Source organism: Magnolia sinica, chromosome 14 (assembly GCF_029962835.1).
Source record: "Magnolia sinica isolate HGM2019 chromosome 14, MsV1, whole genome shotgun sequence".
Lineage (NCBI taxonomy): Eukaryota > Viridiplantae > Streptophyta > Magnoliopsida > Magnoliales > Magnoliaceae > Magnolia > Magnolia sinica.
This window is the reverse complement of record NC_080586.1, coordinates 74,394,776-74,462,264: the sequence shown is the minus strand read 5'-3', so window position 1 is coordinate 74,462,264 and position 67,489 is coordinate 74,394,776. Positions and strand designations below refer to the sequence as shown.

The 67,489-nt window shown below is 38.2% G+C and overlaps 1 protein-coding gene and 1 long non-coding RNA gene across 6 annotated transcripts; one reads left to right on the top strand and one right to left on the bottom strand.

Annotated features, from left to right (window-relative positions):
• The first annotated feature begins 29,513 nt into the window (after positions 1–29,513).
• On the top strand, positions 29,514–66,148 carry LOC131226209 (WAT1-related protein At1g21890-like). Of its 5 annotated transcripts, none has more exons than XM_058221977.1 (7): positions 29,515–29,762; positions 30,511–30,573; positions 31,164–31,280; positions 33,541–33,769; positions 33,963–34,121; positions 36,509–36,660; positions 65,776–66,148. In XM_058221977.1, the coding sequence occupies exons 1-7, from the start codon at positions 29,560–29,562 to the stop codon at positions 65,861–65,863; spliced, it is 1,011 nt and encodes a 336-aa protein (XP_058077960.1). In that variant the 5' UTR covers positions 29,515–29,559; the 3' UTR covers positions 65,864–66,148. The 5 variants fall into 5 exon arrangements, with proteins under 5 accessions (XP_058077962.1, XP_058077960.1, XP_058077961.1 ...); XM_058221978.1 differs by lacking the exon at positions 65,776–66,148 and adding an exon at positions 64,321–64,480; XM_058221975.1 differs by lacking the exon at positions 65,776–66,148 and adding an exon at positions 37,607–38,382.
• Positions 57,954–58,791, bottom strand: LOC131226212 (uncharacterized). Its single transcript, XR_009161685.1, has 3 exons — positions 58,449–58,791; positions 58,300–58,343; positions 57,954–58,192 (listed from the first exon to the last, which is right to left on the bottom strand). It is a non-coding gene; the product is annotated as an uncharacterized LOC131226212 (long non-coding RNA).
• Positions 66,149–67,489: the final 1,341 nt, after the last annotated feature.

Here is a 67,489-nt window from a genome sequence, read left to right as displayed (position 1 = left end):
TCATACTCGTGTCCAAGTAATCCAAATGGTTTAAATCTATTAAAGAAGGGTTAGAATTTTAGATTCATGGTCACATTCTCTTAAAATGATTGTCGTAACTTTCACTCTTCTCAAATCTCCACTACACGGGCGGCAATTTGACCATCCATTCTATTTTGCTTTATTTATTTTTTGCATCTCCCTTCTCATACACTCCCTGCTCTATTTTAAAGTAACTTGGATGTATGCACTATGACTTGTTAAGTTCTTGAATCTTAGTATATCATAAACTAAGTGTCCTTTGATCTTTTTATCATTAGTTCACTACGTTATTTATTTCTTTTTTTTTATTCACAACTATTGTCTCCTCAAGTCACCATTGAGGTTGATACATCGCAATCTCTCGAGTGGTGAGTTGAGTATAACAATGGTTTTTAAATTGACTTCAAACCTTGTCGACGAATGATTACATAAGAAGATTATTCAAAACCTTAAAAATTATAAAATCCTATAAAGTAAAAGACACATACGAGTACATGTGAAAAAGTTGCTGAATAGATGTCTTAAATATATAAATTCAATAGTCTGTCGATGATAGGTTCGATACCATTGAAGTCGGCTCAATGCCATCGAAATTGTCTGGATTTTCTTCAATTAGTTGTTGGACTAATTGGGTGTTATTTTGATGCCATCGAAAATGGCTCGATGCAATCGAAGAAATATTTGATTTCCAAGTTTTATCTATAGATCATTTTGGCGTTATTCCAATGACATCGAAGTGAGTTCAATGACATCGAAAGTTTAGTTCAATGACATCGACCATATCACAGAGTTATGCAGATTTGCAAATCTACTGGATTTTCTTCCGATTTAGATTGAGATTCTTCTAGAGACTATATATTTGGGTGTAATCGAGATTGAAAGGCATGTAGGGATTTCATATTTATTCGAAGGGTTTCAATAGTGTAGCTTGGGGATTGATTCGAGGTTGTTTGGATCGGGTAATATCTTCTCTTGTAATTTTCTTCTTTCATAATGCTTTCTATCACTTTGTATCATTGTTTTTTTCCCACAAGTATTTTTCCACGTTAAATTCATTATTTTTGCGTTGTACTTGCTTGATGTGATTGGGTTACTCTACTTGATTCATCTCTATATGCTTCCACAGTCCCCTGACAAGTGGTATCAGAGATAACGTTGGGGCACAAGCTTGAATCTAAAAGTGAATAACAATGACTGTCATTCCTAAGTTTGATGTTGAGAAATACTCCGAGAAAATTAATTTTGAATTATAAAAGGTCAAGATGACTAGTTTATTGAATCAGAAAGGATTAGACGAGGTCCTTGAAAAGCGAACAAAATTTATGGATAATGATGAATAAAAGAAACTGGATAAGAAAGCAAAATCCCCAATCCAATTATGCTTTACGGATGAGGTTCTCTATAATGTCTTGAGAGAGAAAATGACAAGTTTGTGAGCGAAGTTAGAAGACATCTATGCGAAGAAGTCCCTTGAAAATCACTTACACTTGAAATTGCAGTTATTCAACTTCAAGATGACAGAAGGAGGAGATGTCGAAGCCTACATTAGCAATTTTAACAAGATGATCTGCAAATTGCCGAATGCTAAGGTAGTAGTTGATGAAGAAGATCAGGCATGTATCTTGTTAAATTCACTTTCTTCTTCGTATGAGTCTTTTAAAGACACCTTATGCACAGGTAACACACCCGTTAGTGTTGATACTGTTATGTCAACCCTTTAAGGAAATGCAATGAGAAAGAAAAATAATAACATGTAGACCTCCACTGATGCATTGTTTATGAGGGGTCAGAATTTAGAGCCGAACATGAGATCTTCTCGATCGAGTTCTAAATCCAAGGGCAAGGACAATGGTAAGTTAAAGTGCTGGAATTGTTGAATGTCAAGGCACATGAAGAATGATTACACAAATCCTAAAGTGAAAAAAGAGAACTCAAAGGCTTCTTACATGGAGGCCAACACTACCACATCTGATGAAGAAACAAACGAAGGTGATGTATTGTAAGTGTCTATAATCAAGCACTTATATGATGATCGTAAGAACGAGTGGATCTTGAACATAGGGGCTTCATATCACATCACTCCTCATCAGAGTTAGTTCGCTAGCTACAGGGAGTACGTAAAATTACGGTAGAACCACTAATACTGAAGTATGAAGTATGACTAAATGTCCTAAAGGGAGGTGAATAAAACTTTTTCAAAACTTGTTATCTATTAATAACAAACTATGCCTAACTTAAAAACAAGAAACGTAAGGCAAAGTAACTCTATGACTTCCAAGCCAATAGAGGGTCCAATTCACATAGGCTTATATAAAATTTGTATGTAAAAACAAAACCTATAAGGATAGTGCATATTATGTATGGGATGTGACTTCTATCAACACTTACACTACGCCAAAACTGTGAAAAAATGACGGTCCAAAACCGTCTCAAATGACCAAAAAGGACGGTCATGGACCGTCGCAAGGGCCGTCAAATTTTGACGTGTCGTATTACTTAAAGGACGGTCGAAAACTGTCATTTTTATTGACGAAAAAAAGACGGTCATGGACCGTCCTAAAAAAGGACAGTCGTAAACCGTCCTTAAAAAGGACGGTCTTGGACCGTCTCTTATAAGCCTTTAAAGGACGGCCATCGACCGTCCTTAAAAAAGACTGTCATAGACCGTCTCTAATAAGCCTTCAAAGGACGGCCATAGACCGTCCTTTTAAAGGACAGTCATGAACCGTCTCTTATGGGCCTTTAAAGGACGGCCATAGACCGTCCTTTAAAAGGACGGCCATGGACCGACCTTTATAAGAGGGTTAATATACACCTGTTACAATATATTTCATCGTATTCTTCCTGATATACACCTGTTATATAATATATTTCATCATATTCACATTCACATCCATCTAAACAACCCAAACTATGTAAATCCAACATAAACTACATTCATCCAAACATAAACTACATCCATCCAAACACAAGCAATCTTATCCACATTACATTCATCCACACATAAATACATATAGGTTTAACATCATAAATAAAAAAAGAAAAAAAATCAGCAACAATTTTCTTTTTGTGTCTTTCACCTGAAAAAAAATATATATTAAACCAACAAAACATTATAATTTAGAATCATGAAGAATTGCATAAACTTCTTCCAAAAAAGTGGGCACTTTTTAAAAATAAAACTGATCATTAACATAGGTTTAGGTTTAGGTTTTAGGTTTAGGTTTAGGTTTAGGATTAGGCTTTAGGTTATAGGTTATAAGTTTAGGTTATAGGTTATAAGTTAAGATTTAGGTTATAGGTTTTGGTTTAGGTTTAGGTTAAGGTTTAGGCTTAGGTTATAGGTTTAAGTTAAGGTTTAGGTTTTAGTTATAGGTTATAGGTTTAGAGCATTGAGAATAGGTTAAGGTTAAGGTTTAGGTTTAGAAAATCGGGTCCGAGTTCGGGATCAAGTTTAGGTTTGGGTTATCAAGTTTAGGTTTAAGTTTAGGTTAGGGAGTTGAGATTAGGATTAGGTGTAGGTTTAGGTTCAAGGATTTGAGAATACATTTCGATTTTAGGTTTAGGTTTAGGTTTTAGGCTTATGTTTAGGTTATAAGTGCAGGTAATAGGTTTAGGTTTATGTTAGGTTATAGGTTAAGGTTTAGGTTTAGGAAATCGGGTTCGGGTTCGGGATCTGGTTTAGGTTTAGGTTTTCAAGTTTAGGTTTAGGTTTAGGTTAGGGAGTTGAGATTAGGATTAGGTGTAGGTTTAGGTTTAGGGATTTGAGAATACATTTCGATTTTAGGTTTAGGTTTAGGTTTTAGGCTTATGTTTAGGTTACAGGTTTAAGTTATAGGTTAAGGTTTAGGTTTAGGAAATTGGGTTCGGGTTCGGGATCGGGTTTAGGTTTGGGTTTTCAAGTTTAGGTTTAGATTTAGGTTAGGGAGTTGAGATTAGGATTAGGTGTAGGTTTAGGTTTAGGGATTTGAGAATACATTTAGGTTTTAGGTTTAGGTTTAGGTTATAGGTTATAGGTTTAGGTTTAGGTTTAGGTCATAAGCTATAGGTTTAGGGAATTGAGAATATGTTAATATTTAGGTTTAGAAAATTGGGTACGGGTTCAGGATCGGGTTTAGGTTTGGGTTTTCAAGTGTAGGTTTAGGTTTAGGTTAAGGAGTTGAGATTAGGATTAGGTGTAGGTTTAGGTTTAGGGATTTGAAAATACATTTAGGTTTTAGGTTTAGGTTTAAGTTTAGGTTATAGGTTATTGGTTTAGATTAAAGTTTAAGTTTAGGTTTAGGTTTAGGTTTAGGTTATAAGATATAGGTTTAGGGAATTGAGAATAGGTTAAGGTTTAGGTTTAGAAAATCGGGTTCGGGTTCGGGATCGGGTTTAGGTTTGGATTTTCAAGTTCAGGTTTAGGTTTAGGTTAGGGAGTTGAGATTAGGATTAGGTGTAGGTTTAGGTTTAGGGATTTGAGAATATATTAGGTTTTAGGTTTAGGTTTAGGTTTAGGTATAGGTATAGGTTATAAGCTATAGGTTTAGGGAATTGAGAATAGGTTAAGGTTTAGGTTTAGAAAATCAGGTTCCAGTTCGAGATCGGGTTTAGGTTTGGGTTTTCAAGTTTAGGTTTAGGTTAAGGAGTTGAGATTAGGATTAGGTGTAGGTTTAGGTTTAGGGATTTGAGAATACATTTAGGTTTTAGGTTTAGGTTTAGGTTATAGGTTACAGGTTTAGGTTTAGGTTTAGGTTTATGTTAAGGTTATAGGTTTAGGTTTAGGTTTAGGTTATAAGCTATAGGCTTAGGGAATTGAGAATAGGTTAAGGTTTAGGATTAGGAAATCGGGTTCGAGTTCAGGTTCGGGATCGGGTTTTGGTTTGGGATTTCAAGTTTAAGTTTAGGTTTAGGTTAGGGAGTTGAGATTAGGATTAGGTGTTGGTTTAGGTTTAGGGATTTGAGAATACATTTAGGTTTACATTTAAAAAATCGGGTTTGGGATCGAGTTTAGGTTTGGGTTTTCAAGTTTAGGTTTAGGTTTAGGTTAGGAAGTTGAGATTAGGATTATGTGTAGGTTTAGGTTTAGGGATTTGATAATACATTTAAGTTTTAGGTTTATGTTTAAGTTATATATTATAGGTTTAGGTTTAAGTTTAGGTTAAGGTATAGGTTTAGGTTTCGGTTTAAGTTATAAGCAATAGGTTTAGGGAATTGAGAATAGGTTAAGGTTTAGGTTTAGGAAATCGGGTTCAGGTTCGGGATCGGGTTTATGTTTAGGTTAGGGAATTGAGATTAGGATTAGGTGTAGGTTTAGGTTAGTGATTTGAGAATACATTTAGGTTTTAGGTTTAGGTTACAGGTTTAGGTTTAGGTTTAGGTTAAGGTTATAAGCTATAGGTTTAGGGAATTGAGAATAGGTTAAGGTTTAGGTTTAGGAAATCGGGTTGGGGTTCGGGATCGGGTTTAGGTTTTAGTTTTCAAGTTTAGGTTTAGGTTTAGGTTAGGGAGTTAAGATTAGGATTAGGTGTAGGTTTAGGTTTAGGGATTTCAGAATACATTTAGGTTATAGGTTTAGGTTATAGGTTACAGGTTTAGGTTTAGGTTAAGGTTTAGGTTTAGGCTTAGGTTTAGGTTATAAGATATAGGTTAGGGAATTGAGAAAAGGTTAAGGTTTAAGTTTGGGAAATCGGGTTCGGGTTCGGGATCGGGTTTAGGTTTGGGTTTTCAAGTTTAAGTTTAGGTTTACGTTAGGGAGTTGAGATTAGGATTAGGTGTAGGTTTAGGTTTAAAGATTTGAGAATACATTTAGGTTTTAGGTTTAGGTTTAGGTTATAGGTTACAGGTTTAGGTTTAGATTTAGGTTAAAGTTATAGGTTATAGGTTTAAGTTTATGTTTAGGTTTAGGTTATAAGATATAGGTTTAGGGAATTGAGAATAGGTTAATGTTTAGGTTTAGAAAATCGGGTTCAGGTTCGGGATCGATTTTAGGTTTGGGTTTTCAAGTTTAGGTTTAGGTTTAGGTTAGGGAGTTGAGATTAAGATTAGGTGTAGGTTTAGGTTTAAGGATTTGAGAATACACTTAGGTTTTAGGTTTAGGTTTAGGTTATAGATTTAGGTATAGGTTAGGTTATAGGTTAAGGTTTAGGTTTAGGAAATCGGGTTCGGGTTCAGATCGGGTTTAGGTTAGGAAGTTGATATTAGGATTAGGTGTAGGTTTAGGTTTAGGGATTTGAGAATACATTTAGGTTTTAGGTTTATGTTTAGGTTTAGGTTTAGGTTTAGGTTTAGGTTTAGGTTTCGGTTTAGGTTATAAGCTATAGGTTTAGGGAATTGAGAACAGGTTAAGGTTTAGGTTTAGGAAATCGGGTTCGGGTTCGGGATCGGGTTTAGGTTTTGGTTTTCAAGTTTAGGTTTGGGTTTAGGTTAGGGAGTTGAGATTAGGATTAGGTGTAGGTTTAGGTTTAGGGATTTGAGAATACATTTAGGTTTTAGGTTTAGGTTTAGGTTATAGGTTACAGGTTTAGGTTTAGGTTTAGGTCAAGGTTATAGGTTATAGGTTTAGGTTAAAGTTTAGGTTTAGGTATAGGTTATAAGATATAGGTTTAGGGAATTGAGAATAGGTTAATTTTTAGGTTTAGGAAATCAGGTTCGGGTTCGGGATCGAGTTTAGGTTTGGGTTTTCAAATTTATGTTTAAATTTAGGTTAAGGAGTTGAGATTAGGATTAGGTGTAGGTTTAGGTTTAAGGATTTGAGAATACATCTAAGTTTTAGGTTTAGGTTTAGGTTATAGGTTACAAGTTTAAGTTTAGGTTAAGGTTAAGGTTATAGGTTTAGGTTTAGATTTAGGTTATAAGATATAGGTTTAGGGAATTGAGAATAAGTTAATGTTTAGGTTTAGGAAATCGGGATCGGGTTCGGGATCGGGTTTAGGTTTAGGTTAAGGAGTTGAGATTAGGATTAGGTGTAGGTTTAGGTTTAAGGATTTGAGAATACACTTAGGTTATAGGTTTCTGTTTAGGTTATAGATTTAGGTTTAGGTTAGGTTATAGGTTAAGGTTTAGGGAATTGAGAATAGGTTGAGGTTTAGGTTTAGGAAATCAAGTTCGGGTTCAGGATCAGGTTTAGGTTTGGGTTTTCAAGTTTAGGTTTAGATTTAGGTTAGAGAGTTGAGATTAGGATTAGGTGTAGGTTTAGCTTTAGAGATTTGAGAATACATTTAGGTTTTAGGTTTATGTTTAGGTTATAGGTTATAGGTTTAGGTTAAGGTATAGGTTTAGGTTTCGGTTTAGGTTATAAGCTATAGGTTTAGCGAATTGAGAATAGGTTAAGGTTTAGGTTTAGGAAATCGGGTTCGGGATTTGAGAATAGGTTTAGGTTATACATTTTGGTTAAAGTTATATGTTAAGGTTAAGGTAATAGGTTTAGGTTTAGGTTAAGGTTATATGTGTAGGTTTAGGTTAGGTTATAGGTTTTTGGTTAAGGTTTAAGTTATAGTTATAGGTTTTGGGATTTGAGAATAGGTTTAGGTTATAAGTATAGGTTTAGGTTAGGTTATAGGTTAAGGTTTAGGTTTAGGAAATCAGGTTCGGGTTCAAGATCGGGTTTAGGTTTGGGTTTTCAAGTTTAGGTTTAAGTTTAGGTTAGGGAGTTGAGATTAGGATTAGGTGTAGGTTTAGGTTTAGGGATTTGAGAATACATTAGGTTTTAGGTTTAGGTTTAGGTTATAGGTTATAGGTTTAGGTTTAGGTTTAGGTTTGGTTTTGGTTTTGATTTAGGTTATAGGTTATAGGTTTAGGTTAAGGTTTAGAGAAAGTTAATAGGTTTTGGTTTAGGTTATAGGTTTAGGTTTTAGGTTTAGGTTTAGGTTTTGATTTATGTTATAGGTTATAGGTTTAGGTTAAGGTTTAGGTTTAGGTTATAGGTTTTGAGATTTGAGAATGGGTTTGGGTTTAGGTTATAGGTTTTGGTTATAGGTTATAGGTTTAGGTTAAGGTTTATATTTAGGTTATAGGTTTTGGGATTTGAGAATGGGTTCGAGTTTAGGTTATAGGTTTTGATTTTAGTTTTGGTTTAGGTTATAGGTTTTGAGATTTGAGAATGGGTTTGGGTTTAGGTTATAAGTTTTGGTTTTGGTTTAGGTTTAGGTTATAGGTTTTTGGATTTGAGAATGGGTTATGGTTTAGGTTTAGGAAATCGGGTTCAGGTTCGGGATTAGGTTTAAGTTTGAGTTTTCAAGTTTATGTTTAGGTTTAGATTAGGGAGTTGAGATTAGGATTAGGTGTAAGTTTAGCTTTAGGGATTTGAGAATACATTTAGGTTTTAGGTTTATGTTTAGGTTATAGGTTATAGGTTTAGGTTAAGGTATAGGTTTAGGTTTCGGTTTAGGTTATAAGTTATAGGTTTAGCGAATTGAGAATAGGTTAAGGTTTAGGTTTAGGAAATCAGGTTCGGGATTTGAGAATAGGTTTAGGTTATAGGTTTTGGTTAAAGTTATATGTTAAGGTTAAGGTTATAGGTTTAGGTTTAGGTTAAGCTTATATGTTTAGGTTTAGGTTAGGTTATAGGTTTTTGGTTAAGGTTTAAGTTATAGTTATAGGTTTTGGGATTTGAGAATAGGTTTAGGTTATAAGTATAGGTTTAGGTTAGGTTATAGCTTAAGGTTTAGGTTTAGGAAATCGGGTTCGGGTTCAGGATCGGGTTTAGGTTTGGGTTTTCAAGTTTAGGTTTAAGTTTAGGTTAGGGAGTTGAGATTAGGATTAGGTGTAGGTTTAGGTTTAGGGATTTGAGAATACATTAGGTTTTAAGTTTAGGTTTAGGTTATAGGTTATAGGTTTAGGTTTAGGTTTAGGTTTAGTTTTGGTTTTGATTTAGGTTATAGGTTATAGGTTTAGGTTAAGGTTTAGGGAAAGGTAATAGGTTTTGGTTTAGGTTATAGGTTATAGGTTTAGGTTTTAGGTTTAAGTTTAGGTTTTGATTTATGTTATAGGTTATAGGTTTAGGTTAAAGTTTAGGTTTAGGTTATAGGTTTTGGGATTTGAGAATGGGTTCGGGTTTAGGTTATAGGTTTTGGTTATAGGTTATAGGTTTAGGTTAAGGTTTATATTTAGGTTATAGGTTTTGGGATTTGAGAATGGGTTCGGGTTTAGGTTATACGTTTTGGAATTTGAGAATGGGCTCGGGTTTTGGTTATAAGTTTTAGTTTTGGTTTAGGTTTAGGTTGTAGGTTTTTGGATTTGAGAATGGGTTATGGTTTAGGTTTAGGAAATCGGGTTCAGGTTCGGGATTGGGTTTAAGTTTGAGTTTTCAAGTTTATGTTTAGGTTTAGGTTAGGGAGTTGAGATTAGGATTAGGTGTAGGTTTAGCTTTAGGGAATTGAGTTTAGCTTATAGGTTTAGGAAAAGCTTAGGTTTAGGTTATAGGTTTTGGGATTTGGGAATAGTTTTAAGTTATAAGTATAGGTTTAGGTTAGGTTATAGGTTAAGGTTTAGAGATTTGAGTTTAGGCTATAGGTTTAGGTTTAGATCTAGGTTTAGGTTTAGGGAATTGAGTTTAGGTTATAGGTTTAGGGAAAGGTTAGGTTTAGGTTATAGGTTTTGGGATTTGAGAATAGTTTTAGGTTATAAGTATAAGTTTAGGTTAGGTTATAAGTTAAGGTTTAGGGATTTGAGTTTAGGTTATAAGATTAGGTTTAAGTTTAGGTTTAGGGATTTGACTTTAGGTTATAGGTTTAGGTTTAGGTTTAAGTTTAGGTTTAGGTTTGGGTTTTGGGATTTGGTTTTGATTATATGCTTTGATTTAGGTTACAGATTATAGGTTTAGGTATTAGGTTTTAGTTTTAGGTTTAGGTTTGGTTTAGGTTATAGGTTTTGATTTAGGTTATAGGTTAACAGTTTAGGTTATAGGTTTTTGGATTTGAGAATGGGTTCGGGTTTAGGCTATAGGTTTAGGTTTTAGGTTAAGGTTATAGGTTTAGGTTAAGGTTAAGGTTTAGGTTTAGGTTTAGGTTAAGGTTATAGGTATAGGTTAAGGTTTAGGTTTAGGTTTAGGTTTAGGTTTAGGTTATAAGATATAAGTTTAGGGAATTGAGAATAGGTTAAGGTTAAGGTTTAGGTTCGGGTTCGGGATTGGGTTTATGTTTGGGTTTTCAAGTTTAGGTATAGGTTTAGGTTAGGGAGTTAAGATTAGGATTAAGTGTAGGTTTAGGTTTAGGGATTTGAGAATACATTTAGGTTTTAGGCTTAGGTTTAGGTTTTAGGTTAAGGTTTAGGTTTAGGTTTAGGTTGAGGTTTAGGTTATAAGTTAAGGTTTTAGGTCATAGGTTTTGGTTTAGGTTAAGGGTATGGTCCCTGCAAATACAGATATAAACATTGCCATCCGGCGCAAATGGCCAGGCCCTTCCAATGCTGTACATAAAAAATGGACAACTTCAGCATGGTCATAATAGTGGTTCCCTCTTTCCAAGGAACCCCGCTCTTCCAAATAGCTCCGACGCACATCCGGGTATGCTCCATTAATTTCGATCAAATACATAAACACGGCATGTCCAAATGGTCAGGCCCCTCCAATGTTATCCATAGGAAATGGACAGCTTCATCATGGTCATAACAGCGGTTCCCACCTTCCAGGGACCCCCGCTCAACATCCGGATAGCTCCGACGCACATCCGGGTCTGCTCCATCAATTTCGAGCTAATACATTTAAAAACAACATAATTATATCTAAAAGCATCTGGATACCTGGGGAAGGCCTCCCATATTCGTATTGTTGGTTACTCATCCCTTTGTATATAAGCCACAATTGACCAACACTTTCTATTGCTACCTGTACTCTGAAACCAACACAAATATAACTGGGAAACAATATAAGGAATAAGAAAAAATGAATTTACCTGTACACATCATTAAATGTTTCCCTATAAGGAGGTGATATTATATCTTTGATAGCCACAACCTATATAACAGAGAAAAATGCAACCGATAAAGATAGAATATAACTGGGAAATAATATAAGGAATAAGAAAAAATGAATTTACCTGTACACATCATTAAATGTTTCCCTATAAGGAGGGGATATTATATCTTTGATAGCCACAACCTGTATGACAGAGAAAAATGCAACCGATACAGTTTGTTACAATTCAAAGGAGAAAAAAGTTGTAACTGCATGGCTTACATACCATAAATTTGTTATAACTTTAACTTACAACATAAACACAATACACATCAATGCATACCATAAGTTTGTTACAACTTTAACTTACAACATAAACACAATACACATCAATGCATAACTGACACATTAATCGTGTCTACCAAGTTAGGCAATTTGTGCAACTGCATGGCCTACAAAGCTTGCCGGTAAATCTTGAGACACTAATAAGGAGAATGATTGTCCCATTAAGATTGATCATCCATTTCAATGCATCAACACATCTAATTTGATGCATATACCCATGTTGATACATGGAGAGGTGTGCTCACTAATGACACTCTTACCTAATGGACCATTCCTGCCTAACAATTCCAAGCCCCTTACTCACTATATGTACTTTCTATTTACTCATCTGTATTAACAAAGCTACCTATTTCTGTTCAAGTATTGCCCTGTCTTTCTTACCTTGTTTGTGTACTTTGGTGTCTTTTAGTGCCAATACTGCAAGTAGAAGACTATCTAGTACCTTAGGGATAAACGCATACATCAATGTGGGGCCCATATGTGTAGTGGATTTCAAAACAACACTTAACGCACTAAGTGCACCACCTCCTTTTGCATGGCCATCCATTTTAGTAACAATCATAGCACCAACCACGGCACTTTGTTTAAAACCTTGAGCTTGGTAAAATGCTGCTTGGCCAATACTGCTATCCATAACGAATATAACAAGATCTGGTTTCTACAACATCAAGGAACTTAAATGTGATATAGATAGCATGTTGGCAACCAACATAAATGAATAAGAGTGATAAACCTTTAGGATAAGAAAATGAATACCGTTGCTTCAGACACTTGGTGCATTTCTTCAAACAGAGCCGCTTCCTGTTTGTGGTGTCCACTTGTGTCTACAATTATCAGATCACAATTTTCCTTCTTAAACCGTTCTACACCTTCTGCTGCAATTTTTACAGGGTCTGACTCCATGTAGCTGTGGATACAGCACAAATGATTTTTTATGTGAAAATGTTAGGGAAAGCATAGAATGAAACAAGCAGTGTTATGTAGACATAAACATATTTTATCTAACCAAAAGACAAGCAACACTGGCAGCATTAACAAATTTGGAACTAATGTACAAATTTGGAACTCGTTGAGATATTCCAGGACCTAAATCGGGTTTCACTGTGATGACCCATTCTCCATGGTTGCTTTTGAACTCATACCTATGATTCAAAATTTTTGAGGCATCAGCACCGAAAAAAAAAATCACATTCAATTTTTATAAGGGAGTCATAATAATAAATAATAATACCACACTGCCACTGCTGTGTATATTTCATGAAACAAAATAGATACACCTAGATAGGGGATGGCCCTAACTAACCCCTCAATACAAAGCTATATAATGAAAAAAAAACAGACCTCTATGCACAACCGCAACACTTGGATCCCTAAAAAATCAAACATCAAAGGATCAAGAGAATTGCAGCTTCACATGTACAACATGCAAGCACAGTAGCTCTCAAAGATCCCCATAACTTTCCAACTATTTTTCTTGGGATCCAGGTCGGGTTAAACATTTCATTTAAAGCAAATAAGGGCCTTTTTTTTTCAGGTCCTAACAGTGTTCCAGACAGAATGTACAGCAAAGCTAAAGAACTTGAAAATAAAGACACTTGACCAGGATCTCCATGAACCAATCGGATTCAGATCAGTTTGATGAAGGAAGAAAAAGTCACACTGTGATGTCCAAAAAAATCCTGCAACTGCTGATTGCATCACATTTGTATGTATCCAGAAAATAGCATCTTGAATAGGACAACCATGCAATTTTTTTTCTTGTATTTACAGAGCACTTTGTAAGAATACAGATAGCTATGCAATTTTTCTTATATTTACAGAGCTTTGCGAAGGCAACGCACAGTCACATGTCTGGGTCATCTGAGAAAACCATCAGGGGTGCCTAATGTTTGGTGATCAAGTGGGTCAAATCATCAGGTAGAGTGATAAAGCAATTGATGGTGTCAAAAATTGCCTAGTCCACATTAAATGAACATGTACACTGATGAGTTTGGTGACTGTTTTATACCAAAATCTACCCAATGCCTCTGAAAAGCAAAGAGATCTCAGGTCCATTTAGACATTTGACTGAACATTCGATAATTCCAGGGGTCTGAGGAAATGAGATCCTCTTTCCCATTCTTTTCAGTATTGTGGTGGAAGGTTGTATTGTAAACAATGCTATGACTGGTCATGTTCGATTCATTTCTGTTGTCCTATCAGTTGCCTCAATGGATAGATATCTCCTTTTTCTTTTTCTTTTTGAGAAATGAAATTTTCATTGCCGATTAGAAAAAAGAGAAGAAGAAGAAGAAGAATAGCTAACTCAAGATTCTACAGTTTGATTCAGCAGTTCTTCATGGGGACAAAAAACAGCTCAAATCTCCTTGCTTGCAACAAAATCCAATCATATCAGGGAAAACATGAATAACCAACAAGAAAAACAGCGTATTAAGAGAAACACAGTTCATTTTTTAACCAAAATCAATCAAGATATTAACACAAGTGAAACCAATCAGCAAAATCTGTACTCATTTCCTTAACCAAGGCAATAGAATGAGCAAGGAACGAGTATACAACAACAGAAAATCAATATCATTTGCAAATCCTCATTTCCTACAACAAAATCCTTGGAAACAGTGGTAAAGAAAAAGCAATGTAGGAAGTACATGCTAATGTGGCATGCTACATCAGCTGATTGCATCACTGGTCCAATGGGCCTTGTTTTTCTCTTTGCACCCAATAAGATTTTATATGTATTTTTATTTCGTTCTTAAGGGATGAATAACAAAACAAACATTATACAGTTCTCAAAATGTCTGATTGGTTAAGACCTAGTACACTAAATCTGTGTATGCTTCTTGTTACAGTGTTTTGCAGATTGCATTGAAACAATATCGCTAAACTCACTGCCACTTCTGCTTCAATGAACTTCCAGCAAATAGTATACCCTGTTCGTCATGTATGATTTCAATGTATTACTCCCAGCATTGCCAAGAACAGGCAGGAGGAATACAATCTTGGAACAGTAAGCTCAAAGATACTATGCATGAGCACATATCAGACAAATTTCTGCAGAAGTGCTTGTACAAGTTCTGCATCTCTATTAATGTCAGATCCGAAATGTGAATTACATAAACTGAATTTTAGAGTATAATCCAAGTTCATGTAATTATAAGATATGAATTAGAGATCAACTAAAAAGATATGAATTCATTTTAAAGTGGAACCCAAACAGGTCCTTAGAATTTACATTCAAAAAATCCTCCAGTCTTTTTCCTATTGTGCAGGAGAACCATCTATGCACATAAAATTGCTGGCAACTATTTTTTTTTTTTTTTGGTGTATTAAAATCCTCTCACCCCAAACAGGTGACTTTCCTCCCCCAAACGCCAACTGTAACTAAGTCACCTGTAACTTACTTACATTTTAGAAAAGTTACAGGCATCCAAACAGGCCCTTAGTTGCATTCTGCTTCAACTGATCAAAAGCACCAGCTCTAATTTTTGGGATAAAGCCCTAAAATGATCTGTAAAAATGGATGAATGGCATGGATAAAATATATACATCATGGTGGGGCCATAGATCATGGTGGTGCTGCATACGAAATCGGATTGCATACTGAGTTACTCAGTACGCTCTTATTGTACTGAGTAAACTCAGTAGGGCCCACCTTAATCCCAAAATCCCTAAATCCCCAATCCCCAAATCCCTAAATCCCCAAATCCCTAAATCACCAAATCGTTTCAATCAGTATTGAGATTGAGAGAGAGAGAGAGAGATACCTCATGTGGATGTACGAGAGAGAGAGCACCGAGAGATACAGAAACAGAGAGAGGGCGCGGTGGAGAGCGGACTGAGAGAGAGAGAGGGCGCGGTGGAGAGCGGACCGAGAGAGAGAGAGGATGCGCGTGAGTGAGAGAGGGCGGCGAGGAAGGGAGGGCGGCGAGGGAGAGAGAGAGAGAGAGAGCCCTCGCCGAGGGAGGGCAGGGGTGAGAGAGAGAGAGAGAGAGAGACAGAGAGAGAGAGAGACGAGGGAATGTGGGCGCGCGTGGCTCTTTTGAGCGCGCGCCCAAATTTGGGCGAGATTGGACGGTGCTCTGTGGGCCCCACCATGATGTATGATTTTCATCCATGCCGTCCATCCATTTTTACAAATCATATTAGGCTCTATGCCGAAAATTAAAGGGAAATAAATCTCAGGTGGTCCACACCACATGAGAACAATAGTGATTGGATATCCACCATTAAAATCCTCCTAAGGCCCACTGTACTGTTTATTTGACATCAAATCTGTTGATTTGGTCATCCAGGACCAGATGAAGGGAAAAAACAAAAATAAGCTTGATCCAAAACTTTTATGCCTATTGATCATATTTTTAATGGTCGACACTCATTCAACACGTTTCCTGTAATGTGGTCCACTTGAGATTTGCATATATCTCATTTTTGGTCTCATAATGTAAAATTATCTGTAAAAATATATGGACGGTATGGATGAAACACATACATCGTGGTGGGAGCCATAGAGCACTGAACACTAGTCATTGGTTAGTGTCAGGGGAGTAGTCAATCCGTTCTCAAGCGTACAGAGTAAATCCTATGGGGGCCACCCTAATTTATTTATTTTATCCACTCCATCCATCCATTTTAACATATAATTTTATTACATAAGTTCAAAAATGAAGCCTATAAAAATCTGAAGTGGACCACATCATAGGAAATAGTATAAACTGAACGTCTACCATTAAAATAATTTGTAAGGCCACCGAAGTTTTGGATCAAGTTGATACTTTAGTTTTCCCTTCATCCATGTATTTGTGATCTATTGAACAGGTTGGATGACAAATAAAAATCATTGTAGGCCATAGGAAGATTTCAACGGTGGAAATCATTATTCCTAATGTGTTCCTGTGGTATGGTCCATTATGTCCACGTCATCCATCTGAGAGAGAGAGAGAGAGAGTGAGAGAGGATAGAGAGCGAGTCTCTCTTACGAGCGGTCATGGGTCACATGGTCTGTGCTCTGTGGGCCCCACCATGATGTATGTGCATGTTTCATCCTTGTCATCCATCTATTTTTCATTTTATTTTATGGTATGAGACAAAAAATGAGGTATATCCCAATCTCAACTGGACCACATTATAAGAAACAATGTTGAATGAGCGTCGACCATTAAAAACCTTTTAGGGGCCATATAAAGTTATGGATCAATCTGATATTTTTTTCCCTTCATCTGGGCCTGTATGACCTAATCAACAGATAGGATGTCAAATAAAAGGTACAGTGGGCCTTAGGAGGGTTTTAATGGTGGATATCCAATCACTATTGTTTTCATGTGGTGTGGTCCACCTGAGATTTATATCCCTTTCATTTTTAGTATTTTGCCCTAATATGATTTGTAAAAATGGATGGACAGCATGGATGAAACACATACATCATGGTGGGACCCATAGAGCACCGACCAACATCCAAAAACGGTTACTCGCCTCGAACATATTTCGTATGAGAAAGATATTGGGCAAACAAGATTGATTAACAATTTGAGTGAATTTTGATTTAAACATCTGAAGTTATTTACTTTTCAATCTTCCGGACTGATCAGATTGTCCAAAAACAGTTAAAGGTTGTTCATAATATCAAAAATATATAAATGAATAGAAAACACAAACATCAGCTTGATCCAAAACTTCTATAACCGCCAAGAAATTTTAAATGGTAGAGGTTCAATCACACTATTTCCTATGGTGTGGTCCACTTGAGCTTTGGATATGCTTCCTGTTTGTTCTTTAGACCTCAAATTATCTGTTAACATGGATGAATGGAGTGGATAAAATAAATAAATAACGGTGAACCCCACAGAGTTTACTTTGATAAAGGTAACGAGTAATTCACTTAAACATAGTGGAGAAAGGTTTCCTTAAAACATTCATAATCATATATTGGGCCTGCCTAAATGTGATTCACATATCCAACCCACTCATTATGTGTGTCCCACTTGGATGAGGGGTCAGACCAAGTTTCAACCGCATCCAAAACTCATGTGGGCCCCACCAAGTGCTTTTATATTTTTTAGGATGTCTTCACATAGTTTTAAATGGTATGGCCCACTCGAGTTTCGTTGACCGATGATTTTTGAGATATCTCATAACTATAAATGGGACACATCAAATCCACGATGTTGATGTTCGACACACATCATGATGAGGCCCACAAAACTTACTAACATCAATTCTTAGGTTCTTACAAGGTCAGTTATAAGTTGGGTCACAATTTTAACCAGAATATTTGGCCCATTTCACATGTCTAGTTCATTCACTCTATTTTACTAATTAATTCTCAATTTGACTAGTTACTCGCCTCAATCAGGCTACATATATATGAGAAAGATATTGGGCATACAAGATTGACCAACAATTTCAGTGAAATTTGATTTAAACATCTGAAGTTATTTACTCTTCAATTTGAACTGATTAGATTGTCCAAAAATGATTAAAGGTTCAATTAGTGGATGTGCCTAATAATTTAGTAATTTTATTTTTCACAAATAAATTTAACATTTTTTTTTTCAAAATGTATATATTTTTTTACTCTTTTAACTAAATATCATTTTTATTATAAATAAATTTAACATTTTTTTTTTTACAAAATTTAGTTTTCTTTTTTTAAAAAATATATTTTTTTTTACAATTTGTCAATTTTTTCACAAATTTGTTTAATTTTTTAAAATTTATTTTTCAAAATATCATTTTTTAAATCTTACTTTTGTTATAACTTTTAAATTTTTCTTGTCAAAATACAAAATCTGATTGGTGGACTTGGTATGATTTGATGGATGTCGGTCATCTTTTTTTTTTCTTTTTCTTTTTAGATTCCATTTGGCTTAAACTATATTCCAATTCCTTTTTAATTAACAAGCAGCTTAAACTATATCTAAGCTGTGCAAGTTTACATCTCATTGCTTTGGAGACTAGTTAATAGCCGAAAAATGATAACATGAGAATGGCTTATACTAATGTATGCATTTGGTACCAATTCTTAATGTTGGCAACACCTGGCATACCTGTACCTCTCCAAAGGTCACATTGATTGAATGATCTTAACTGTCTGAAATTACCGTTGGATTAATTTGGACCATTTTCTTTTTGGCTATCCTGAGGAACATTGACTTGTATTATTCTTTTTAAACATCTATATGCTTCAATCTCCTTTGGTCTGCACTTGTGTTGAAGGGCACATCTATTATGTTGGGTAGAACACTTATTTTAATATCACAATGATTGGATAATCTCAACCATTTGATATTACCGTTGAATTTAGACCATTTTCTTTTTTACCAAGGTATTGAGGAACTTCGATTTGCACTCCTCTTTCTTAAACGTGTATATTTTTTTTTTAACCTCGAGTTAACACTCTTCTTCTTCTTCTTTTTCTTTTTTCTTTTCACGTTTACATGTTTTTAATCCCACCTTGTGTGTTGTAGGCCACATCCATTTAATTTGGTATAGGTCCTTTTTTTTATTCAATTTTTCTTGTCAAAATACAAAATCTAGTTTTCTTTTTTAAAATATATATTTTTTTTTACATTTTTTCAATTTTTTCACAATTTTGTTTAATTTCTTTTTTTTTTCAAAATATCATTTTTTAATCTTACTTTTGATATATAACTTTTTAATTTTTGTTGTCAAAATACAAAATCTAGTTTTCTTTTTTTAAAAAAAATATATTTTTTTTTACAATTTGTCAATTTTTTCACAATTTCGTTTAATTTTTTAAATTTTCTTTTTCAAAATATCATTTTTTTATCGAAATCTTGTTATATAACTTTTTAATTTTTCTTTTCAAAATACAAAATCTAGTTTTCTTTTTTAATATATATATATATATATATATATATATATATATATATATATATATATAATTTACAATTTGTCAATTTTTTCACAATTTTGTTTAATTTTTTAAATTTTCTTTTTCTAAATATCATTTTTTCAATATCACTTTTGTTATATAACTTTTTAATTTTTCTTGTCAAAATGCAAAATCTAGTTTTCTTTTTTAAAATATATATTTTTTTACAATTTGTCAATTTTTTCACAATTTTGTTTAATTTTTTAAATTTTCTTTTTCAAAATATCATTTTTTAAACATCATTTTTGTTATATAACTTTTTAATTTTTCTTTTCAAAATACAAAATCTAGTTTTCTTTTTAAAAATATATTTTTTTTTTACAATTTGTCAATTTGTTCACAATTTTGTTTAATTTTTAAAATTTTCTTTTTCAGAATATCATTTTTTAAATATCACTTTTGTTATACAACTTTTTAATTTTTCTTTTCAAAATACAAAATCTAGTTTTCTTTTTTAAAATATATATTTTTTTACAATTTGACAATTTTTTTACAATTTTGTTTAATTTTTAAAATTTTCCTTTTCAAAATATCATTTTCTTATCGAAATTTTTTTTTTCAAAATTATCAACTTTATTAAAAGTTCTTAATTTTTATTTCAAAATCTAAATTTTTTTCTTAAACATTGTTAGTTGTTTTTCTAAGCTTTTTAACTTTTTTTTTTTCGAAATTCATAATTTTTTTTGTTCATAATTTTTGGCTTGAGCATTAGAGACGGTTTAGGACCGTCTCTAATGCAGACGGTCGTTGACAATCTCAAATAACCACAATAAGACGGCTAAGGACCGTCTCTAATAGAGACAGTCATTGACAGTCTCAGATAGGGACTGCTAAGGACCGTCCCTAATGCAGGTTATTTTTGACTGCCTTGCAAAACTAGTAAAAAACGGCCGTTGACCGTCTATAATTGAGATGGTCCATGACAGTCTCAGATTACTAATACAAGACGGTCAATGACCGTCTCTAATAGAGACAGTCCTTGACAGTCTCAAACAGAGACAGCTAAGAACCGTCCCTAATACAGACTATTTTTAACAGTCCTAAATTACAGGAAAAGATGGCCAACGACCGTCTCTAATTGAGACGGTCCTTGACAGTCTCAAATTACCAGTAAGAGACGGCCAATGACCGTCTCTAATAGGGACGGTCTTTGACCATCTCAAATTCCGGCATATAAGACAGTCAGGGACTCTCTTATTCCAGACGGTCAATGGCCGTCTTTTATCTGCAGTTAACGACGGTTTTCGACCATCTCAAATGATTTGTGGACGTTCAAATTTTCAAGACAATAATAAGGACGGTCAAGGGCTGTCTAAAAGTTTAGAGACGGTTTACGTCCGTCTCTAAAGAGTCTTTAAACCAAGCAATTTTAGAGACGGTCCAGAACCGTCTCTAAATCCGTCATTTTTTCCCATTTTTCACGTAGTGTTATACATTAACTAAATCATACATCCTTGTGATCATATGATAAACATAAGCATAACTAGATAAATGTTCTCAAAGTAATCCCAAACTCAATCATGTATAGTAGTTTGACTACTTGCCTACTCCACTCCCGACAGATGCACCCTCTCCTAGTGTACCAAATTTCACTATCCAATGGTTTTAAATCAGGTTAACCATGAACCTTCACAACCCAAGGTTAACAAGGGACCTACATAAGGTTCCCTTAAATGCTTACACAAGGCAACTCATCCTACCTAGGGACACAACACTAAGAACCTATATAAGACAACTCAAGCCTACACAAGGCACAGCCTATGCAAGGCTATACGTCTTACACAAGAACACAAGTCGTACATAAGGACAACGTATTCTCCTGTCAGAGGCCTACAATTAGGACTTAGCAAGTTTGACACTCAAACTCTGAATCTCAATTCTACATAAGGAAAGGGCTTCAGACACATTAGACTCTGAGTACTTACAAATAAATGCATAAGTCTCGTTCTCGCTCAATGTGAAGATCTTTAATGATAATGAAGAGTCTTTAGATCCCTTTAAACCACAACCTGCTTGTTAATGCTTTTGATGAACGCTCGGAGGTTGTGAGTTTAGGGTTTTAGTTCTTCTCTATACTATGATATGATCTTTAATGAACATAGAGAAAGTTCTCATGAGCTATGCATTCAGGAGTTCTAAAAATAGGTATAATTAGTTGGAACTTCACTGAATGCTAGAGTTCATAATCCAATCCAAGCATATAAGATGATAAATTGATGCTTGAGCAAATGATTGAATGATGAACTCTAATGGGAAAGAGAGAGTGAGTAAGAGGGTATATAGATCTTAGAATAATAGGCTCAAAACTCTTTTGAATTCTAGCTCATTTTACCAAAAGCAATACTAGTGTATTTATAGAGTAAAATACCAATAGTAAAAAAAATTAAAAAAAAACGAGCAGAATTATGAAATCATCGATGCCATCGAAGAGTGTTCGATGTTATCGAAATGTGAATTTCAATATCATCGAACCATCTTTGATTAAATCGACTCTCTACTCAATATATTCATTTGAGAGTAGAATAGATTCTGACTGTTTTTAATCGAGCATCTTTCGATTATATCGACGTGCACTTCGATTCATCGAGGGGCGCTCGATTCTATCGAGATTTTCTTTTGTAAAATACATAAAGGTTGCTGGACAATTTTATCACTTGTTCGATTCTATCGAAAAGTCCTTCGAAAATTTCGATAATATCGAATGGTCTTCGATATTCTCGAAAAAAATAGATTTTCTTTGAAAAGCTTGCTAGACAAAACTATGCAAGTTTCGATTATATCGAATAGACTTCGATGATATCGATAGCATCGAGGAGGCTTCGATGTCATCGAGGAGCACTTAGAGTATTTTCTGATTTCTTTAGAAGATGTCCAAGGGTGAAGTAATCGAAGTCAATTCGATGTTATCAAAGCATGGCTTCGATTATATCAAACAACGATCGATGCTATCAAGGTTTCTAGCATTTCTTTCATTTTATTGATGGACAGAATGGGCGATTGTTCGATGGATCAAAGATTCCCTCGATTGCAGTTCAATGCACTTGACCAGAACTTGTGATTTTTCAGGTTTTGTTCCTTTCTTCCATTTATACTCTTTGTGCATTAAGTACCAACTTGACCAGAAGATGTTTTAATTCATTTTATATGATAAGTTGGGATTATATTGGGTCATATACCTGCTAGGGTTTATTATGGGATGATAAGACTATGGATTACCAGTTTAAACTTGATCATGGGCTTCATCTTTTGTTGAGGCTTGGTCTTGATGTCTTCTTCTAAGGTCTCACTTGGACTGACAGACTCAACACTTATGTATATTGACAAACAAGGGCACCTCAGTGCGATGGTTGACAGGTATTTATGAGCAATGACAATGCCTGTAATGTTGTGAGTGTTGGTATTGTCCGCATCAAGATGTTTGATAGGATGAAGTGTACCTTGACTGAAGCTAGTCATGTTCCTGATGTGAAGAACAGTTTGATATCTCTCGGTGCACTCAAGGTGATTGGGTGCAAGTTCATGGTTTTAATGGAGTCCTTAAGGTTACAAATGGGGCGCTCGTATTTATGAGAGCACAGAGGCATAATAATCTTCATAGGTTGATAAGAAGCTCTTCAACAGGTGGAGCTGCAGCTGCGATAGCAGATTCCACATCTGCACCTATGTGGCATGCTCTTCTAAGCCACATAAGTAAGTGAGGCATGAAGGTACTTTTTTATTGATGTTTAATTTTTAGTTTTAAAAGTATTATTTAAAATATATGTGAGCATTATATATATGATAAATAATATAGGTTATCTTTTAAATCTGGAAAACATGTATGTAAAAAGGTATTTGATTATGTGCATTCTGACGTATAGGGGTTGTTGCCCGTGGTTTTCACTGGAGGGTCATCATGGTTTGTCACATTTATTGACGACTACTCACGAAAAGTTTGGATTTATTTCATGAAACATAAATCTAAGGTTTTACCAATTTCGAATAATGGAAGGCCATGATGGAAAAGCAATTAAGGTGAAAGTTAAAGGTATTAAGGACAAATAATGGCAATGAGTTTATTTCAGGTGAATTTAATCAATATTTAATGGATGAATGGATTATAAGACACAACATAGTGAACCACAAATCCAAGCAAACGGTGTGGCTAAGCGGATGAATTGGACTCTCTTGGAGAAGGCCCGATGCATGATTAGTAACACTGGGTTAGGCAAGGACATATGAACTAAGGCTATTAACATGGTTTGTTATTTGGTAAATTAGTCTCCTTCCACGATGATTGATTGCAAGATTTCAGAGGAAGTATGGAGTGGCCATAAGGTTGACTACTCAAATTTGTATATATTTAGTTATGAGGCTTATTCTCATATACCATTAGTTGAAAGAGATAAGCTAGATCAAAGGGCCAAAAAGTACATCTTTGTTAACTATGATTGTGGTGTGAAGGAATATAGGTTGTATCACCAAGTCACACGAAAAATCATTTTTAGCAGGGACGTTAAATTCAACGAATGTTCCCTATTCCGTAAGAATGATCAGGATGAGCAAAATGAATCGAAAAGGTTGGTCGTGAACATTTAGATTGATATTAATGATACTCAAGCTGAGACAGTTACGTAGACAAAGGTACATGAAGATGTGGAGCAGCCACCTAAAAGGAATTCACTGTGAGATCGAAGGTTACCGGCGAGATACATGGAAAACTCTAATATTGCATATACCCTCATTACAGATAAGAGGGATCCATCTACTCTTCAGGAAGCTCTTAATGAGCCTGATGCATAAATGTGAAAGACAGCTATGGACGATGAAATAGACTCCTTGTACAAGAATGAGACATGAGAGCAGGTAGAGCTTCCAATGGGCCAAAAAGTGATTGGGTGAAAGTGGATCTTCAAAAAGACATAATTGATACAAAGCAAAGTTAGTATCGAAGGGTTACGCTCAGAGAGAATGAATCGACTTCACAAAGATATTCATGTCAGTTGTAAAGCAAGTTTCTATCATATTCGTGTTGGCACTGGTTGCCCAATATGATCTCGAGCTAGAACAGATGAACATGAAAACTACATTCCTACATAGGGAATTAGAAAAATAGATCTATATGAAGCAACTAGAGAGCTACGAAGTTAAGTGAGCAGAGAACAAGGTTTGCAAGTTAATAAGATCATTGTACGACCTGAAACAATCGCATAAGTAGTGATATAAAAAAATTAATTCTTTCAGGTTGAAGTCAGAAATTTACTATAAGTGAATATGATCAATATGTCTATTACAAGACACTGAGTGATGAAAAATTCATCATTCTAGTATTGTATGTTGATGATATTTTGATCATCAGTTATAACATGTCTGAAATCGATACACTGAAGACTCAGTTATCGAGGACATTCGTGATAAAAGATCCAGAGGTTGTAAAGAGGGTTCTTGGCATAGATATTCATAGAGATGGGAAGAGGAGCAGGCTTTGGTTATCACAGGCAGAATACCTTAAGAATATATTGATTAAGTATGAGATGGACAAGCAAAGCCGATGAGTGTTCCCCATGCGGCTCACTTTAAATTTTCCTAACAATAATGTCCTAAATCAAATGAGGAAAAGCAAGATATGTCTCATGTGCCTTATTTGAATGTTGTGGGCAGTTTAATATAGTTATGGTATGTACGAGACCAGATATTTCATAGAAAGTTAGTGTTATGAGCCGATACATATCAAACCCTAGCAAGCAACACTAGTAAGTAGTGAGATGGCTACTTCAATACATTCAAGGTACGAAAAACCATGTCTTAACTTTTGATAAAACATGAGCCATGTTAGTTGGATATGTGGATTCAGATTACGCAAGCAGTGTGGATTCTAAAAAGTCAATCGCAAGTTACTCGTTTGTAGTAATAAGTGGAGCAATCAATTGGATATCGAAGCTTCACTCTATGCTAGCTCTTTTCACAACTGAAGCGGAGTATATGACAATGACAGATGCGTTCAAAAAATGTGTTTGGTTGAGAGGCATGATAAATCAGTTGGGGCTTCAGTAGGACGTCGTGTCGGTTAATTATGACAATAAGAGCACTATCAATTTGGCTAAATTTTCTATTATCACTCACATACTAAACACATTGATGTTCATCACTATTTTATCTGACAGGTGATTAAGGAAGAAGGTGCGACTCTGAAAAAGATTCACACTAGCATGAATCTGATGGACATGCTCACCAAAGTGGTTCATATAGAGAAGTTCAAGTTCTATGCGACTTCTTTGGGCTTGGTGATGACATAGAAGTAAGACAAAGTGTGCACAAGTAGCGTTGATGGAGCTATGATGTGAAGCAAAGATAAAAGAAGATGACAAGAAACTACAATATTGATGATTGAAGACAGTGGAGATTGTTGAATAAATGTGTTAAATATGTAAATTCAACAATCTGTCGATGACAGGTTCAATGCCATTGAGCAGAGAAGCTTCGATGCCATTAAAGTCAACTCGATGTCATCGAAATTGTCTGAATTTTCTCCAATTGATTGCTGGACTAACTGGGTGTTATTTTGATGTCATCGAAGTGGGTTCGATGACGTCGAAGATGGCTCGATGTAATCGAAGAAAATCCGATCTCCATGTTTTGTCTCTAGATCGTTTTAGTGTTATTCCGATGACATTGAAGTGGGTTCAATGACATCAAATATCGATGCAATCAAAGTCCCATCGAAGGTGTCATCGAGCGCATCGCAAAGTTGTGCCGATTTGCAAATTTGCGGATTTGTTTTCGATTTCGATTGTGACTCTTCCAAAGGCTATATATTTGGCTGTAATCGGGTTTGGGAAGTATCTAGAGCTTTCATATTCATTTTAAGGGTTTCGAGGGTGTAGCTTGGGGATTGATTCAAGGTTGTTCAGATCGGATAATCTCTTTTCGCTTTATGCCATGGTTTTTTCTCGTTAAGGGTTTTTTCATGTTAAATCCGTGTGTTTGCGTTGTCCTTGCTTGGTGTGATTGAATTACTCCACTTTATTCATCTATGTGTGCTTCCGCGATCTCCCAATAGGAAAATCATGAGCTAATAGACTACAACGCATATATATATATATATATATATATATATATATATATATATATATATATATATATAGAGAGAGAGAGAGAGAGAGAGAGAGAGAGAGAGAGAATTTTAGGAGTTTCATGGTGTCCAAAAGACTTTTCATAATGTACTATTATATAGGAAGGATTTGTAAGATGTCTCATATATAGAAACTATTCTTATCATGCTATTAAAAAAATAAATTGAGTACTCCTCACTTCAAAAGGAGGTCTTGAGGAACAGATGCCATAAATTTATTCCTCGCTTTGGGTAGCCACGGGGTAATATGAAAAAAATTAAAGATAGTTGGCTTTCAGCGTCTTTGGACCCTATTGTGATTTCTGAGAATATGATATGTTCATTATGTTCCTACCAATATAATATGATTATTATGTTAACGAGACACACACAAATATATATATATATATATATATATATATATATATATATATATATATAATCTTAACCTTCTATTTACAGATACTTGCTAGCTGAATTCGGATCCCCCGCGGTTAAATCACCCAAGCTTTGCTAAGCACACATGAGTGTAAGAGTTAACTAATGCACACACTACCAAAAAATGCCATCTTAGCAGGCATGTGAAATATCCAGGCCATCCAGGTGGACCCCACAAAACTTTGGCTGATTTTTCACAACTGGTCATCTGTTCAGTTAATTAAGGCCCACCTGACAAGTTAATGGATCTGAATATTCTTAGGATAGGTGATGTAGAGCGGGTCGCGGACAGTTTCATGGCCAAGATGGATTAGAAAAGGCCCGGTCGACGACAGAAGTGATCCGGACCATCGGACCTTAGATCGGGCATATCTTGTAATCCGGGATGAGTTATCTGACGTAAAATATATGATTTTGGGGTAGAATGAGCTACTTTAGCCAACCAACCCCGCTACGCCAAGTTGCGCAGCCCAGAATTGTGAAAAACCCCTTGATCGATGGTCGTTTCCCTGTTTTAATTTTGTTTTTACTATAAATAGTAAGTTTTAGTTTGATTATAACTCTTCATCCGTCGGGCTTTAGGAGTTGCGCCCAACGTGAAAAGAGCTTAGAATAATTAGGAGAACGGTTTGGTGAAGCCAAATAGGACACTTACTATTTTTGGCCAAAAACCTTGCGCACTAGTAGACATCACGACCATCTATAAATAGTAAGTTTACTATTTATAGTAAGTCGCGGATTCTAGGAGTTTGAGTTGTAGTTTGATTCTAATTTCTTTCCCATTGCTTGGTACCCTTATTTAAAGGGTTGTGAACTCGTTTTTAAGGATTCATCAATCAATTTCGAATTTATTAGAATTTATTTCTATTTTCTGCTTTCTTTTCTCGTGGATTCGAGAAGTCTCTGTGAGGAGTCCAGAGAAGTTCCGTGGATTCGGAATAGTTATCCTCTTGAGAAAGACGGTGCTCGACCTCACATCCTCCCTTGCGTCAATAGGGAATCTACATAGCAATACCCCTCTTATAAATGGCTTAGATATTGCATCAGTACTCCACTATGCTGACATCCTGACTTGTACACTTATGTGGCTGTAGCAAAGCTCTAATTATGATATTAGCATAACTCTCAGTTCATGATCCAAACAATAGTGACAGCACCATTTGGGTGATTTTATTTGAGACACGTCTATACCAAAATGTACAATATCTCAGTGCCATCATCTCAACCATCATTGTCGAATGTTTATATTGCAAAATGCTATCCATTAATCCCTGAGGCATCTTTTATTAGTGGACAAATGCAATATTCGTCCTAAAACGACTATTCACTTAATTCCCAATGTACAGTACTCAACATGGAAATTGATTCAAACCTTATGCACATCTCCAAATATTCATAGATGCATCATGGGTGCCCTTACAATGTATGCTGGACAGTCCATCTATGTGCTTTTCTTTTCTTCTTTTTTTACATGCGCACCCGCCACACACCACGCACGCCGTAGTGGGATTTCACCACCTATGAGTTTCAAACATAAGACCTTGTGCCGAAACTCATCAGAGTCTACCACTTGGGCAAGATCGGAACCCGTCCATCTATGTGCTTAGGGCTGTCAGTGGGTACCCAATGGACCTCACCCAATTTTAAGAGGTCTAGACCTGTTAATAAATTGGTTTCAGTTTGGGTCTTTGATTTTATGGACTCAATTAAAAATCAAGTCTAGCTAGGTCTAAATCGTGTCCAACAACTTGGATCTGGTTAATATTTGGTCGGGTTAGTTTTAATATTATTATTAGGCGTATTAACTTTATATCGCTTATTCTAGAGATGAAGTGACATTTCCTAAGCTAGCTATATGCATGTAATAGAGCCCATTTACATGTCACATGTGTCAAAGTGTCACGTGTGTGTGATCTAATCCATTCATCAGATGAGACCGACCATGCAAATGATCTTATATATACCAAACCCATTTCAATCCAGTTATCTCATGAGTGCCTGAAACCAATAGGATACAGGTCTTCAAGAACAAGATCCTGATGATAGGTGGTAATATGATTGGTGATTTGCTTTTCTTTTTTGTGACACCCACCTCAAGTTATATGTCCATATCTTCTGTTAATAAAATATTTCTTTAAAAAAATAATAAATAAATAAATAATAATAATAATAATAATAAATAAAAACAAGATCATTCAAAAAGATCTGGACCTGCAAGAGCATAGAACAAGGCTAACAAGGTACAGGTTATATAGACTGATATTTCACCACCATTTTACAAATGACAGGGACTCATCAAACATACACATGCGTGCTTGTGCAGCATTTCAAATCGTCCAATGATAGTAGCCATCTCTTTCTGCCCTTGGAATTTGGACCAGAATATTTTACTTACTTTCAACTTTTAAACATCCATTTGATAGCCATCAATTGGACGGATTGGATTTCCTTATCAGCGGAATTTTAGACATATGCTCCATTCAAAACGTGCCAATTGTCCAGCGTTGAAACCTTCCTGGAGCCGAGCATGATGTTTATATGCTATCGAAACTGTTAATAGGGTTATTACCACTCAGATAAACTGTATTCACAAATATCATCCTCATACAAAACTTCTGTGGGCGCACAAAGTTTCCAATGGTGAGCGTTCAATCCCTGCTGTTTTGTGTGGTGTGGTCCACATGAAACTTTTTAGACTCCTGTCCTAATGTTGTCTTGCAAAACTGATGAATGGAATGGATTTGTCACGGGCATCTCACGGACATCCTACTGGTGGGGAGAACAGGATACTTGCAAGTTGGAGGGAGGAATCAGATCCAAATCATCTTGAGGTGTATATAAATAAGCAGTTTATGTTGCTTGTGTTATATTCATGCATTCTGAGGCCATACAACACATACAATGGGTTGTAGGGGTGGAATAGGGCCCATTTTCAAGAAATTCAAGCCACACCTTCTCATGGTTTTGGCTGAAGTTGGCTACACATTCCTTAACTTATTCTCAGAAGCTTCTTTCAAACATGGAATGAATCCTCACGTCTATGTGACCTACAGACAGCTTGTAGCTGGTGTGTTCGTATTTCCCTTTGCCTATTTCCTTGAGAAGTGAGTCTCTCTCTCTCTCTCTCTCTCTCTCTCTCTCTCTCTCTCTCTCTCTCTCTCTCTCTCTCTCTCTCTCTCAGCAAAGTGCCAACATAGTTTGTGCGTGCAATCCGAGCCACTCATCAGATGGGTGTCCGCCATGAATATGAGCTGCCCAAAAGTCAACAAGATGCACTCAACAAGTAGGTGGCATGGGTACAACGAATACCGATCATTGATCATCTTTTTTCCTACCATCCATCCTTCTTGCATGCATATCGCCCAGCCGATGATTGGGGCGTACGTGGCATCTTCACAGTGGCCCACATCTATTGAATGGCCCAGATACTGCACGCGTGGATAAGTATAGGGTGGTAGGAAGGACTGAGTATGTGTGAGTACCATATTTCGGTGATCAGACCCTCAATCTGATGGGCCTCATCTCCGATAGAGGACCCCAGAAAATCAATGCTAACCCTAGGAAAAGCATTCATCTAATGATATATGCCTAATACTGTGAAAAACACTCTTGCTAAACAATCCTAGGAATCCAATGGTTGGATTCAAATTGGACGGTTGAAAATGAAGTATACCTAACCAAAGAGGGAGAAGGTTTTTTTTTTTTTTTTGTTAGCTTGTTAGTACACCCGCTAGTTCACACTTCACTGTTAGCCACCCCCACTAGGGAATCATAACAAGACCTCAGTAAAGAGGCAGAAGTTTTTTCCAGCTACAACATGTTAACTGCTGGTTTTACATGTTTTCATTGCAGAAAAATAAGGCCAAAGCTCACACTCTCATTGTTTCTGGAGATATCTCTACTCTCTCTTCTTGGGTGAGTACCCATATTCCAATGTACATTTTTTTTTTTCTTTTTACACACGCACACACACCCCCACAGACTCACGCCATAGTGGGATTTCACCACCAATGGATACTCGAACCCTAGACCGGGTGTTGAGATTCCCGAGAGCCTACCAACCGAGCAAGAGTACAGATCCCATATGCCAATGTACATGAATGCTATGCTTAATTGACAACTAAATAGCTGTGAGATGCTTATCAGACGGTTGTCATTAATATCCAAATAAAACAAGCATGTGTGTAAAATCGGAGCCGATCATCTGATGCATACACGGCCTCAAAATCAGGTTGGCGTCACATGTCACACGTGGATAACAGATGTGGGCCATTGGCCTATATATATATATATATATATATATATATATATATATATATATATATATATATATATATATATATATATATCAAGACCTATCAAAGCCATTTTTGGTCCACAGTACATATATGGCAGGGCCCAGTGGATAAATGACATTGGAAACAAACACTACATGCAATTACGCCATATGATTTGCATTGGAAGGAAACAGGAATAACACATTAGTTGGGAATTTTTTATTACAGGATCAGCTTAGCACCAAACATGTACTCTGCGAGCTTAAGATACACTTCTCCCACATTCGCGGCATCCATAGCCAACATCGTCCCTTCATTGACTTTTTTATTGGCAGTTCTTCTCAGGTATGGACCACCTTCATCTTAACCACTCATTTCATATTTTACTTTCATCATCATCATCCTAACCTTATTTCAATTAATTGGGTCCACCATTCCATTTTAGTCTATTAATTACATACGTTTATTATAATCAACCAGTATCCCTTCATCTTTTACTTTCTTTTCAATAATTTTACTTTGAAATTAAAGTCACAAGTTTTGCACGTGTCCAGTGGTTCAGGAACTACAGTGATACCAGGTAGATGTGGGGCCCACATGACCCATGCATAAAACCCAAGCCGTCGATCACATCCATCAATGGAATTTAACCCTATCATTAGGCTGATTTGTGAAAATCAGGTGTGCTATACCACAAGGACCGAGTTGGGAGGAAACGTCTACCCTTGATTTGTTTGGACTCGGTCTATTGGACATGTGAAATTCAGGCCATACCAAACCTTCATCTGGTTTGGATGAATGGTCTGGATGAGAATCATGCTGTTTCAAACTCTTGTATAGATCAAGGGTGTAGTCCCCTCTCATATTGTACCCTGTGTTGTGGCCCACCAGGTGAGTGTTGGATTAGGCCTATTCTGGCACGTGAGTGTAATATGATGTGATGTATCTGATGCACAGGTTGGATGGCCTCCATGAGATTCATGGGCCCCATATCTGCCCTGCACCACTGGAAGTTTACAATGGTAGTGGTACCACTCAAGCGCTATACATGTGTGAGCGGACACATACGTAAATATGTGTAAAGGAACTTCTTACCAATAAGTAATTAGAAGTAAGAATGTACAGCTAGCTGCGTGTGGAGCATAACATGGTGTACATAGGACATACAATCCATTTAACAGGGGTGGCCCCTGAAATTTTGATGCCTACGCGAGTTGAACCAAGTCGAGCTTGGCACAACTCGACTAGGCTCAGCTACTAGCTGACCCCAGCTCGAACTCAGCTTGGCTCGGTCCTCGAGCCTGACTAGCCAGCTCGCCCAATTCAGTCAGCAGGTCGGGCAAGTTTGAACCCAGTTCAAGCCAAGATCGAGCCTCAGCGGCATTTTCTCAAACATATAGAGTGTACCTTCAATTTCTCACCATATGTAAAACAACAGCAACAATTACAAGGTATTTCATCAAACACCCAATAGGAAACATAAAAAATCAAGATACATGGGTATTTATTTCATATCTATACCTTCCTCGCCACCAAGCTTGGTAAGCAACATCAATAGAAAAATAACTGAGTCACTGAACTAGTTCGATTCAAGTTGGGGTTCAATCAGAATCAAGTAGAGCTCAAGCAAGTTTGAACTCGGCTCGAAATTTTTTCAAGCTCAAAAAATCAGCTCGACTCAGCTCAAACTCAATTTCGAATTGAGCTTTTCCGAGTCGAGTCAAGCGAGCTAACCCAGCTAGCTCGGTTCATGTACTGCTCTAGCTAAAAGTCACATCAATCTAATGATCTGGGCCACTCCATATAAACAATGAACAACCAACCAAATATTTTAAAATTCCCTTAATTTCTCACTTTATTAGGAAAATTGGAAAGATGATATTTCTCCTTATTTATATTAAGATAGATTTCATTTTTCTTGTATTTTATTTTTTTTCCTTTTTTTTTAATTTTCAAATTTGATTAGAGAAAGATTAGCTCGTAATTAATTGTCAATTATCTTTATGAGGTCATTCTTATTGTATAAATTCCATATTATTATCAATGAAAACACGCAATAATAATAATAATAATAATAAATATTTTCATTCGTGTTTTTTTTTTCTCTCTCTCTTTTTATTTTTACAACGCTTGGTGATTAGATCAGCATAATTTTGGTAACCGATCGATTTTCACCATGGGGAAACCATGTTAGGTGAGCTGAATGCACACCTTGGTAGTTCCCACCTTAGGTGAGATCTTCATGTATATGATTTCAGGTGGCAATGGCCCAGTCCCACCCTGTAAGCCAGGCTTGGGATGATGATGAATGGCCCAGTCTAACTATTAAGTGGGCACATTGTAAAATAGAATTGACAGTTGAATGATGGTTCATGTAGGTCATGTCTCCAAGATCTGAGCTGTTTATTCAACAGAGCTCACCGAATACAGGCGAAACCGAAAGGAAGAAAGAAAAAGAAATATTAGATTAGACTACTTCAAATCTTTGATCATTTAAATCTTTTCCTTAAAGGGTGACCTATCCCATCTTAAATTTATTTTAATACATTGGCGTCAACAAGCTCAAATTAGTTTTGATGAATTTTAATATGCAAATCGATTTTAGATTGGAGGGTCTGGATAGGAGCACACGTGGGATGGCAAAGATTGTTGGGACCCTGGTTTCACTGGTGGGTGTGATGATCATGACACTCTATAGAGGACCTGTTTTGAGGAATTTAGGGCATGCGCTTGTTCACGTCCAAGGAAGTACTACCATCAAGGAAAATTGGATAAAGGGGCCCATTCTTATAATCGGATACTGCATCTCAGCCTCCTTATGGTTTCTCATGCAGGTACTCTCTCTCTCTCTCTCTCTCTCACTTAAGTACGTGGCTCATTTCTTATCAACAATGGTCTCACCATTTGGATGGTCCAGATGTACGATTATTGGGTGCATTTTATTTCAACTGATTAAGAGACTACTGAACTTTAACAAGCATTTACAATGACAGAAAATGTGATGTATGCTGTCCATGGGTAGTGCAGGCAGTCACATTGAAGAAATACCCGGCCCAGCTTTCACTAACTACGTGGATGACCCTTGTTGGTGGGGCCCAATCAGCTGTTTTCACAGCATGCCTGACACACGAACCCAAGGCGTGGACTGTTGGATTCAACATCGACCTCTGGAATATCCTATATTGTGTAAGGAGGCGTTTGGACTGTAAGTTAGTTAAGCTAAGCCACTTATGCCTCAAGTAGCTTATCTTAATTAGTTTCTACTTATTTAGATAGGTGGGCCACACGTATTTCGGGAAAAAAAAAAAAAACAGTAGCTTATCTTAATTAGTTTCTACTTATTTAGATAGGTATGTTTGGTAATTAACATACTTATCAGCTTCTCCTCTCATTCGTCTCTCCTCTCTTAATCAATTTATGAAAAGTAGAAAAGTAAAACAAATTTGCTGAAGTGATTCAGTAATTTTAAGTAAAAAAAGTTACTTATAACTAATCATAAACCAAACTTACTTATCTGGAATAAGCTACTTGTCTGCTGCTATAAGTAAGAAAAGTAACTTATTTGATTGTATCTAAATGCGGGCGTTTGGATCGTAAGTTGCTTAAAATAAGCTACTTAATTCCACGATTAGCTTAACTTAGTTTCTACTTATTAACAAGATAAATATGTTTGACAAACAATATTCTAATTATCAACAGTTTATCCTCTCTTTCATCTCTCCTGTGCCTCTCTTCAGCAACTTACGAAAAGTAGAAAAGCTAAAAATTTAACTAAGTGCTCAAGTACTTTTAAGTAAAAAAGTTACTTATAAGTATTCATAAACCAAACTTACTTATCTGAAATAAGTCACTTATCCACTACTGTAAGTACAAAAAGTAACTTATTTGGTGGTATCCTAATGACCCTAAATGTTAGGAAACAAAAATAGAGAAAGGTGCACCAACATGGGTACACGTGAGTCTACTTTACAAGGGACTCCTGCTTGCAGAGTAGATGTCATACGCAAAAACTACAGGCCCCAATCCACTAATCTGTGGGCCACACAACTGCATTGATCTGTGCCAATTCGTTAGGTTTCTAGAGGACTGCCAGAATGATGCATTTCGTGAATGTATCATGACGCCCGCATCAGAACATCTGTACATAGTGTACATGAGGTGCTTGCTTACCATAATGATCAATACCATTGATTCTGTGAGCCACCATATATATAGATGGGTCCCATCCATGCGGTGACCCACCAAAGCAACGGTCCTAATCAGCATGCCTGCTTGAGATTGGGTATGTTGAGCTTGATCTTGGCAAGGCAAGGAACTTTACTATCAATATCTTTTTTGTACAAGAGATGCCCACCAAATGAGTATATCTCCCTATATTGTTCAAAAATTCGAAACTCAGACTCACTGAAAGGTCCATTGAGTTGAGTTGACCAGAAGACTCGACCAAATCTTTATTTGACTCTATTTGAAACTTAAAACTTTAATTAGATATATTTGTAACATTAAATATTGCTATTCTTTTTATAAATAATATAAAATGTCAGAAAAGATAACTCATGGGGCATGGTCTACTAGTTGAGAGCCTTACTTTACTTTTCCAGAGAGAGTCACCGTTTTAGAGCCTTTCTTAATTTCTTTATTTATTTATTATTATTTTATTTTATTTTTAAAAAAAGGTCTTGCATTTAGATCTCGCTCTGTCACATCCTTTTTATGATTTTTTTTTAAAAAAATGACTGTGCAACTAACCATGATCCGCTTCGAGTTAACCAAGATAATGAATGGGTCCTTACACATGCTATGGTAGTACACTTACAAGAGTTTCAACACGAGGTCATAAGTTCTAGTACCCATTGTAGTGAAATCACACTATCGTGTGAGTACATAAGGGTGCGTGGGGGTATGAGTGCATGCATAAAAAGTAAATAAATAAATAAATAACCCAAGTCAATGAATGACTAGAAACCCAATTCAGAAACTTAAAAACTTGACTCGACTCAATGTTCCACTGGATTAAGTTAGCTTGAAGAGTTGACCCAACCCAACTTAATATTTAATTATTGTAAATTAAAAATATATTAGAAATGATGATGGATATTTAAAATAGTTAAATTTAGAACAGCGGGCATATACTGACTCAACGAGTCTCTTCGAGTCTAGGCCGAGTCAGGCCCATTAACGAGTTTCCAAGCGACTGAGTTTGAAATCTAGGTGAGTGGACTTGACGCTGCCAAGTTTCAAGTTGATTCAGCAAGTTTTGTAACCATGACAAAAACTACGTTCACCGGACATCTGACTTGGAACATATCGATGGTCTAGCTCCATGGCTCAGTGGTATAGATAAACTGTTTCAACATTGAGATCATGGGATTGAGTACCCATGTGGTGTGGGTGTGTGGGTGTATGGTGTAGGGGTGTGTGTGACAAAAAAAAAAAATCCTAGAACGTGGCAAGTCGAATTGACTCAGCTGAATTCCTGATTCGATAAGAGTAATTTTAGAAAATCTACAATCTTCAAACATTGATGATTAATTCAAAGTGAATTTTGAATTTCAAGGTTAATGTGTTTGCAGGGAGTGGTAGTCTCTGGTTTAATATTCTACATACAACTATGGTGCACTAAAGAAAAAGGACCCGTGTTTATAACCACTTTCAACCCTCTTGCAGCCCTACTCATTGCATTACTAGCATACTTTGCTCTTGGTGAAAAACTGCACATGGGAAGGTAAGCTCTTCTAGCGGTTTTACTATCAAATAATTTGGGCCCACGTTTCAATGATCCAGATATTCCCATTCTGGATGCCCACCATGGATGGTCATTAACCAAAAAATCTCCTCCATCAGACATCCCAACCATCTAATTGGCAGACCATTTCTCTTTGTATATGGACCATTCACTATATTCTATTTTTAAGTACCCATTTATTTCCAGGCCAATCATTGGATGGATAAGATTGTTCGAAAGGGTATTTTTCTAACATCACCCATTCATGGTGATGCCCACCAGATGAGAGGTGTGGATAACAGAAAGATGGGCCTCTCTCATTTACAATTATGGTGAAACACCATTATTATTATTGGGACACACTACCTATACTACCTTTCTTTAATATAAATTTACCATCTTCTCTACATTTTGTAATGCAATTGTACGGAAGTATTATATTCTTGCGGCTTGTTTGGTGGCAGCAAAAGTTTAATTAGCTTTAAATAATCTTTATAGGTCAACTAATCCAACGCAATCTATGACGCCCCAACTCAAGTTTAACAATGGAAAACCACACTAAGGCTATCCACAGTGGATATGTACAAAAAAGATTCATCCACACTTTTTTTCTTATTTTGTTTTGGGTTTCAGGTCAACTAATCATCTAACCCATATATGGCTGGGTCGGGTGAGATTGAGTAGGGTTCAACCCCAAGCCTGAAACATTTTCTTAAAGGTGTCAGTCTAGCATGAGCCCGATCTGCCGTTTAGCTTTATAACCAAAACCCACCTCAACAAATGGCTTAGGCCAATTGACGTATTGCCGCCATAGTTGTAAATAAACAAGGAACAAGAGACTTGCATGTTTTTGAACAAACAGTTAGGGGCATGACTTTTGCTGCAACTAAACGGCCCATTAGTTGTTGTCTCACCTATCCTAAGAGATTTTATTGAATCTGTTTAGCATAATCGGAGGTGTTATTGTCATCATTGGACTCTACTTGCTGTTGTGGGGCAAAGAAGGAGATCACGTGGACCAGATCAAGTCTCAAGAGGCTTCCTTGTCTTATGAAGAACCAAAGGAAGGAAGCCAAGATAAAGGCGTTTATTTAGGTGGAGAGGGAGATAAGTTGAGGAGATCGCTGGACGTCTAAATCCCGTACTGCAAGGGAAAATTATCAAAATCTATATAATAATTGATCACCTGCAGCAAGTGGCACCATAAGTTATCATGCAGGCATGTTTTTGCTGCCAAAATGCCACTTACATAGAACATCAGCACCATTCTAATAATGGGCCTCGAAATAAAGATCTCTTATATACAAAAATCAATTATAATCCACACACCAAGTGGGCCACATCTGAATTTTGAGTCTGGGCCCTCGTTTCCGTTTATTCTAATGGTGTGGCCCACCTGATGATGGGACTGGCTTGGTTTTGTCCCACAGTTAGCATGGTATATATAAATGTCCTACACAAGTAGGAAGTTGGGAAGAAAATATGCCTTCAAGACAAGTTATGCTCTATCTATAGATGAGTACCAATATCCACTGGACGATGTAAGAAAACAATTGTATCACAAAACAGCTATTTATGAGAAAAAAGTATGGTTTGTATTCGTTTCTATCATGACATGAACTTCAATGATACATAGGCATAATATCTGAATGTATTATTATTGTATCATTTTCCAAATAATATAACGGAATTCAAATTATAAAAACATTATGATATTTATCATATCTATTTTCAATATATTGCGATAAATCATGGTTCAAAAACTCAATGAATGGACTCGAATCTGAGCCAAGTCAGCTTGACTCTGTAATATTTCATGTTGATTACCACCAAACTTACCAGCAGGATTCATGATGTAGAACGGATTGTGGATTCATTCATGGCTAAGATGGACCAAAGAAAGGAAGTCAAGAAAGATCCAACACACTCAGTGTAGTTTGACCGGTCAACAGATTTTGTCGACGGGTCAAAATTTTGCTAAAAGTTTCGGATTGTTCATTGTCTGCTTTTTGCCAATTCCGACAGCTTGACATATCTTATATATCGATAGGTCAAAATCTAGTTCGACAAGTCGATAGGTCGAAATTTCCCCAGAATTTTAGATTACTTACTGTCGGGTTTCTGCCAGTTTCAACAGATCATGTCGACAGGTTTGAAATCCAGTTCGATAGGTCGACAGATCAGGTCGACAAGTTGAAAATCGTGGAATTCCTAACTTAGGTCTGTGGACACTTTTAGGTTGTTTCAACCTGTCGAACTGACCAGTTGATGATAGGTCAACTTGTGGCGGAAAGTTACAAATTTTTACCTGTCCTTGAGTTTTACCAAATTTTTTTAATTAAAATAGGCAACCACACGTGCTTGCACGCATGTAAACTCAAAAAGCCAGGGATCACAAGCTAAAACGTAAACCTAGGAGCCCATGACCCAACTGAACCCTGTGCCCTGACAGAACAAACTGCACCATGATACATGTGGGACTGAGGCCATCGAATTCCCAGTCCATTAGGCACTGGCATGTGATTAGATGATGTAGAGCGGGTCGCGGATAGTTACATGGCCAAGATGGATCAGAAAAGGCCCGGTCGACGACAAAAGTGATCCAGACCATCGAACCTTAAATCGGGCGTATCTCGCAATCCGGAATGAGTTATCTGACGTAAAATATATGATTTTGGGATAGAACGAGCTACTTTAGCCAACCAACCCCGCTATGCCAGGTTATGCAACCCGGAATTGCGAAAAACCCCTGGATCGACGGTCGTTTTCCTGTTTTAATTTCGTTTTTACTATAAATAGTAAGTTTTAGTTTGATTATAACTCTTCATTCGTCAGGCTTTAGGAGTTGCGCCCAACATGAAAAGAGCTTAGAATAATTAGGAGAATGGTTTGGTGAAGCCAAATAGGACACTTACTATTTTTGGCCGAAAACCTTGCGCAGTAGTAGACATCATGACTGTCTATAAATAGTAAGTTTACTATTTATAGTAAGTCGCGGATTCTAGGAGTTTGAGTTGTAGTTTGATTCTGATTTCTTTCTCATTGCTTGTTACCCTTATTTAAAGGGTTGTGAACTCGTTTTTATTCATCAATTAATCAATTTCGAATTTCTTAGAATTTATTTCTATTTTTTGCTTTCTTTTCCTTGTGGAGATTCGAGAAGTCTCTGTGAGGAGTCCAGAGAAGCTCCGTGGATTCGGAGTAGTTATCCTCATCACGTTCATCCCTGCGTCAATTGGTATCAAAGCGAGGTTTCCCCTCGGGCCGATGGCAAACAATGAAGGTAAGAATCAAAATCCTGTGGACGGTGATTCAGGGATTCGTTATCTTTCGAAAAGAATGGAAGCTTTCCACCGGGAGAGTCACTTGATCATGCAAGGGCTGCAGGCAACTCTCGACCGTCTTGTGGATGCGCTACTCTCGCCCCAAGCCCTAAGCGGTGCTCCACCACCTTTGGTTGCTCCCCCACCCATGGTGGCTCCACCACCCATGGTTGCTGTACGACGCAACCCCGATTTTCGTAGAGCACTACCAGTGGCAAACCGTAGGGCTACACCAGATGATTCAAGTTCTAGCGACGAGGACCTTAATGAGGGTTTTGTTCGACGACCAATCCATAGAGGTGATCATCTAGATCGTGCTAAAAGAGACTATCGAGGTAAGGCTGAACTTCCTAGTTTTAACGGTTTATTACGTATAGAAGATTTTCTCAATTGGCTAGCCGAAGTAGAGAGATATTTTGATTACATGGACGTGTCAGATCATAAAAGGATAAAATTAGTAGCGTTTATATTAAAATCCGGTGCTTCTGCATGGTGGGAACAATTACATCTCTCACGAGCCGGCCAAAACAAGGCGCCCATCTCATCATGGTCACGGATGAGACGTCTTCTTCGATCTCGATTTCTCCCTAGTGATTATGAGCAGATATTATTCCAGCAGTATCAAAATTACCGACAAGAAAATCGAACCGTCACAGATTACACTGAAGAATTTCAGCAGTTGGTTATACGAAACGATCTGTCAGAATCTGACTCATAGAAGGTGGCATGATTTATAGGTGGGTTGCAACCGACAATTCAGGACCGAGTTCAGATGTACCCATTCGGGACTATGGATGAAGTAGTTCAATTGACGGGTAGGGCAGAAACACAACTTGCAAGAGCTCCTGCTCGTCCATATCCTTCAACTGGACCCCCCATGACGGGTCCTACGCAGGATCCAGTGCTGACACGAGGAAAAGATCCAGTAGGAGAACGTCCTCAACCTCCTACAACCGTAAACTGTGATATGGGTAGCAACTCTTCCAGGCCTCAGCATGCAGCGCCCACAATAGCGGGCCTGAGTAGGATTCCAAATCCTTATGATATGCCAAGGTCGAATAATTATTATTGCTGTGGCCAATCAAGCCACTTATCAAACACTTATCTTTAACATCCCACATCACACTTGACTATAAACGAATGGGGCACTGAAGATGAGGCCGTAAAAGAAGACTATCGCTTTGATGAACATGAACAAGTCACTGAAGAAATAGCAGGTGGCGATGAAATGACGGTCGAAGATCGTGGCGAGTTTCTAGTTGTGAGGCGATTACTGTATGCCTCACGAAAAGAATTACATCCACAACGACACAATATATTTCGTACTCGGTGCACCATCAACGGAAAGGTCTGTGATGTGATCATAGATAGTGGTAGTAGCGAGAATATCGTCTCGAGAGTAATGGTGGACAAGTTGCGGCTACCAACAATGAAACATCCTTCCCCGTACTCTATCGGCTGGATAAAAAAGGTGAATGAGACCAAGGTAACTGAACAATGCACTATCTCGTTTTCAATTAGCAAAAATTATAAAGATCAAATACTTTGTGACGTGGTCGATATGGAAGCTTGTCATATGTTACTCGGTCGACCCTGGCAGTCGGACCGTGATGCGACCCATAGGGGACGAGATAATGTTTACGTATTCGTCAAGAATAGTCGAAAAATAATCCTTGCCCCTATAGCACCAGAGAACCACCCTGAAGCCTCTAAAATGGAGGGGAGTTCCCTCTTGACCATTCGAAATTTTATGGAGGAATCCAAAGAAACCGGCGAGGTATACGCTGTAGTGGTGAAGGGCGAGGAAGAGGAACCCTCAAACATCCCTCTAAGTTTAAGACTGTTACTAAACGAATTCAAAGAAGTCTGGCCTGAGAATTTACCTGATGGATTGCCCCCCATGAGGGACATCCAACATCACATAGACCTCATCCCTGGGGCTAACCTGCCCAACCGCCCTCATTATCGGATGAGTCCGAAGGAGTGTGAGATACTTCAGGGGCAAGTGGAGGAATTGATCCGTAAGGGTCTCTTGAGAGAGAGCATGAGCCCATGTGCCGTACCAGCATTATTAACGCCAAAAAAAGATGAAAGCTGACGCATGTGTATTGACAGTCGGGCAATCAACAAAATTACCATCAAATATCGGTTCCCAATACCATGGTTAAACGACATGCTCGATATGTTAGAAGGGGCCAAGGTGTTCTCTAAACTAGATCTAAGGAGCGGGTACCATCAGATTCGTATTTGACCAGGTGATGAGTGGAAAACGGAATTCAAGACCAAGGAAGGGTTGTCTGAGTGGCTGGTCATGCCCTTTGGCTTTTCGAACGCACCAAGTACTTTTATGCATTTGATGAATCAAATTCTAAAATCGTTCACTGGCCGATTTGTGGTAGTATATTTTGATGACATATTGATATATAGTCAGGATGAGGCGGAGCACAGGAAACATCTCAGGCAGGTGCTGTAGGTCTTACAAATTAACAAGTTGTACCTCAACTTGAAGAAGTGTAGTTTTTTAACTGACAGCCTATTGTTTCTAGGATTTGTTGTAACGTCCACAGGCATTCGTGTAGATGATGAAAAGGTGCGAGCTATTAGGGAATGGCCGATCCTGACAAATATTCATGAGGTGAGGAGTTTTCACGAGTTGGCGACTTTCTATCATCGATTTGTACGAGATTTTAGCACCATAGTCGCGCCTATAACAGATTGCATGAAAAAAGGACCGTTCCAGTGGACCGATAAAGCTGACAAGAGCTTTCATGAGATCAAGCATCGTTTGTCTACAACACCGGTTTTGGTGCTTCCTAATTTCGACAAATTGTTTGAGGTTAAGTGTGACGTTTCGTACGTCAGAATTGGAGGAGTATTATCACAGGAAGGCAGGCCGGTAGCCTTCTACAGCGAGAAGCTCAGCGAAGCCCGAAAGAAGTGGTTGACTTATGAGCTTAAGTTGTACGCAGTTGTTCAGGCGCTACAACATTGGCGGCATTATCTGATTCAAAGAGAGTTTGTTTTGTACACTAACCATCAAGCATTAAAGCTTATTAATAGTCAGACTAATGTGAATCGTGTGCATACTAGATGGGTTGCATTTTTACAGGAATTCACTTTCGTTCTGAAGCACAAGTCAGGGCAGCAGAACAAGGTGGCTGATGCACTTAGCCGTCGTGCATCCCTACTTATTACGATGAGCAACGAGATGGTCAGCTTCGATTGTCTCAAGGAGCTGTATGCCAAGGATGAGGACTTCAAAGATTCTTGGATGAAGTGCCAAGAAGGTCACTCCAGTGACCTTCATATACAGGACGATTTTCTCTTCAAAGGAAATCGATTGTGCATCCCCCAAAGTTCTCTAAGGGAGTAGATTATTCAGGAGCTACATGGAGGTGGCCTCGGTGGACACTTAGGGTAAGACAAGACGCGAGCTATTGTGGAAGAGCGGTATTACTGGCCGCAATTAGTACGCGCTGTGGGAAAAGCCGTACAATGTTGCCATGTTTGTCAGACCTCTAAGGGGCAATCTCAGAATACGTGTCTCTACACCCCGTTACCTGTGCCTAACGGTATTTGGGAGGATTTATCAATGGACTTCGTGCTTGGTCTCCTATGAACACAACGCGGCATGGATTCGGTGTTCGTGGTGGTAGATCGTTTCTCCAAGATGGCGCACTTTATTCCATGCAAGAAGACCCTCGATGTAACACACGTGGCAAATTTATTTTTCAGGGAGGTCATACGGCTACACAGGGTCCCCAAGACCATTACTTCCGATCATGACACAAAGTTTATTAGCCATTTTTGGTGGACTTTATGGAATCGATTCGATACACGACTTCAATTCAGCAGTGTTTACCACCCACAGACTAATGGGCAGACCGAAGTTGTGAATCGCCCATTGGGAAACCTCCTTCGCTGTATTTCAGGAGAAAAATTGAAGCAGTGGGATTTGGCCTTGTCTCAAGCAGAGTTTGCATTCAACAACATGGTGAACCACTCAACAGGGAGATCACCATTCCAGATTATCCACGGACGAGTGCCTCGCCACACACTTGACTTGGTCCCTCTGCCCAAGCACCTAGGCACGAGCATTGCAGCAGAACATATGGCAGATAAGATCATGGGCATCCATGCAGAAGTGCAGACCAAGCTACATGCCTCGAACAAGAAGTATAAGGAACAAGCGGACAAGCATCGGCGACAAAAAGTGTTTGAGGTGGGCGACCGCGTTATGGTCCATCTCGCGCAAAGAGAGATTTTCGACAGGGACGTACAACAAGTTGAAAAAATAAGAAGATGGACCGGTACCAATCATCCAAAAGATTAATGACAACGCTTATGTTGTTGATCTTAGATGACATGACAATCTCATAGACTTTCAACGTCGCGGACGTGACGCAGGATTAGAACTCGAGGACGAGTTCTTTTAAAGTGGAGGACATGTAGAGCGGGTCGCGAGCAGTTTCATGGCCAAGATGGATCGAGAAAAGGCCCGGTCGATGACGAAGTGATCCGGACTATTGGACCTTAGATCGGGCGTATCTCGCAATCTGGAATGAGTTATCGACGTAAAATATATGATTTTGGGGTAGAATGAGCTACTTTAGCCAACCAACCCCGCTATGCCGGATTGCACAACTCGGAATTCCGAAAAACCCCTGGATCGACGGTCGTTTTCCTGTTTTAATTTCATTTTTACTATAAATAGTAAGTTTTAGTTTGATTATAACTCATCAGTCACAGATTCTAAGAGTTTGAGTTGTAGTTTGATTCTGATTTCTTTCTCATTGCTTGTTACCCTTATTTAAAGGGTTGTGAACTCGCTTTTATTCATCAATTAATCAATTTCGAATTTCTTAGAATTTATTTCTATTTTCTGCTTTCTTTTCCTCGTGGATTCGAGAAGTCTCTGTGAGGAGTCCAGAGAAGCTCCGTGGATTCGGAGTAGTTATCTTCATCACGTTCATCCCTGCGTCATTAGCGAAAGTCGATACTTACTTGGCAATGAACAAAATGCTTGATATGAGCGAATGGTCAACAAAATACATGGGTTAAACCCTTAGGGCCCGGAGTCGTTAACTAGGCCAATTTAGGGCAATTTAGGTTATGTCAATTACCCCAACTTGTGTTGCACAAAAATAGAGAAAAATAGTTATATGTTGGTCCAACCGGTAGATTATCGGTTCCTTTCGATTCAACCGATGGCCTCTGAATTTCAATACACTTGCAAGCACCATTTTTTAAAATGGGGGCCATAAAATCTTTTTTTTCGCTTTCCTTCATTTCCAAAGTTTAAGAGATAAGAGATGGAAAGGGAGTAGGAGAGTGTGAGTGTGAGTAGAGTTGTACACGAATTGAGTTAGCTCGGTAATTAACTCGCTTGACTCAACTCGAAAAAGCTTAATTCGACTAGGTTCAAAACTGAGTTCGGGCCGAGTTGAGCTGACTTCTAGAGCTTGAAAAAATTTCAAGCCAAGTTCGAGCTTGTCCGAGCTCAAATCGACTCAGATCGAACCTCAACTCGATTCGAACTTGGATCGAACCAGTTTGGTGACTCAGTTATTTTGATATTGATGTTGCTCACCAAGTGTTAGATGAAATGACTCAACGAATTGTTGTTTCAAGTGCATACATTCTCCGCAAGATTAGCTGGTGGCGAGGAAGGTATGTATATGAAACAAATCACTACCACAAAAATAAAATAAAATAAAATAACATTACATTATAAAACTACCTTTGTATCTTGATTTTGATATTGCCTACTGAGTGTTTGATGAAATATTTATAAATTGTTGTTGTTGTTATGCATACTATGAGAAACTAAAGGTGCACTCTATGTGTTTGAGAAAATGCCGCATAGGCTAGAACTCGGCTTGAACTGGCTCGATCTACAGACCAAATGGAGTTGATCTGGTGAGTCAGGCTTGAGGACCGAGTCAAGCTGAGTTCAAGCTGGGGTCAGCTAGTGGCCGAGCCAAGTCGAGTGGTGCCAAGCTCGACTCGGTTCGACTCGTGTACAACTCTAAGTGGAGTGTGAGTGAGAGTGAGAGTGTGGGTGTGAGAAATTGAGGAGATCAGGTACAAATCACCATATCAGGCCATTCTTCACCAAATTTAAATCGTGCACGTTGTCTCGCATCTTCTTTGGCCGAAAAACCCTTCTATTATTTGGGTAAGAGCTCCCCTGACCCGACATGCGTGTTCTTCCCCCAATTTCTAGGAACTTTAGCTATTAGGGTAAGAAATCCTTCATTTTTATTCAAATGTTGGGATTTTTAAGGTTAGGGTTTGTTCATGCTAGGGTTGTGGTCCCCGTAAACAATTTGTAGCGGCCCATTTTCATCTAGGAGCCATATTTGAGCACAGCTTTGTGTAAGCTTCGAATTTCGGGCGAGCTCGGGCCCCTTCTGTTGAATCAAGTTGGGGTTGTTCGAATATTGATAGGTAAACCCTTAAATCATTTTTGAAAGTTTAATTAGATTAAAATCTAAGTTATTAACGATGAATTTGTTGATGAATTAGGGTTTGGAGCTTTTCAGAATACGTGTCTCTACACCCCGTTACCTGTGCCTAACGGTATTTGGGAGGATTTATCAATGGACTTCGTGCTTGGTCTCCTATGAACACAACGCGGCATGGATTCGGTGTTCGTGGTGGTAGATCGTTTCTCCAAGATGGCGCACTTTATTCCATGCAAGAAGACCCTCGATGTAACACACGTGGCAAATTTATTTTTCAGGGAGGTCATACGGCTACACAGGGTCCCCAAGACCATTACTTCCGATCATGACACAAAGTTTATTAGCCATTTTTGGTGGACTTTATGGAATCGATTCGATACACGACTTCAATTCAGCAGTGTTTACCACCCACAGACTAATGGGCAGACCGAAGTTGTGAATCGCCCATTGGGAAACCTCCTTCGCTGTATTTCAGGAGAAAAATTGAAGCAGTGGGATTTGGCCTTGTCTCAAGCAGAGTTTGCATTCAACAACATGGTGAACCACTCAACAGGGAGATCACCATTCCAGATTATCCACGGACGAGTGCCTCGCCACACACTTGACTTGGTCCCTCTGCCCAAGCACCTAGGCACGAGCATTGCAGCAGAACATATGGCAGATAAGATCATGGGCATCCATGCAGAAGTGCAGACCAAGCTACATGCCTCGAACAAGAAGTATAAGGAACAAGCGGACAAGCATCGGCGACAAAAAGTGTTCGAGGTGGGCGACCGCATTATGGTCCATCTGCGCAAAGAGAGATTTTCGACCGAGACGTACAACAAGTTGAAAAAATAAGAAGACTGGACCGGTACCAATCATCCAAAAGATTAATGACAACGCTTATGTTGTTGATCTTCTAGATGACATGACAATCTCATAGACTTTCAACGTCGCGGACCAGTGCAGGATTAGAACTCGAGGACGAGTTCTTTTAAAGTGGAGGGGACTGAGGTAGAGCGGGTCGCAGACAGTTTCATGGCCAAGATGGATCAGAAAAGGCCCGGTCGATGACAGAAGTGATCCGGACTATTGGACCTTAGATCGGGCGTATCTCGCAATCTGGAATGAGTTATCTGACGTAAAATATATGATTTTGGGGTAGAATGAGCTACTTTAGCCAACCAACCCCGCTATGCTGGGTTAGGCAGCCCGGAATTGCAAAAAAACCCTGGATCGACGGTCGTTTTCCTGTTTTAATTTCATTTTTACTATAAATAGTAAGTTTTAGTTTGATTATAACTCTTCATCCGTCGGGCTTTAGGAGTTGCGCCAAATAGGACACTTACTATTTTTTGGCCGAAAACCTTGCGCACTAGTAGACATTACGACCGTCTATAAATAGTATGTTTACTATTTATAGTAAGTCGCGGATTCTAGGAGTTTGAGTTGTAGTTTGATTCTGATTTCTTTCTTATTGCTTGTTACCCTTATTTAAAGGGTTGTGAACTCATTTTTATTCATCAATTAATCAATTTCGAATTTCTCAGAATTTATTTCTATTTTCTGCTTTCTTTTCCTCGTGGATTCGAGAAGTCTCTGTGAGGAGTCCAGAGAAGCTCCGTGGATTCAGAGTAATTATCCTCATCACGTTCATCCCTGCGTCATTAGCAAAAGTCAATACTTACTTGGCAATGAACAAAATGCTTGATATGAGCGAATGGTCAGCAAAATACATGGGTTAAACCCTTAGGGCCCGGAGTCGTTAACTAGGCCAATTTAGGGCAATTTAGGTTATGTCAATTACCCCAACTTGTGTTGCACAAAAATAGAGAAAATTAGTGATATGTTGGTCCAACTGGTAGATTATCGGTTCCTTTCGATTCAACCGATAGCCTCTGAATTTCAATACACTTGCAAGCACCATTTTTTAAAATGGGGGCCATAAAATCTTTTTTTTCACTTTCCTTCATTTCCAAAGTTTAAGAGATAAGAGATGGAAAGGGAGTAGGAGAGTGTGAGTGTAAGTAGAGTTGTACACGAATTGAGTTAGCTCGGTAATTAACTCGCTAGACTCAACTCGAAAAAGCTTGATTCAACTCGGTTCAAAACTGGGTTCAGGCCGAGTTGAGCAGACTTCTAGAGCTTGAAAAAATTTCAAGCCAAGTTCGAGCTTGTCCGAGCTCAAATCGACTCAGATCGAACCTCAACTCGATTCGAACATGGATTGAACCAGTTTGGTGACTCAGTTATTTTGATATTGATGTTGCTCACCAAGTGTTAGATGAAATGACTCAACGAATTATTGTTTCGAGTGCATACATTCTCCACAAGATTGGCTGGTGGCGAGGAAGGTATCTATATGAAACAAATCACTACCACAAAAATAAAATAAAATAAAATAACATTACATTATAAAACTACCTTTGTATCTTGATTTTGATATTGCCTACTGAGTGTTTGATAAAATACTTATAAATTGTTGTTGTTGTTATGCATACTATGAGAAACTAAAGGTGCACTCTATGTGTTTGAGAAAATGCCGCCTAAGCTAGAACTCGGCTTGAACTGGCTCGATCTACAGACCAAATGGAGCTGAGCTGGTGAGTCAGGCTTGAGGACCGAGTCGAGTTGAGTTCGAGCTGGGGTCAGCTAGTGGCCAAGCCAAGTCGAGTTGTGCCAAGCTCGACTCGGTTCGACTTGTGTACAACTCTAAGTGTGAGTGTGAGTGAGAGTGAGAGTGTGGGTGTGAGAAATTGAGGAGATCATGTACAAATCACCATATCAGGCCATTCTTCACCAAATTTAAATCGTGCACGTCGTCTCGCGTCTTCTTTAGCCAGAAAACCCTTCTATTATTTGGGTAAGAGCTCCCCTGACCCAACATGCGTGTTCTTCCCCCACTTTCTAGGAACTTTAGCTATTATGGTAAGAAATCCTTCATTTTTATTCAAATGTTGGGATTTTCAAGGTTAAGGTTTGTTCATGCTAGGGTTGTGGTCCTCGCAAACAATTTGTAGTAGCCCATTTTCATCTAGGAGCCATATTTGAGCACGGCTTTGTGTGAGCTTCGAATTTCGGGCGAGCTCGGGCCCCTTCTGTTGAATCAAGTTGAGGTTGTTCGAATATTGATAGGTAAACCCTTAAATCATTTTTGAAAGTTTAATTAAATTAAAATCTAAGTTATTAATGATGAATTTGTTGATGAATTAGGGTTTGGAGCTTTATCCTCAAATTTCTTACGTCTACGTTGCAACAGAATCAAGAGATTTCAATTCTAAGGTGATATCTACCCCTCAAGCTTTCCAGTGATATTTTTAGTCTTACAAGAGTCTCAACATTTGATGATCATATTAATTAATTTATAAATCATGCAATAATTCTTGTAACCTAACTTATGTGCGTTAAATTTAGGATAAATTGCTAGAATTCAGAACATGCTTAACTCCTTGTTGGAATCTATAATATGCTTAGAGTCTTGTATAAGATCACATAACATGCTTAAGTCCTTGTTAGAATCCATAATAGGCTTAGAATCTTATATAAGATCACATGATATGTTTAGCCCTTTCATAGGTTGACTCCCATACATGCATCCCTTAAAATGCTCAATTACTTGAATGTAACATGCTTAGCCCTTGGTATAACAACACATAACATGTTTAGCCTATTGTTTAGGTTGATTCACGTATATGCACTCCTTAAATATATAATCATATGAATATAATCCTTATCTTGCAAAACTCATGTGGATATGAATTATGACATGTCTTAATAAGGTTAATTATATGTGATTTTTCTGGATATATAGAATACTTGTATTCGTTCTTTGTTGGCTTATTTTGCACCTTGAATTGAATTACATGGATTTTTTTTTATAGTCGTACCATTTATAAATTTGTCGTGCCTTATGTTGGATTTGTTGGCTGAGATCCCTTTGGTTGCATCCCTATGTAGAATTTGTGCTTTATTGGCTTTGTTATGCTTTGTAGGTTTTGTTGGAAGGAACCCTTTAATTGGAATCATAAATTATGAAGAGATGGTGAGGTCTACTAGTTGGATCAAGATTAGTCACTAGTTGTAAAGGCTTATTAAATGGCTATTTGCGAATCGGATTAATAAAGGTTATATTAATCATACATTCATCACACGCAGCCGTTATCAGGTGGGTAATTCAAATGTTGTGGCAACACGTACCATTTCATGGGGTATTTTCCCTAGCTCCTGGACCACTATTCAAATAACTCTTTTGTTTACTGTGAGATGAGTCAACTTTTTAAATGATTCGGTCACTTGTATTAGTCTGACCGGATGGGCATCCCTAGTGCGATGAATATTTCATGCAGTCATACGCTTAAATAAGATTGATTCAACTTTTTCCCAAATTTTGTAATTATTAAAAATAGCAAAATTATAACCCAAATAAAAGTCCTAATTCTAGCAAAATGCTTCTAAAGCTTAATTTTTAAAAATAAAATTTCTAGATAAACTTTTTCTCTAAGAGTACTAGCATAATTAGGAGTAATTTCTAAAAAGATGAAAATCTAAAACTCTAAAAATAAGAAAATACTACAAAAATGAAATTCCTAAAAATAGTTTTTTTCCTAAAATTATATTTTGGAGCTAAAAGCTGACTTTTTCTCATGAAACGGACAGATGCAACTCTATTATGGGTCATTTGGCCCCAAATGGTCTCTTCCCGTCAAAATTCATAAGTCATGCGTGTTCACAATCCCAAGTGTAGGGTTGCGATGCAGTAATAATCTCTGTGAGACCGAGGTCGAATCCATAGGGCCTAATCTCATTAACATTTTGAAAGTAACTAGAACTAGAAGTAGAAGATGTGAATCTAAATCTAAATTAATTGAGAGTATAATTATGATTAAAGTGATTAAAACTAATAAATTCAAAGGTGGTAACTAGGGTTTCCAAGGATCCACTTGTAGAGATCAGGGAGATCTATGCTTAATTCAAGGACACAACTGAAATCAGAGTCCTATCTTATCCAATTAGAATATATCTCAATAAAACCAAATTTGAACTTCTTTTGACCTGATTCTCAATCAATGAGAGATGTGAGAACTAGAAGTGATTCCATCACAAAACCATGACCAGGAGACAATAGCTCACAATAGAATATATCACTCTCATAACCAAACATAAGAGAATCATGAATAGCAGAAGGGATTTTGTCACTCAACCATGCCCAAGGGATGTGGTGAACAATAGAATTTTTTAATTTTACAATCTCAATACATGAAAAGAACATACTCAAAACTATCACAGATATATTGTAATTTAAGTCACAACAAACCATTAAAAACTGAAAGTATTTCTTAAATATTAAATTAGAATCAAAGATAGTTCAACATAAACATGAATCAAAGAAATAGAAAACATCTCATTATACTACAAGCTTCACCTCTTAGCCCTAACTAAGAGGTTTAGCAAACTATAGATATGATTGAACTAGAATCTCTTAAGAAAAGCATAAAAACAATTAAGCAAAAGGAAGAAAAACTATTGGCGACTACTTCTCCACACTTTTGCTCCACTCCTTAAACCCTAGAAGATGCCTAGGAACATCCTAAGGACTCCTATTTATAATTTTGCAACTCAAACTTTCGCATCGAGTTAAAAAAATTCAGAAACCGCCTCAAATTTACACAGTCCGTGTGCTGTCTGCGTAACCTTAGACTGGTCGAGGAAATCCTTCGACTGGTCGAGGGCACCTTTAACTGGTCAAGGGTTTCCTTCGACTGGTCGAGGATGACAAGATTTTTGAGGATTTTATAGCTAGAGTTCGAGTTGAGGAATCTTCAACTAGTCGAGCAGGAGCCTTCGACTGGTCAAAGATAGGCTTAGACTAGTCGATGGATGCAGATTTTTAGAGTTCCTTTTCTTCACTTTAAGTCTTCAATTCTCTTCATTCCTCACTTGGTTTTCTTAGATCTTTGGCATGTGAATTCTTCAATTTTGATCTCATAAGATCCATCCTTGGCTTTGGTGATTCTTGAGTGTTAAATCCATGCTTTTAGTATCTTTTTCAATCCAAGCTCTTAAATTCACCTTGCAATACAAACATGATTAAAATAGAATATTAAGCATTATCATGTTCATAAAACCAAGTAATAAATGGGGGATAATATGCAATATTTGACCCTCAACAGCGTCCCCATAATGATACCTGAATCAAAAGTTATGGTTAATTTACTGTTCACACTTCAAATGGCAATTTCTCCTTATTCCGATTGAATTTGTCAAATCTAGATGTTCCTGGTCCCAATTACACCATGCCCTACGTAGGATTGGGCCTGCATCTGATGGATTACTTGCACTTTTGTTTAGGATTTTTTTGGTATAGTTGTGCTAAGAGTGTCTCTACACCACGTCCTACATCAGACCTCTCCACTTGGAAAAAACTCATCCTTAAGTTACTTAAGGGACTTGGCTCATGATACTCAAACTATTCTTTTAGCACCGATATTTATCAACATTTTCTTTATACTTTGCATTAGGCTCCTGAGCTGGGACAACACATGTACTCACGCTTTCCTTAACTTGACCCTTGTGGATTAGTTCCTTCGCTTGTGCTTACAAGATATCGCATTCTTTCTGATAATGTGGGCACTTAAGAAGACTTGTTCTTGGGACAAGATTAATGTGATTTTGTATATCTTGCATGGGAGGTAACTCCTTAGGAAGTTCATTGAGCAGAATCACGTTAAACTCGTACAACATTGGTTTCAAATCCTCTGAGATGTTCACAGACTCCACATCTTTATCCATTTCAAATAATACTTTTATCTCTCCCATCTTGTTAGATTGTTTGATGAAATCATGTTCGATTACAAGAGACTACTCCTCCACTTTAAAAGTCTTGGGTTAGTTCTCCGTTCCTATAAGGCGAGAATAATTTTCTACCATTTTTAACAAAAATAAATATATTATCCCAGCATTTATGCATAGCATCACATAGTCGACCAAGTAACATATGACAAGCTTCTATATCAACCATGTCACACATTACTTGGTCCTTATAATATTTACTAATGAAAAATGGAATATGAAATATGAAATCGTTTAGTTACCTTTGTTTCACTGATTTTTTTTAATTCATTCAATTGTGTACGGAGAGGTATGCTTTTCTGTCTTCATCTTCGCTTTCTCCACAGGTTATGGGTTTGGTACTAATAATAGTGCAGAATTACATGCAATTTGTGATGGTTTAGAGTTATGTCTTCTTAAAGGGATCAACAGGATAATGGTAGAATCGGATTCAAAGCTGGTGATTGTCATTCTTGTAGGTGAATCAAGATGCCTGTGGAACTAGAAACCTTGGGTAGATAGGATCAACAACTTGAGGTTATCCGGCACATTCACATTCCACCACATTCTCCGTGAAGGGAATGGTCCAGCAGATAGCTTGGCAAAAGTGGGGAGCGAGACTCAAGTGAAAAATTGTCATGATCATTTTGTCTCCCTTCCCAGACAAACAAAGGGCCTGGTTTTTCTCGACAAGGTTGGCCTTAGTTCGATTCGGACCGTCACTTAGCCCTCTTGATCCCATGTCCACTAGTTTGCTTCTAAATGCTTTTGATGTACAGAGGTGGTATATGATAGGTGGCCTACCCTCTTTTGTTCATTCCCTATAACTCTCTCTTTTGAAATGAAAAAAACAAAAAACCAAAAAAAAAAAAAAAAAAAAAAATTGTGTACGTAGAGGGAGGCTTTTCTGTCTTTAGTTACAGTTTTTCCACCATAAACGCTAACATGGTATTCTCACTACTTTTACCATCTATGATCACATCACAAACTCTTTTATGCATGGTGCACCTCTTTTGAAAGATGTTGTGCCTTTGCAGATCTATCTCTTTCTTCGATGTATGCAACATCTTCCTCACGATCAGAGTGGTGATATGTAACTTACCACTATCGCATGATGGTATGTGATTCATCACCAATGTCGCACCATGAACATACTGATCGGGAGCTCCATCGACAATTTCATGTTGCTCATCATTACGAACATGGGTCTACCATAAAGCTCTCATCAAACAATCGATTGTCACTTGCAGTCCTTGCATGGCTTATCAATTCTCCCACTTAAAAGCTTCCAATGCCGCTTTTATCATAGGATTATTCCCTGGAGCATCTTCCATGAAATTGTTGCTCGAACCATTGTTAAATGACATCGAACCGAGGAAAAGCTTCGCTCTAATATCAACTCACGTAAGGAAGAGCGTAGAAAAGTGATGAGATCATTGTCTTCCATGAGTGATTAAAACCTTGAATCCACAAGGTAGTTTTTTGAATCAACAAGAAAAAAAAAATTAAAAAAATTAAATATTTTATTAAATAATGTGTAAAAATTCTAAATTTTTCGATTACACATTTAATAAAGAAAAAATAAACCAAAATTTGTAATTACTAAAAATAGAAAAAAAAATTAACCCTAATCAAAGTCATAATTATAGCAAAACACTTTTAAAGCACAATTTCTTAAAAATAAAAAAAAATAAAAAAATCTAGATAAACTTTTGCTCTAGGAGTCCTCGCATAATTAGGAGTAATTTTTAAAAAAGATGAAAATCTAAAACTCTAAAAATAAGAAAATACTATAAAAATCAAAATTACTAAAAAAAATAGTGTTTTGTTTTTTTCCTAAATTTCATTTTTGAGCTGAAAGCACACATTTTCTCATGAAAGGAATAGATGCAACCTAGTTGTAGGCCAATTGGCCCCAAATGGCCTATTCCGGTTAAAATTCACACTTCAAACGGAAATTTCTCTTCATTCGGATTGAATTTCTTAGATCTAGATGCACCTAAAGCCTAATTGCATCATGCCCTATATAGGATTAGGTCGTGTCCTTCTTAGGATTGGACCAGCATTGACAAATTAATTGCGCTTTTGTTTAGGCTTCTTTTAATATAACCGTGCTAACAGTGACTCAGTGCCATGTCATCACAATTGTACAGTTCGGGTTCAGGTGCATTATTCAAGACATTGTACTGTCTTATTGCATGGCAATGCTTTTAATTACTCCTTTTTGTATTATTATGGAGCCCAACCCTAGCACAGTGTCAACTCCAACATGGGACCCAAGTGGGCCCATCTGTGACAAATAATGAAGGTTACGCTAGATGAACAAAGACTCTAGTGCATAAGCCAAAAGTACCCACAATTGTATATATAGCTAGAGCCATAAAACTGAGCATCCAAATGATCACATCGCCCATTTTTCACTACCTTAATTATTTGAATGGCTACAATCATCCAATGAAGGTGAAATTGAGAGCATGTGTGATCCAAGGTGTAACCCTCCTATTCTATGGTCCACTGAGATCATATGAAGGATGATTGGGCCCCATATAAATTCACGAAACTTTGGTTCCAAAAATAAAGTGACTCGACTCAAAAACCTGGCGGTGCATCAACTCAATTTAGTGATATTTCAAGCCAACTCACCACGGTAGCATCCTAAAGCTCATGAGAGGTCGCCCTAGGGAGAGAGCTCCATCAAGGGCCCGTCATACCTCTTCAAGGCATTGGCGAGCCTCCACAGCATCCATCTGAGAGCAACAACGTTTGCGGGTGGAATTAGTTTCTAGGCAATCTACTAAAAATGGGAGACCACTCATTCGAAACGGGGGTTTTTACCCTGTTCATAGGAAACCTGCCTTTCGACTGCGGACCAATGGATTTGATAAAGATTTTCCAAAGATATGGAAGGGTTGTTGAGGTATACATACCCACTTTTCCGGGAACCAACAAATCTAGAGGCTACGCATTTATGCGATTCTGGTATGAAGATGATGCCAGGGCTACCAAAGGGGTATTGGACGGCCACAGAATCGACGGAAGGATTGTTTTTGTGAAAGATGCAAACCCTAGATCTCGAACCCCCAATGTTATACCTCTGGAATCCCCCATCAAGAGAATGATAGAGGTTAGTAAAATTAACAATAATACACAGCCACCCATATCAACAAGGATGGGAGAAATCCTTTCCGCCTAAACATGACAAAATCGAGGAAGCAGCTATTACTGTGGCAGATCCCAAATCAGTGGCGAGAAGACTACAAGAACTTGAGCTGGGTTTGATTGGTACTATATCATCTAAATCAATCTCGATTTTGAGCCTTGTCGAAGATCTCAGGAACTCAAGATTTGTAGCCTCCTCTATCGATATAGCCCATTTGTCATGCGTCCAATTCCTTATCATTTTCAAAACTAAAGCAGAATTGTCAGATTTCTTATCCGACTCTTCCTTGATTCATACAATGGGGCTAGTGGAGTTAGTTCCTTGGACTCCAAACTTCCATCCTCTTGGGGAAGGTAACCGGATCTATCTATATGGCATCCCGGCCCATGCCTGGATGGAGTCAGTTATAGTAGACCTAGCTAATGATTTTGGCAATGTGATATAGATCGATACCTGTTTGAAGTATGGCATCTTTCAAATGTTTGCCAGAGTTAAAACCAAAAGGAAGCCAAGAGTTGATATCAACAAACCAATCAAGTTGATCATTACTGACAAGGAGTATCTAGTATCAGCTAGGGTGGAACCGGCTCAACAGATTTATGAATGAGAACTGAATGGCGAGCAAAAGAAGTTCACGTCCACAGCAATTGGCATGTCTGGGGAGGGCTCCTTTGGACACAAATCCTTTGATAATAATCATGCTGGAATGGCATCCGAAATCAATCAGAGTAGAGCTAGCCCAGATCGCACTATAGGTGTTTGAAGAAATGCAGATAAGAACACAATCGGTTGTGGGGAGCCCCAAATAAACAATTTGGAAATGCAGAGGAGTACGTCACTCAGTTTGAGGTTAGCCCCAATAGATTTGAATCTGAAAGATCTCAATGAAATCCCTCATAGACTAGATGAAGATGGCACGAACAGAGAAGTTCATAGAACTCCTCTGCTCAATCTCAGGTTGACCCAAGGTGATAGACGTCAGGAGGATCTCAATGAAGTTCTACATAGACCAAACAAAGTAAGCTCGAATAGAAGGAATTCTAGCCTTTTTCCCTCCCCCTGCCATCTCCATACATGCTAGGAACTGTGGAAGATTAAGAGTTAATCCACAATAATTCTTCAGCCCAACATCCAGATCAGAGATCAATTAGGTGCAGTCAGGAAAGGCAAGTAATATTCTCTAGAGACCCCCAGCCACAGATGGTCAAACAGATTAAGGCTCAACTGCTTAGCCTGAGGCAGCTAACAGAGTTAGCGGATAGGCAATAACCTCACTTTATGTCTGTAGGCAACCTAGAGGCTAGCAAAGCTCCTTCCTCCCTGCCAGCTCCTAGTGAGCCAGTCCATGAATTTGATCTAAATCAGGAGAGGCGAACTCTAAACACTACAACAGCATAACATCCAGAACAGCCATCAACAAGACAAAGTCAAGACAACGAAGATACATCACCCAATGAATCCTTTCCCCATATGGTCGAACCGAATGCACCACAACTAGATAGCCCTATGTAACCCGACAACAAACAACAACATCTCTCACGATTTGAAGGCAATTCTCCTCTTCAAATTATGAAATATGGGATTGATTACAGGAGGAAGGAACTTGGAGATCTTCCCTTCTCCCTCTATAGTGTAGACAGAGGTGATTTACTAAAAGGAACTCAGAATAGCAGACTGGTAGATGTTCCCCTGGATCTCACAGTGGACCTCTCCCCTTACCTCGCCAACCAGAGAAATGGAGATGATCCCTTACATAATGCAGATCCCCTAACCTGTAGCAGAATCAGCAACGGCAATGATGAAGCACCCCCCAGAATAGGATCATCTATAGGAAACACAAATGCAACAAGATCAAGATAGTGTCATCCAAGTTACAGACCTTGACTTAGACTCCCTATCTTCTCAGAACCACCAGCAGATGCTCTGTTGCAACGAGTCGTATGTAATACCTCAGCCAAGGAGATCGTCCAAGATAGGAAAGAAAAGAATAGGGGGGAGAAAATGGCAAAAAGTAAGATTGGTCTGTACCTAGAAGAATGGAACGGGAAGCTTAGAAGACTAAAGAGGCAAGTTGTTAATTCCAAAAATGTTACGGATGGATAGTACCCTTATTTGGAATGCCAGAGGGGTCACCAATTCAGCAACCCTCAGGACAACTCGCAGGATTGTCCGCAACCAAAATCCCTAGTATCTTACCATTTTAAAACCAATGGCTAGGGAGGAAAAAGGAGTGGAAGTGGGTCTAAAGCTGGGCTTCCACTCTTCTTTCTCCAATGGAGATGTTGGGGGGAAATTTTGGTTTTTATATAATAATAACCTAACTGTATCTGTTGTGTAGAAATTAAACCAGATGATTTCCTTTAATATTCAGCTTCAAAACTGACACAGGGATGAACGTGATGAGGATAACTACTCCGAATCCACGGAGCTTCTCTGGACTCCTCACAGAGACTTCTCGAATCCACGAGGAAAGAAAGCAGAAAACGGAAACAAATTCTAAGAAATTCGAAATTGATTAATTGATGAATAAAAATGAGTTCACAACCCTTTAAATAGGGGTACCAAGCAATGGGAAAGAAATCAGAATCAAATTACAACTCAAACTCCTAGAATCCGCGACTTACTATAAATAGTAAACTTACTATTTATAGACGGTCGTGATGTCTACTAGTGCGCAAGGTTTTCGGCCAAAAATAGTAAGTGTCCTATTTGGCTTCACCAAACCGTTCTCCTAATTATTCTAAGCTCTTTTCACGTTGGGCGCAACTCCTAAAGCATGACGGATGAAGAGTTATAATCAAACTAAAACTTACTATTTATAGTAAAAACGAAATTAAAACAGGGAAATGACCGTCGATCCAGGGGTTTTTCGCAATTCCGGGCTGCGCAACCGGGCGTAGCGGGGTTGGTTGGCTTCAGTAGCCGTTCTACCCCAAAATCGTATATTTTATGTCAGGTAACTCATTCCGGATTGCAAGATACGCCCAATTTAAGGTTCGATGGTCTGGATCACTTCTGTCGTCGACCGGGCCTTTTCTGATCCATCTTGGCCATGTAACTGTCCGCGACCCGCTCTACATCAAAAACTCACTTCTAAATTTTCATCCATCTGTTGTGTATGATAAGTGGTCCAAAATTCAAAGGAGAGCTCTTTGGGAAGATATATATAGCTTCAGTGGCTAGAAGCGCGCCAGGTCCTTGGGTAGTTGGCGGGGACTTCAATGCAGTCCTATCAAGTTATGAAAGAAGGGGCAGCAAGTACCAAAACCGCGGCAGCTCCGATGAATTTTCTAAAGCTTTGGAGAATACAGGCCTGATGGATGTTGGATTCTCTGGGAACATATTCACCTGGTGCAACAATCAAACCGGTACTGCACAGGTGTGGGCAAGACTCGACAGGGTGCTATGTAACGGAGATTGGATTAATCAATTCCCGCTTTTCCACATGAAAATCTACCTTGTACAAAATCTGATCACGCGCCACTCCTTAATTTCCCCAGGGCCCCTACTCCTGTTGCGAAACCATTCCATTTTCAGCGAATGTGGCTCCTGCACCAAGGCTATTTCCAAGTGATCGAAGAGGTGTGGGAGGAAGATCTATCAGACAGGCTGATGATCAACCTAATGCTTAAACTCAGAAAAGTGAAGAATCACTTAAAATACTAGAACAAGAATGCATTTGGGAACATCTTCCATCAATTAAAGGTAGTCGAACAGAACCTGTAACACCTAGAGAATTAGGCACAGATAGATTTAGTGGAGGTCAACCAAACAATGTTAGTTGAGGTGAGGCAACGTGTGTCTCAGATGGAGTTGGCAAAAGAATTTTTTTGGAAACAGAAGGCTCGCAACAACTGGTTTGAGGAAGGAGATCGAAACACAAAATTCTTCCATCAGTCAGCCACAGTTAGATCTAGAAGAGCTAGTATCGGTGACATTCAACTGAATTCAGGAGAAAATACTACCAACCCATCACTTATAAAGGAGGAAGCAGCTAATTTCTTCTCAAACTTATTCCAATCGGAGAGGCAGCCTCAGACAGGCAACATTATGGACATCATCCCTCATCTCATCTCAGAAGATGATAATAGGCTGCTGATGGCCATCCCATCGGTTGATGAAGTCAAAATCGCGGTCTCAACCCACCTTAGAGATGATGCCCCTGGGCTGGATGGGTTTTTTGGTGCCTTCTTTGTTATTAGCTGGGAGATTGTTAGAGCCAACATACGTAAAGCAGCTACTTTCCTCTTCCAAGGTGGTTCACTTCCGAGAGAATTCAATTCTTCCCTCATCTGCTTGATCCCAAAGATTACAGCTCTAAAGAAATTCTCCGAATTCCGGCCCATTAGCCTCTGTAACTGTGTATATATACAAGATCTTTGCCAAAGTTATCTCCAATAGGTTGGCCACTCTCCTCTCGAAGCTGATATCTTTAGAAGAAGGTGCCTTTGTTAGAGGTCACTCTATCGCCGAGAGCATTGCCCTGGGCCAAGAGCTAATAAGAAAAGTAGATAGAAAGGTCCAAGGCGGAAACATTATCCTCAAATTGGACATGGAGAAGGCATACAACAAATTGGAATGGGATGTTCTGAAACAGGTGTTGTCTCGTTTTGGCTTTTGCCCCTCCTGGATAGCCATGGTCGAAAAATGCTGGAACAACAATTGGTTCTCTGTCCTAATAAACGGTGAGGGCGTGGGTTTCTTCAAGTCATCAAGAGGTCTACGCTAAGGAGATCCTTTATCTCCAAGCCTCTTCATTCTAGCTGCAGAGGTGTTGAGCAAAGGATTCTCTGCCTTGGTGTCTAGTGGTAAGTGCAAGCCATTTAAATTAAAGCAGGGATGCAAGCAAATTTCTCACCTCCTCTATGCCGACGACACAGTTCTCTTCCTTAATGGCGGTCTAACATCCCTCAAAACCACTGCAGATTTTCTATCCATCTATCAAAATGCATTAGGGCAGACGATTAATCAAAGGAAGAGCTGCTTCTACTTCTCCTCAATGCTTCCATCTGGAAGGGTCCAAATAATTGAAAGAACTATCAGGATCCCCAGTTCAGCATCAGCTTTCAACTATTAGAGGGTGGCTTTGATAAGAGGCAGGACCAGATGTGTTGTGTATCAACCATTGATTGACAAGATTGAAGTCAGAATTCAAGGTTGGAAAGCCAGATTCTTATCGCGAGCATGAAGAGGCACGTTGATCAACCATGTGCTTTGCGGAATCCCTGTCCACTCCATGGCTGTAGCCATTATCCCAACCCAGATTCTAGCCAACATGGAAACCAATTTCGCTAATTTTTTCTGGGGATGGCATGATGGGAAGAAAAAACTCCATTGGGTGAATTGGAGAAGAATCTATGCCAAAGGAAGAAGGAGGCCTTGGAATTAGAAAACTGAAAGAGGTCATGAAGGCTTTTAGACTAAAGTTGGCTTGGTCTACAAAGTTCAATGTCAGTAACAGTATTTGGGATGATTTTGTTTCCTCCAAGTACGGCTCCCTCCATCCCGGTTAGTCTGGCAGTGCCCCTCCAACCTATGCGTCCCCCCTCTGAAAATGTATTAGCAAGCTCTTCCCTCTTCCGAAAAGCAACATTCAATGGCAAGTGGGCCATGGTTCAATCAGTGTTTGGCACTGTAACTGGTCCGGTTTAGGTCCTCTTACCAAAAGCATATCCCATCAAATCCCAGAAGATCTTCTCTAGTTAAAAATCCAGGATGTTGTCAATTTGAAGGGGCTGAACCGACTATCTCCTGCGGTTGCTCTCCTCCCAGATGAACTTATGCAGCAAATCATCCAGGGAGGTATCTGCACATCGTCCGAGCCAGACCAATGCTTCTGGCCCCATGATCGCTTGGGCCATTTCTCTGTCAAATTAGGTTGGGATATTTGCAGATTGAGAGGTTAGATCAAACCATGGGCCAAGTGGATTTGGGATGAGAAGATTCCTCTCAAGATTTCGGTCTTCATGTAGAGGGTTATCCAGGGGGCGATTCCAGTTGATGAAAAAATCAAGTAAAAACATATCAACCTAGCTTCTAGGTGTGTTTGTTGTGACGTCCAGTAGGAATTTTCTCCAAAAGCTGAATCGCTAGATCATCTCTTCATTAGTGGGGTGCTGGTAGTTCAAGCCTGGAAGGCTTTCAGCGAGATTTTCAACATCCCTTTCCATGCCTACTCGATTGTCGACAGGCTTTCTGTTTGGTGGCATTCTTACATTCCTAGAGGGAGCTCATCCAAGCTTCGTCATTTCTCCCCATGCTTGATGACCTAGGAAATCCAATGAGCCAAAAATGCAGCGAGGTATGACGGTATTACTCTGAATGTAGGTGTTGTTATTGGCCGTGTCAAAAGGCTCCTAGCAAAGACCGGCAACGAGCTGCCCAACCCAAACCCAAACAAGACCCTCCAGCTTCTAATTTACAGAAATCTGGGCATTGCTGTCCATCGTCCCTCGCCAAATTCTTTCCAAATTGTTAAATGGGCCAAACCGTGTCCAGGTTGTGTGAAGGTGAATGTTGACGGCATGGCTGCAGGCAATCTAGGGCCGTCTGGGGGAGGCGGTATTTGTAGAGGGCCATCCGGTAATCTTCTTTTTGCTTTCTCTTTGGGATATGGGAATGGGACAAATAATAGGGCTGAGCTCCGTGCGGTCCACGACGCTTTGGTATTACGTGTTGATTTTGGATTCAATCAGGTAATGCTGGAATTGGACTCCATGTTTGTGGTGGATACTCTCAGTGGCAGCTCCAAGCCAGCATGGAAGTGGAGATATTGGGTGTCGAGGATCGAACGCCTTAGAATGAGGGGTAGCTTTGTGATTTCTCTCATTCTTAGAGAAAGGAACAGACCGGCGGAGAGTCTGGCAAAATTCGGGGTGGATAGGCAAGGCAATGTTCTGTTCAAGTTTGCGAAAGACTTACCAACCTGCATTAGAGGTTTGTACATGTTAGATAAAATTGGTCTAGGTGTGATTAGAGAATCCAAGGTTAGTTCCTAGCCTCTAATCGGGGATTCCTTTGTATATGGATATGATAGGCGGCTTCGGTGGAATTTTTTTGTTATCCAGGGGCCGTCCATGTGTGTGTGTGTGTATATCCTGTTCGGAAAAAAAAAAAAAAAAAAGCCAACTCACCACGGAAACTCAGCTCAGGAACTGCTCCCCTATGAAGCCACAACGCCATATATAACTCATCATAGATGGCCTATCGATCCTGCAAACATGCCACTTGCAGAGGACACCTATTTCATGCAAATGTTCAGCCCCACCATAAAATCACTTATAAAATGGGCCACACCTATAGGTTCAGTTGCCACTGGTTTTCCATTGATTTCAAAGGTGTGGCCCACCTGAGTAACGGAGTAGTTTGATTTTTGTGCCAGGTTATCTTTTTGGTGGGACCTAACCTTTACATGGAATAAATGTCCTGCACAAAGGCACGCTGGTGGGAAAAAAGGAAAATGATACAATACAACCTGTCATACGTGAAAAGCAGTGCACACTGGTTAGACGATCCAATCCAATCCAATACATAAGTTGGCTTTTTGTATTTTTAATATATTGCCATTTTCTTTCCAAGCCATGGATGGAATGGCTTTGATTCTCTGATTGAAGTCACCCTTTAGACCCATAAGTAATCCGCTGAGGGCCCCAACAAACAGATGGCTCATCTTGGTTTCCTTAAACAATCTCAAACGTCTCTTCAGTAGGCCATTCATCAATTGGGTATAATCATGATTTTATCATTGTTGTTCTTACATGGTAGCCAATGTATTGCATAGACATGTGATTCAACCATCCAAGCATCCCATTGCAACTAGGACATCTAAAACTGTCCTTTTATCTCTTTATATATTATGATACCGAAAATCTAATGTAGGCTCCCCCTTTGTACTGTCCAGAGGTCATATAGATCAGAACCCAGAGCAATAAGTACGAAAAGGTTGGTGTGGCCATAGCTACAACTACAGGCCCTTCAAAGGGCTTAGATTCTAAGGGCGCTTCTGAAAGAGGGCACTGGTGTGACTCTCTATGAAAGAAAGGCCCATCTTTTCCATTGCTCTAACAGTTCTCTTTTATTTCCCCTTAAGGCTCCCTCCTCGTTCTATGGAACTGGAACTGCTTCCTTATGGGATAATCAATGGCTACCCTGTTTGGAGTGAACTCTTAGACTAGCATTCATGGTAACTTATTTCTTGATAGGGTGGGTTTGGGTTCCATTAGAGATGCTCGTGGCCAAAGTTTAGAGTTTTTTTTTTTTTGGCTATATGATAGGTGGCCGTACAATTCTAGCTAAGGTTGGCCTGAATGTATATGCCCGTTGTTTTAGCTGTATCTCATTTTATTTTTTTAAGGTAAAGGCTCAATCAAGTCTTCAAGTTTCTGTTTATCCTCTTTGGATACTTGCAAAAGCCACTATCAGACATTCAAAAACCATTTTAGATTCCTACAGAAACATAATCTTGGCTTAACAACAATTCAAAATACGACCATCCAACAGGAATCCGATCCCATGGCATTTTGCTCATTGCTTTTTTTTTTTTAGGGATAAAAAGATAAAGAAAAAATAAGCAATAGATTACATTAGAATCCATTTCCAAAAATTTCGAACATAGGACCCTACAAATGAATCATGTTTCCCTCAAGCCCAATCATGGCAAGCTGAACATATATGGTCTAAAACTGCCTTTTCGTCATTCCTTTTTTCTCCCTCCATCGAGACTCCAGAGAAATTTCCATTTATTCTCTAGGAAAATGGGAAAGAATAGTTCACAATGAAATAGAATAATAAAAGTACATGTGACATGGTCCATCTGATGCATCAACTACTATTATTTCATACTTGCTTTCTCTTTACAGGTTGGTGTACTACCACTTCTTAGATATCTTCGAATATTCAATCACCAAAATCAACTACAAAAAAAAAAAACTACCAGACCCTCCCATATGCACACATGAAGGAAGCATATCTACTTATAACAAGAACATTTTATCAATATATAAGAAACAGTCCAATCCATCTTAGGAAAAGGCAAAATCAAAGTAAAGGCCTGTTTAGATGCATCTTTTAAAAGGCCACATTTAACACTTAAATGAATTTTTGGGTCAATTTCAATTTGCGTTGTGTATTTGGATACACTTTTACAAAACCCATCTCACTTTCTGTTATGTGGAATACATGCTAAAAAAACTGATTCTGCGAGAACCCATTTTATAGAAATGAGTCCATGTGAGCCCTAAAAAGTTATATATTTTCAGCACCAACCTTGGGGCCACCTGTTACGGTAGTCACCATCTGGTAGCCATCGACTCTTCTTCTTCTGAGTGGACCCCAAGGTCTTCTTTTTCCTGTGCAGCCATGGTAGCTTTGATAAGAAGCTGCGACGTGGCGTCGGAGGCGGGTTGAAGGACTTGGGCGGCAGCAGGGGCGACGGCGGCATGTAGATTATGTCGTCGTTGGCCGGGAAGATCTCATCGCGCGTACGTATGGAATTGAGCTTCAGGTATTTTGTCTCTAGGGACTCCTTTGGTAAGTTCCTTGCTAGCAAGGGAGATGCACCACCCCAATTGTTGGACCCTGAAGAAGGGTGCTGGGGTGTACGAAATTCCACCACCTTCCTTTGCATATTCTCTCTCTATCTCCCTTTTCTCTGTTGCTTTGTAGGAATTTGAATTTATGCTGTGAAAGTGTGAATTATACTGAGAAAACAGGATTGTCGTGTTCGTTCATTACCATCGCTTATATGTTGGTGACTTATCACCTTGCACTTGGTAGACCATCTAAACCATGGGCCACAATGTTTATGGGGAATGTACCAAAAATCACAGTGATCGGACAATCTGAACCATCCAATATGGAATGTCCCAAAAATCACAGTGATCGGACAATCTGAACCATCCAATATGGAATGTCCCAAAAATCACACTGATCAGATAATCTGAACCGTCCAATTGGGAGTCATACTGGACAGTGACGATTCCAAATACAGTAGCCGCTGTGAGATGGTAAAGATGGACTTTTATTGTGAATTTTGAGCTATGCTACATTCAAAATGGGCCCATGATTTGGACCCCATTGAGAGATAGCAGGGTAGAGCCGGAAGCACTTTGAGATATATGGCCCAGATTTTGAAATATCGTGATATTCTCTTGAAAACTATTCAAATTATCATGGGATTTTCAAAATTTCTCGGGATTTTCTCGTGGAATTATGGAGTTTTTAACCAATAATTTAATTTATAACTATATATTTATTAGTTTATAAAAAAAATTATCTTTTATTTTTAGCACATCATCCTTTATGGTGAGAAATTGTCAAAATATGAAAATCTCACGATAAATTGCCGGAGAACGATATTTGTTACCACGGCGAGAAGAACCAGAATATGGTATGGTCATCTCTCTATATATATCATTCGTGAAAAAGTTATTCGTTAATCTCAACTGTCAAATAGTGGGCCCAATAATGGATGGATGATGTTTCAAATATCATTCTTGTCAGAAGAGCATAGCCATCACCGTTGATTTGAAGGCAACGGTTTAGATGGCTAGGATCATCTGATCTATTCATATCTTGAAACAGTATCCATCCATAGTGGGTCCCACTAGATTAACAATCCAGATTGAAAGATAATCCTACCTCGTCTAATGGGAGCAATACGGATCTACCATAGCTATACGTTATCACCTCCCTACGGTGGATTGCTAGCTACACATGTGAACCATGTCATTGTGGACAACTCGCCACCATTAATAAATGGTGCTAAACTCACACATTTGGCTACCCGTATGCACGTGCGTTCGTACCGAAACAATTCTACGATCTAGACCGTTCATCAAGCAGGCCTCAACATGGATGGGCCATGACCCAAAACACAGGCAATCCAGCGGTTTCAACCGTTCGATCCAAACCATCCAAGAAATGGGTGATCATTGTCCTACAAACTGATTCTGGGACCAGCTGGATGAGAAGACAGGATCTTGTATACTGTTGCCACGTGTCATCTCAGGAACCCATGTTCAATAAACTTATGCAAGGAACCGTGTGTGAGTAGGATTCCTCTGGTGGGA

What these genes read in the sequence shown, in the direction of transcription:
- LOC131226209 (XM_058221975.1), top strand. Translation starts at nt 29,560, where the DNA reads ATGGGTTGTAGGGGTGGAATAGGGCCCATTTTCAAGAAATTCAAGCCA. An exon ending in CCTTATGGTTTCTCATGCAG is followed by an intron (nt 33,770 to 33,962) that starts GTACTCTCTCTC and finishes TGGGTAGTGCAG; the next exon opens with GCAGTCACATTGAAGAAATA. An exon ending in TCTGGAATATCCTATATTGT is followed by an intron (nt 34,122 to 36,508) that starts GTAAGGAGGCGT and finishes ATGTGTTTGCAG; the next exon opens with GGAGTGGTAGTCTCTGGTTT.